This window comes from Glycine soja, chromosome 9 (genome assembly GCF_004193775.1).
Source record: "Glycine soja cultivar W05 chromosome 9, ASM419377v2, whole genome shotgun sequence".
NCBI classification, from domain to species: domain Eukaryota; kingdom Viridiplantae; phylum Streptophyta; class Magnoliopsida; order Fabales; family Fabaceae; genus Glycine; species Glycine soja.
This window is the reverse complement of record NC_041010.1, coordinates 18,486,693-18,541,545: the sequence shown is the minus strand read 5'-3', so window position 1 is coordinate 18,541,545 and position 54,853 is coordinate 18,486,693. Positions and strand designations below refer to the sequence as shown.

At 33.8% G+C, this 54,853-nt stretch overlaps 2 protein-coding genes and 1 pseudogene across 4 annotated transcripts; all 3 read left to right on the top strand.

Moving 5' to 3' along the window:
- Positions 1–26,627: 26,627 nt before the first annotated feature.
- LOC114368232 lies at positions 26,628–27,932 on the top strand (annotated as a pseudogene).
- A 441-nt stretch (positions 27,933–28,373) lies between these two features.
- Positions 28,374–35,125, top strand: LOC114367914 (BRISC and BRCA1-A complex member 2-like). The gene is made up of 13 exons (XM_028325171.1): positions 28,374–28,551; positions 28,640–28,730; positions 28,908–29,088; positions 29,170–29,260; positions 30,568–30,603; positions 30,727–30,825; positions 30,910–31,040; positions 31,152–31,200; positions 31,328–31,417; positions 31,504–31,557; positions 33,957–34,022; positions 34,519–34,616; positions 34,717–35,125. The coding sequence occupies exons 1-13, from the start codon at positions 28,465–28,467 to the stop codon at positions 34,778–34,780; spliced, it is 1,137 nt and encodes a 378-aa protein (XP_028180972.1). The 5' UTR covers positions 28,374–28,464; the 3' UTR covers positions 34,781–35,125.
- A 6,212-nt stretch (positions 35,126–41,337) lies between these two features.
- LOC114367887 (cellulose synthase A catalytic subunit 3 [UDP-forming]-like) lies at positions 41,338–49,625 on the top strand. Of its 3 annotated transcripts, none has more exons than XM_028325128.1 (15): positions 41,338–41,818; positions 42,108–42,344; positions 42,476–42,671; positions 43,302–43,519; positions 43,666–43,777; positions 43,893–44,070; positions 44,423–44,689; positions 44,811–45,156; positions 45,271–45,408; positions 45,782–45,907; positions 45,992–46,204; positions 46,370–46,634; positions 46,977–47,179; positions 47,869–48,219; positions 48,654–49,238. In XM_028325128.1, the coding sequence occupies exons 2-15, from the start codon at positions 42,318–42,320 to the stop codon at positions 49,236–49,238; spliced, it is 3,225 nt and encodes a 1,074-aa protein (XP_028180929.1). In that variant the 5' UTR covers positions 41,338–41,818; positions 42,108–42,317. The 3 variants fall into 3 exon arrangements, with proteins under 3 accessions (XP_028180929.1, XP_028180930.1, XP_028180931.1); XM_028325129.1 differs by having other exon boundaries at positions 42,081–42,344; XM_028325130.1 differs by lacking the exon at positions 41,338–41,818 and having other exon boundaries at positions 42,318–42,344; positions 48,654–49,625.
- Positions 49,626–54,853: the final 5,228 nt, after the last annotated feature.

Here is a 54,853-nt window from a genome sequence, read left to right as displayed (position 1 = left end):
GTAGACCCTTCCTCATCAACCGACCAAACGATCCTGAGTTTACAGTAAACTCAAGCTTACCTAACAAAGAACTCGGTCTCTTTAATGAGGACAAAGACAAATTCTTTACAATCAACCCTATGAGGAAGAAGCCGAGCCTATTTCACTAATCACAATTGTACCCCTATGCAACATACCGCCCATATGGAAAATTTTGAAGAATCCAATTTTCAAGATTTTGAATATGGGCATAGCTTGGATCGTGAAGAAGTCCAACATCTAGTAGGGACTTTCTTCGAAAGGATGTGTTTCCTGACAAAACAAGACATACAACATGTTTTGCAGTAGTATCATGTGAGCGAAAGAGCTAACTATAAGACACTGATATCGAACCCAATAAAGCTAATTCTGATTTGTGATGACGATAATTGTGCTTGGAGGTGTAGGGCATCATAAATCATTGCCTCTAAGCAGTGGGAAATAAGAAAGCTCCATGAACCCCATACATGTTCAAATCTTTCAATCTCACAAGATCATTCAAAGCTATTGTATTTTTTGATCAACAAAAGCATCCATAACTTGATTGAAAATAATCCATCAACTTTATTGCCAACCTTGATAGCACACATCAAAAGCACTGAAGGATACACCACTACATACTGCAAAGCATGGTTGGCAAAGGAAAAGCCTATTAAAAACATCTATGACAACTAAGAAAGATTGTTCCATGATCTACCGCGATTGTTACAAGCTATGCAACAATTTCTTCCTGTAATGGTGGTGGAGAAGGAAACACTACCAATGCCACCACAAGGAGGTCAACTAGTAGAGGGACTCATCATGTTCCATTGTCTTTTTTGGAGTTTTAGGCCGTGTATCGATGGGTTTCAATATTGCAAGCCCATAGTTCAGGTTGATGGAACATGGTGGTATGGTAAGTACAAGGGGACCTTCCTTGTGGCAGTTGCACAAGATGACAACAATAAAATCCTTTAGATAGCCTTTGCTGCTGTCGAGATTGAATAAGTGAGAGCATGTTTGTTGATGCAATCTTCCCTAGGAAGGGACCAGTCACTAGAACCATGAGCAAGAGGCTCCAAGAAGATTGGGCTAGAGCTGCTGAAGAAGGCCCTAGGGTTCTCATGAACCTCAGGGTAGATTTCTGAGCCCATGGGCCAAGGTTGGGTCCAATTATCTTTGTACATATTAGACTAGGATGTCATTATATTTGGTCCTTGTATTTAGGGTTCCATATTGTAGGTAGGGTACCCTAGAAATATAGGATTTTTTCAGCCCTTGTATTTTAGGGCACCTAGACTAGTTTTTGTATTAGGGGTAGTTTTGTAATTTCACATGAACTAAGTGGATATTTGATGTGTGTGGTTGGAAATAAATTTAATTGAATTGGTAGGATCCCAATCCAATTAAATTTTAGAGGGGGAGGTGAGCATTTGCTTACTACACCCCATTGCCACATCATATAATCACACTTTGTGCATGTCCTTCATGCTTTTCATGCCTCATGACACCTAAGCACACTTAGCAGAGAATCTTGGAATTGATCTTGGATTAGTGGGATGAACCATAACTAAAATTCACTAATCATAATTAGTGAAATTTTGGCTCCTAAGTTTGGCTCCACAAATTCAATTTCAAATTCAAGTGAAATTTGAATTTCCCTCCAATTTTGTGTGACACTTAGGCTATAAATAGAGGTCATGTGCATTTTTCAAAACTTTGATCATTTGAATATTAACTTCAGATTTCAGAGATCTTTTAGAGCACAAAATTTCGTGCTCTTCTCTCCCTCTCCCTTCTTTCATCTCCTTTTTCCTCCAAGCTCTTATCCATGTCCTCCTATGGTCGTGAGCTTCTTCTAGACTCATCTTCTCCTTGAAGTGGCGTCTCCTCTCTCTCTTCATTCTCCATTCCGCTGCCATTCATCTTCCAAGAAGCAAAGAAATCCATTGATGAAGAAGATCCTAGGCCTACAAGCTCCAATGGAGCTTACATCATGTGATATCAGAGCATTTTCATCTAGGTGATGTTCTTTTGCTTCCTCTATCTTTTTGTTCGGTGAATTCTCTTTAATTCCTTGTTCTTCATCTTATTCTCCATGTATATCCTCCATTTTCTTGTGGTTTGGTGCTATTTAGAGTAGATTAAAAAAAAATAAACCGATTAAATCTTAGATCTACACTTGTTCTTGCATTTCTATGGTTCAAATTTTGTAGATCTACTCTTGAATCTTGTTTTTGTGTTGATTTTACGTTCTATCGTTTTTCATTCACAATATTCTTGTGCTGAACCTTAGATCTAAATGTTCTTCCAAAATATTGATTAAAAAAAACACAAAAATCTAAGTGTAAATTACTTAATCCATGTTGTCTTAGAGTCATGTTTAGTCATAGTAATTGTCACCTTATGTTCTAAGTTTGTGTTGAATTTTATTATGTTGATTGAATTCTAGATACATTTGTTCATGTATTCTTGTCATTCTTAGCCTATCTTTTGAATTTTGAGTCTAATTCATGCATTTTATTTAGTTCATAACATGTTCTAAATCAATTCCAAGAAGTAGTCTTGTTCTTGAACTTTTTTTTGTTTTCTAAGTTTCCTACATGATGCCTATGATGAAGTTGAGTTGTGGTGCTGAGTTGTGGCTAGATTTGTGAATCAAAATAAGTCTTAAGCTCTCTTGAATTGTGTTATTCAAGATAATTGAGCATAAGCAAACACAAATTGTAACTATCCAAGCCTTAAGCAAGATAAACACTACTCTTGATTTCTAGGTTGAAATCGCTGGTGCTGGCAGCTTGAACATACGAACTTGTATAAATTACTGGGAATTGGTAACTAAGTTTTTTGAGCTGAAAGTTGTACTGAATTTTCTAGACATCTGGACCAAAATTATAAAAAAAGAACCAAGCGATTTGGATTAAAGGAAAAAATAAGAAAAATCGCACAAGTTGGCAGAAAAATCAGTGTCCAGGAAAAAAAAAGTGAAAGGAAAGTGTGCTTGTTGTTTTGGCTCAAAATTTGTTCTATAATTGGTACCTATTTTATACCAATCCTAGTTCTGAAATTTCAATTGAAAATTATTGTGAAAACAAGTGCCAAAACTAGAGGTTTCTTGAGTCTTTTTTTTTTTAGAGTTTTTCTACTCTACTCTAGAGCCATTCTAGGTTTCTCTTTGAGTCCTAGCTTGCTTTATTGTGCTTTTCATTGCTTTAATTGTTGAATAATCCTTGGAAATTTGTCTTGTTAAAACTCTATTGGTTTAGCTTTCATTTCATTTTTTTTTGTCTTTGGTTATTGCTTGTCTCTTTGTTTCCTTGCTTGTGAGTTGCCATATAGGGAATTGGAAAGGAGGATTAGTGCCATATCTTGAAGAATTTGAGTCAAGAATCAAGGGGCCAACCACCTTAAGAGCTATTGGACAAAGAAGCACTCCAAATTTGGTGAAATAATAAAGAGAGAATAGCCAACACAATTGAGAACTTTTTTTTTTTGTAATTTTGTAATTGGCAATTTGTTTTGCTTTCAAATTTTGTAACAAAAAGGTCTTTCATTGGAAGCAAGTTGGGAGCCTCCAATAGGTCACCCTACTTCCATTTGTGTGTAATAATTTTAGGCAATTTTCCCTTAGGACAATGAGTGTTTTGTTGGGAACCTTAAATGAGGTCATCCAAATACTCTTAGGATCCGGCTAGTTTGTATTTCTTGCACTTTAATTTCTTGCTTACTTTCATAGCTTATTTCCTTTACCCTCAATTGTCAAACCGCCTACATAGCTTACCTTTTACCAATTAGTTTTTACCTTATCTTTCACACCTCTTTTAGTGTTTATTTTGGCTAGTTTCAACCATAGTTTCTTTTACCTTTTTTTCAAACCCCCAACTAGAAAGAACCATAACTTAGGAACCAACATGAGTCTTCATTCTTCATCTAGTGTTAATGGTGAGGGTTCTACTCCTAAGGACCCCTTGTATAAGATATTAGATGAGTTGAGATCCCTTAAGTTGTGGAAAGAAAAACAAGAGAGAAAAGAAAAAGGTAAAAAAAGAGTGGAAGAAATAAGTCAAGATGAAAGAGAGAAAATAAGAGAGGAAGAAAGAAGAAAATAATGAAAGAAATGAAAAGAGAAAAATATGCCTCCTATAGTAGTCATGACTCTTGCAAGAGTTTAAGTGAAGAACTTAGCGACTATTATAGAGGGCGTCATAGTTCACATACTAAACATCACTCCCAAAGAAGAGAAAATGATAGAAGGCCTCAAGAGGTTAACATTAGCCTCCCATATTTCCATGGAAAAGATAATGTTGAGGCTTACTTAGATTGGGAAATGAAGGTTGAACAACTCTTTGCTTGCCATCATATTAACAAAGAGAGAAAAGTTCCATTGGCTACCCTTAGCTTTCAAGGGTATGCCCTCTATTGGTGGACTTCCCTTGTTAGGGAACAAAGGATTCATGGGGATCCTCTAGTAGAGTATTGGAATGATTTTAAGAGTGCCCTTAGGAAGAGGCACATTCCCTCCTACTATGAAAGGGAGCTTATGGACAAGCTCCAAAGGCTTAGACAAGGGAGTATGAGTGTTGAAGAATATAGACAACAAATGGAACTACTCCTTTTAAGAGCTGGACTTAGGGAAGAGGAAAGAACAAGCATAGCTAGGTTCCTTATTGGACTTAATATGGAAGTGAGGGACAAGGTTGAACTCCTTCCATATAGGGACCTAGATGAGCTAGTACAACTTTGTATAAGAGTGGAGCAACAACTTAAAAGAAAGCCTTCTTCAAAATCTTATGGCTCTCACTCTTATCCAAGGAAGGACCAAGCCCATGGAATTTTGGGGGCTGTACCTTCAAAACCTAAGGAAGATAAGGGTAAGACCATAGAGAAATACACCCCTAAGACTAGTTCCCAAGAAAGGACTAGCAATATTAAATGCTTCAAATGTCTTGGGAGAGGTCACATTGCCTCTCAATGCCCCACAAAGAAAACCATGATCATGAGGGATCAAGACATTTATAGTAGTCAAGAGGAGACTACTTCTTGCCCTTCCTCTAGTGGAAGTGAAGATGAAGTAAGGGGTGAAGAGTCTAGTGAGGAAGTCTACCCCCATGAAGCAGGTGACCTCTTAATGGTTAGAAGGCTTCTTGGAGGTCAATCTTGTGATCTATCTCAATCCCAAAGAGAGAACATCTTTCATACTAGATGCAAAATTTTAGATAAAACTTGTTCTCTCATTGTGGATAGTGGATCTTGTTGCAATTGTTGTAGCACAAGATTAGTTTCCAAGTTGAACCTCACTATCATTCCCCACCCAAAACCTTATAAACTTCAATGGCTCAATGAGCAAGGGGAAATGATAGTTAACCAACAAATGAAGGTACCTTTCTCCATTGGGACATATAAGGATGAAGTTAATTGTGATATAGTTTCCATAGAGGCAGGACATATTCTTTTAGGAAGGCCGTGGCAATTTGATAGGAAGATCATTTACAATGGCCTAACTAATGAGATTACCCTCACCCATCTTGGCACTAAATTTGTGTTGCATCCTCAAACACCTTTACAGGTGGCCAAAGATCAACTAACTATGAAAGATAAGAGGGATGAGGAAGAAAAACTAGAAAAATAAAAGAAAAAGAAGGATATTTAGGCCTTGTCTTCAAAGGCCAAGGGGAAGGAAAAAGAGGAAAAGGATTCCTCCAAGAAGATTGTTAAGAAGGAAAATCATTTTGCAACAAAAGGTGATATTAAAAGAGCACTCCTTCTTAAACAATCTTTCTACCTTCTCCTATCAAGGGAAACATCCCTTAGCATTGCCACAATTCCTACATTTGAGACCTTACCCCCAAAGGTCCAAGAACTCTTACATGAATTTGGTGATATATTTCCCAAAGAGATACCCCCTGGGTTACCTCCTTTAAGGGGAATAGAACACCAAATAGATTTAGTCCCAGGTGCAAGCCTTCCTAATAGGCCAGCCTATAGGACTAACCCTCAGGAGACTAAGGAGATAGAGTCTCAGGTTAAAGAATTGTTGGAGAAGGGCTGGGTCCAAGAGAGCCTAAGCCCATGTGCTGTGCCGGTGTTGTTGGTGCCCAAAAAGGATGGTACGTGGAGAATGTGTATAGATTGTAGGGCCATCAACAACATCACGATAAAGTATAGGCACCCCATTCCTAGACTTGATGATTTGCTTGATGAGTTGCATGGTGCCAATATCTTTTCAAAAATTGATCTTAAAAGTGGTTATCACCAAATCAGGATGAAAAAGGGTGATGAGTGGAAAACGGCTTTCAAGACCAAGTTTGGTTTGTATGAATGGTTAGTGATTCCTTTTGGGCTCACTAATGCACCAAGCACCTTTATGAGGCTTATGCATCATGTCTTAAGGGATTTCATAGGTAGATTTGTAGTTGTTTATTTTGATGATATTTTAGTGTACAGTAGGAGCCTAGATGATCACTTAGGACATCTCAGGCAAGTTCTTTCAATCCTTAGGAAAACACCCTCTATGCAAATATAGAGAAGTGTACCTTTTGTGTAGATAATATAGTTTTCTTAGGTTTTGTAGTTGGTAGAAATGGGGTCCAAGTGGACCCTGAGAAAATCAAGGCCATCCAAGAATGGCCCACCCCAAAAAAGTGTGGGAGATATGTAACATCCCATTTTTTTCGTATATAAAATTTTAGAGAATAATGATGTTTTATAATTAAATAAATAAAGAAAAATAGTTATAATAAAATAATTGTTTGAGGGAAAATAAGAAGGGTATTTTATTATTCATTTGATGGAGAATAAAATAGAGTTTCTTTTTTTATAAAATAACAAAAAATAAATAAATAAAGTAAATAATAGGTCATGAATACCCCTAGTTATAAATAGTGACAAGCTAGGTCAGTTTTCAGACTGACTTCTCAGCCTCCTCTGTCTACCAATTTCGTTTTTTCTCTCTTGCTCTCCCAAAACCCTCTCTTTTTCCTGAAGACCATCAAACCTGTCTTAGAAAAATGACGATCTCGGACTCATTCACTGTTGGATCGTCGTGAAATTTAAACAGCACGTTTGAAACCCATTTCCAAGCATTCTCACCGTTGGGAATTTTGATATCACATCTGAGATAAGTGAAATACCCCTCGCATTGTAGTATTTTTCTTTCCTGCAGAAACCCAAAGCTGTCTTGGTAAAACTAAGATCTCGGTTTCGTTAACCGTTGGGTTATCGTAAAATTTGGATATGTTGTTTGAAATTAAGTTTCGCAGGCTTTGACCGTTGGGATTGGGGAGATAATGTTCGTGGAGGGAGAAAAAGGAATCGCATGAAGATAGTTCAAATGGAGGCTTTAATCTTTTCTCCGTTATTCTGACGTTTGGGAACTCTATCGGAGTAGTCGAAGGAAAACTGGAGGAATCTTAGGGAACCATTAGAGATGACGCTATCGCTGTGGGAAGACACGTGAGTTCGCTTAGAGGTAAGGGATGAGTTATTCACAGTTGGGGATTAGTGAGAACATGTGTAGGGATCCTTGGAGGATTAAATTGAGGTTTTATTTTGGGATGTTTGTTAAATTGCAATTTTTCCTTTATGATTATAAATAAAATATTGATGTCCTAATGCAAATTGCTTGATAAATTGTGCTCTTGATATTTGTATATTTCGACCTATAATTTTGATATAATTGTGTAATATTATTTGAGGGGTTTTAGTCCTCATGTTGTGATAGTCTTTTATATAAATTGTTATATTGAGGATATGAAATGATAATTCAAATTGTGAGTATGTGATGAATTGTAGAATAACATGTTGCTTTGAGATTATAATATTGTTATTGAGATTGAGTATAAGTGTAAAGTTGAACATGTGTTAATTTGTGAGATACGTGTAAATATGTGATGGTGGATTGTGACACTATGAGATGTGAAATTGTAAATGAGTTCTAGTTGTGGATAAGTGTGTAGTTAACACTTGATGTGAAATTACTTATGTTGTAAGCTATGAATTGTACAATAACCCGACCAGCGTTATCTTGAGAAAAGCGTTGATGCACAGTGTTAAAGAGAAAATATAGGTTTCCTATTTAGGAACCAGTGTTAAATCATAGCGCAATTGTGTTGAACGTGTTTAAAACACGAGTGTAAGGTCTTGGGTATTGTATAATTCATGAGCAGTGTCTGCATGCAAAATTTATTTTAGGGGTTGGACCTGAATCAGGAGGGAGAGGTCGTGACGGACTCTTCGGAGTGTAGGCCTTGGGGGTCACCGGGTTTGAGTGCTCCTTTAAGCCTATGCTGATCCCATATGGTTGGAGTATTCTCGCAAAACATCGTGACCCTGACTGGTCTCCCTATGATCTTACTTAGTGAGAGTGACCTGACAAACTCATGGTGTGGTGTGTCTTGTTATGTACTCCTAAGCGCCCCAGGGTGGTTTTTCACTGACATGGTACCACATTGCATATAGGATTGAGTCTTAGCATAATTGTTGCATATGCTTGCTAATTGATGTGTTATTATATCTTGATCGAAGTGTGAGATTCTTGTGTAATGTGATTGATGATTGAAAAGTGAATTTTGAATAACAAAGTGGTGAAATTACGTGAGCTATGTTTAAGCAAGCGGTATCTCATTTATATAATATGTATATTTAATTGTCTTGTTTCTCTATTAACTAGGAATGTGATAACTCACTCCATGTGTGTTGTTGTGTTTGGATCCTGTGATGATCTTGAACTTGTGTTCGGGGGAGCAGATGAATAGGTGGATGACTATGAAGAACCTCATGCTAGAGGACACGGGAACATAACGCTCTGATAAGATGTGACATTAGGATATAGGTTCTATATTAATTGTATGAAGCTTAGACGACCTTGTTTGAGTCGAGAATACTTTATTATTTATTTGGACAAGTTTGAATATGATGTAGAAGAAAATGAATGTGAGCCTTTTTCCCCTTTGAAAGACTTAAAAAAAAAGTTTTAAAAATACTTTTAATTAAGATTTGAATTTTTTTTCCTTATTAGTATATATGTGAGGGGTAGAGAGTGTCACAAGATATTAGGAGCTTCCATGGGTTAGCAAGCTTCTATAGAAGGTTCGTTCCTAATTTCTCTACAATTGCATCACCTCTCAATGAGCTGGTGAAGAAGGATGTGGCATTTACCTGGGGTGAAAAACAAGAGCAAGCCTTTGCTTTGTTCAAAGAAAAGCTTACTAAGGCACCTGTTCTAGCTCTTCTTGACTTTTCTAAAACTTTTGAGCTAGAATGTGATGCCTTTGGAGTGGGAGTTGGAGCTGTATTGTTACAAGGTGGGCACCTTATTTCTTATTTTAGTGAAAGACTTCATAGTGCCACCCTCAACTACCCCACCTATGATAAAGAGCTATATGCCTTAATAAGAGCCCTCCAAACTTGGGAACATTACCTTGTTTCCAAGGAATTTGTCATTCATAGTGATCATCAATCACTTAAGTACATTAGAGGGCAAAGCAAGTTAAACAAGAGGCATGCAAAATAGGTAGAGTACCTAGAGCAATTTTCATATGTTATCAAATACAAAAAGGGAAAAACAAATGTGGTAGCTGATGCCCTCTCTAGGAGACATACATTGTTTTGCTCCCTAGGAGCTCAAATTTTAGGATTTGATAATTTTAGGGACTTGTATGCTTTAGATGAACATTTCTCTCCCATTTACGAGAGTTGTGGGAAAAAGGCCCAAGATGGATTCTATTTGGCTGAGGGGTATTTGTTCAAAGAGGGAAAGCTTTGCATACCCTAAGGATCCATTAGGAAATTACTTGTGAAAGAGAGCCATGAGGGTGGGCTCATGGGCCACTTTGGGATAGACAAGACCCTTGTCTTACTCAAAGAAAAGTTTTATTGGCCCCATATGAAGAAAGATGTCCATAAGCATTGCACTAGGTGTGTGGCTTGTTTACAAGCCAAGTCTAGGGTGATGCCTCATGGGCTATACACACCCTTACCCATCCCATCTGCACCTTGGGTAGACATTAGTATGGACTTTGTCCTTGGGCTTCCTAGAATCCAAAGAGGTGTAGACTCTATCTTTGTGGTGGTGGATGGGTTTAGCAAGATGGCACACTTTATACCATGCCACAAGGTGGATGATGCTTCCCACATCTCAAAACTCTTTTTCAAGTAAGTTGTGAGACTCCATGGTTTGCCTAGGACAATTGTGTCAGATAGAGATGCTAAGTTCCTTAGCCACTTCTGGAAAACCTTATGGGCTAAGTTAGGAACTAAACTTCTTTTCTCTACCACTTGTCATCCACAAACTGATGGGCAAACAGAGGTAGTGAATAGGTCTTTATCCACCCTTTTAAGGGCTCTTCTGAAAGGCAACCATAAGTCTTGGGATGAGTATCTTCCTCATGTAGAATTTGCCTACAAAAGGGAGGTTTATAGAACCACCAAGCAGTCCCCTTTTGAGGTTGTCTATGGGTTCAATCCCCTAACACCGTTAGACCTTGTTCCCCTCTCACTGGACACTTCTTTTATACATAAAGAAGGGGAATCTAGGTCAGAATTTGTAAAGAAGTTGCATGAGAGGGTTAAGAACCAAATAGAGAACCAAACAAAGGTGTATTCAACTAAAGGAAATAGAGGAAGAAAAGAGCTAGTTCTTAATGAGGGTGACTGGGTTTAGCTCCATCTTAGGAAGGATATATTCCCTAATAAAAGGAAATCCAAGCTTAGCCCTAGAGGGGATGGACCTTTTCAGGTTTTGGAGAGGATCAATAACAATGCCTATAGGTTGGACCTCCCAGAAAAGTATGGAGTCAGCACCACTTTTAACATTTCTGATTTAATTCCTTTTGCAGGTGGAACTGATATTAAGGAGGAGGAACTAACAGATTTGAGGTCAAATCCTCTTCAAGGGGAAGGGGATGATGCAATCCTCCCTAGGAAGGGACCAGTCACTAGAACCATGAGCAAGAGGCTCCAAGAAGATTGGGCTAGAGCTTCTGAAGAAGGCCCTAGGATTCTCATGAACCTCAGGGTAGATTTCTGAGCCCATGGGCCAAGGTTGGGTCCAATTATCTTTGTACATATTAGACTAGGATGTCATTATATTTGGTCCTTGTATTTAGGGCTCTATATTGTAGGTAGGGTACCCTAGAAATATAGGATTTTTTCAGCCCTTGTATTTTAGGGCATCTAGACTAGTTTTTGTATTAGGGGTAGTTTTGTAATTTCACATGCACTAAGTGGATTTGATGCGTGTGGTTGGAAATAAATTTAATTGAATTGGTAGGAGCCCAATCCAATTAAATTTTAGAGGGGGAGGTGAGCATTTGCTTACTACACCCCATTGTCACATCATATAGTCACACTTTGTGCATGCCCTTCATGCTTTTCATGCCTCATGACACCTAAGCACACTTAGCAGAGAATCTTGAAATTGATCTTGGATTAGTGGGCTGAACCATAACTAAAATTCACTAATAATAATTAGTGAAATTTTGGCTCCAAAGTTTGGCTCCACAAACTCTATTTCAAATTCAAGTGAAATTTGAATTTCCCTCCAATTTGAATTCTTTTAGAGCACAAAATTCCGTGCTCTTCTCTCCCCCTCCCTTCATTCATCTCCTTCTTCCTCTAAGCTCTTATCCATGGCCTCCTATGATGGTGAACTTCTTCTAGACTCATCTTCTCCTTGAAGTTGCGTCTCCTCTCTCTCTTCCTTCTCCATTCCGTTGCCATTCATCTTCCAAGAAGTAAAGGAATCCATTGATGAAGAAGATCCTAGGCCTACAAGCTCCAATGGAGCTTACATCATTTGTTCTTCCTCCGAAATCTAAAAAGGCATGTCTTCCTACAACATAGTTTGAGTTTGATTTCAAACATGCATGAGTCAATCAAAAGTGCCTACTCAAGAAGTGATAGTGGGTGGATGATACAAAATTTTGTGCATGTGTTTTGTATTCGACACATTGCACAAAATTACATGAGGAGGTACAAGAACAACCTTATCAAAATTCTTTCTCTTCATATTAAATATCACTTCATTTTGTATTATTCATAATATTGAAATTGTATGTTTATAACTACTCAACATATGCAAGGACAAAACCTACTTTCAATCATTACTACAACATGTTGAAGGAGGAAGCAAATGATGACCGAGCAATTAATTGGCTTAGTGAGATTTCACGAGAAAGATGGACTCTCGCATGAGATGGTGGCCGATGATGGAGGCACATGACCACCAATCTTGCTGAGTCGATTAATTCGGTACTCAAGAAATCTACCAATAGTTGCGCTAGTAAAATCCACATGTGTAAGGTGTAATGCATTGTTCAACAAAGAGGGAGAAAAGGCACAACAATGCTTGCATCTGGCCAAGTTTATACAAAAGTACTAAACAAGGCCATCGAAGACGCACTTAGAAAGGTAAACACTCACAATTTTCTTGATCCAAGAGACAATAAACCTTAGAGAGGTTCTTCCTGTTGGAGATTTCATGGTTAGACTAGAAGAAAGGTGGTTGATTGTAGCAAATTCCAGAAATTGCACTTGTCTTGTTCTTATGTTTTGGCTACTTGTAAGTATACTCATCATGAGTACAAAACTACATACATCACATGTATACGCTGGAAAGTTTCTCCAAAATAGACAAGGAATTGTTTGAAGAATTGCGCAACAAATCATATTGGCCACCATGTCACAAGCCAATGATCTTCCCTGACCTAGAAAAGAAAAGAAGTACTAAGGGTCGTCCTGTTTCTTCCTTATCCACATCGAAATAGATATTTGTGAACCGGGTCAACCGAAGCAAGGTTTTGTGTATCGCATCCCAGGTCATTCAAAGAAAAATCACCCTTACCATGTAGGCTTAAGCCAACAATGTTGAATGTATGTCATTTATGTCGTATTGTTTGTATTTTTAAAATTTTGTGGTATTAATTCAAATTAAAATATTTTATTTCAATTCAACTCGTTATTATATTTTTAATCTTCCTTTTTGTACATTCTCTTTTTCTTTTTATTATCATTTATATTTTTTCCAATTATTTTTAATAAGCTAAATATTTTTATTAAATTAAAATTTGAAAATGAAATAAAATTTATTTTATCATTAACTTAAATATTTTTCTAATTTAAAAAGTGACTTTTAAAATTTTATTCAATATTAGTAGTCTCTTCTCAGTAATTCAAAACATTTGATATGTCTAAATATGATTAGTGATATCATTTGATAGGAAAAAAAATATTTAATGGACATTCCCAATGTTATTATTAGACATCTAGGGACAAAGAAAAATAATAATTATAAAAAATATCACTTTTATATGAATTATGACATAATAACAAAAGAAACATGTAAAAAAATAAAATATATTAATAAGTAGGTAAAAAAATGTAATGATTAAATTTGGTCTATTATCAGTTATATATTTTATTTTTATCTTTAATTTAATCCATTTAAAAGTTTAACTTGATCTACTAATCAATTTAAAAATATATTGTATATTCAAGTTTTTACATAAGATAAATTATATTTTTTTATAAATTAATATATATAAATTAGTAAACTAAAAAAATTAAAACAAAAAATCACTAAATTTTCAAAAAAAAATATAAAAACAAAATCAAACAGTTAATTTTTTTAAAAAAAGTAGCAACATATTTGAAAACTATTTGAAAAAAATCAAAATAACAAAACTGAAATAAGAAAAAAAAACCTTTAAGACGTTGATTCTCCAAAAAAATGATGTTGTAAGGTAATTTAAAAAAAATAAAAAAATAAAATAAAACACGTTATATCAATTTCTCATAAACCAAATCCTTATCATGAATAATTATTTTTATATGTATACATAATTTTTACATTGTATTATTTAGATAATTATTTTTTTTTGAAAAATTCAATCAAAAACTGTCAGAACATACTTGATAGAAGAAGTGTTTAATTTTCTCCTCATTATCTTCCGCTTCAACTGACTCCCCGATTCGCAAACACTAAAAAAAAATCCCAGAATCCCAGCATCAACAAGGCAAATTACCCAAACTGGTGCTCTTTTAGAAACTTATTCCCCAAATGGGGTTGTTTCTAAACATATTACAGAGGGGTGTTGTTTTTTCACGTAAACCCCATGCATGGCGCCACCACCATTGGCGCTTTCGGCGAGGAGGTGACACGTGGCGCTGGTGTCGCCATTCCCACCAGCGCCTTGCCTTTGTGCCTACGTGGCATTGGAGTCGCAAGCAGCAAATGGCGACTTGGGCATGGCGCCAGTCAAACTGGCGCGTTGAAGGCCCTAGGGTGCAGCAGCGTAGCTCTGAGTGTAGTGCAGGCTGTAGCAGTGTAGCAAGGACGCGCCATTGGAGGTTGCGCGTTGCAAGGGGGAGGCGCCATCACGAGCTACGAGTTGCTTTAAAAAAAATTGCCTTTATATGCAGTTCTCCTCCATTGTATTGCTCCTCACTCTCCTCAGCCTTCTACTTTCATCTTGGTTATTCAGAAAGCTTGCTTCCTTGCTTCCTTTGCTTCTTTCGTTCATGTTGCTTGTAACTTCTTGGTAAGTTTTTTTTAACTGATAATAAATTTTAGGTGTGTTTAGGTTATAAATTTTAGGTGTTATATGTTACATATGTTTAGGTTAGGTTTGTTTTATATGTTATATGTTATGTATGTTTAGGTGGTAGTTATAAATTTTAAGTAGTAATTTGAAATATTAATATTATTTGTGTTATATGTATATATTATAATTTTAGTTAGTATGTTATTATTTGTATTATAGGATACATTAGATTTAGTTGATTTGTTAATATTATTAGTTTGAGTTCTTAATTTTATATAGTAGATTAGATTTAGTTTAAATTTTTTATATGGTAGATTAGGAATAGTTTAAATTTTTATATGGTAGATTAGGTTTAGTTAAAAAAATTTATACAGTAGATTAAGCATAGTTTGAGGTTTCGTAACTTATTAATTTTAGATTAGGTTTAGTTTAAATTTTTTATATGGCACATTACATTTAGTTTAAATATTTGATATGATAAATTAGAAATAGTTTAAATTTTTATACGGTAGATTAGGTTTAGTTAAAAAAAATTTATATAGTAGATTAAAAATAGTTTTAGGTTCCGTAACTTATTAATTTTAGATTAGGTTTAATTTAAATTTTGTATATGGTACATTACATTTAGTTTAAATATTTGATATAATAAATTAGGAATAGTTTAAATTTTTATATGGTAGATTAGGTTTAGTTAAAAAAATTATATAGTAGATTAAAAATAGTTTTAGGTTCCGTAACTTATTAATTTTAGATTAGGTTTAGTTTAAATTTTTTGTATGGTACATTACATTTAGTTTAAATATTTGATATGATAAATTAGGAATAGTTTTAGGTACAGTAAATTATAAATTTTAAATTACGTAACAATTAAATTTTTTATATTACGTTAGTTTTAGTTATTATTAGTTTCATATAGTATGTTTACATTAGAATAGTTTAGCGTATTTTAAATAATTAATTTTGTATGCTAAATTATTTTATTCGTAAGTATTTTAAATTATTAATTTTGTGTATATATATATATATATATATATATATATATATATATATATATATATATATATATATTGTTTTAATTTTTAGTCGCAAATATAAAAATTATGTTATATATTTAAATTTATATTTGTATATAATTTAATTTATTTGTAGAATATATATGAATTAGGTTATTTGTATAATATATTTTGTTATTAAAATTAAAAAAATAATTTGTTATTTATGTAAAGTTGTGTTTGGATGTGATTTAATTTATTTGTAGAATATATTTAAATTTCGTTGATTGTGTAATATATTTTTGTTATTGAAATATTTGAAATTTGAAAAATATAATTTGTTATTTATTTGAAATTTGGAGAGTATGTTTAAATTTTATTATTCATTTTATTGTATTATATTTTATTTTGCAGGATCAATGACATCTTCGTCGTCATGCTCATCAAATATACAAACTAGGTCTGGTCCAATTGATGATGACGTTTTGTGGATGCAACCTAAGCATGTTTCAGAACATGTTTGGAATGGGGAACCAGACAGAAAATTACACATCAGACGAGCAGTCCCCACGTATCAAGGTGAAGAACAAATATCAGAGGAAATTGTTCCTCTGCTTTGACAATCTGGGTTTTACTGGATAATGAAGATGAGATACCTAAAGATAAATGTGGCATTAATTAGTGTGTTGATTGAAAGATGGAGGCCCAAAACACACACGTTTCACTTGAGATGCGGAGAGGCTACCATTACTCTTCAAGATGTGTCAGTTTTATTAGGTCTTCGTACTGACAGGGCACCATTAATTGGTTCAACAAATCTTGATTGGGCCGATTTATGTGAAGAATTATTAGGAGTCAGACCACAGGAAGGCGAACTTGAAGGCAATGTGGTAAAATTAAGTTGGCTGGCTCACCATTTTTCTCATATAAATATTCATGACGGTAACGTAGAACAATTACAAAGGTTTACCCGTGCATGGATCCTTCGATTCATAGGAGGTTCCTCTTTGTTAACAAAAGCAGTAGTAGAGTTTCCTTAAGGTACCTACAATTTTTACGTGACTTTGAACAGTGCAACACGTATGCGTGGGGACCTGCCGTGCTTGCATATTTATATAGAGAGATGTGCAACGCCACCGATTACAAAGTTAAATCAATCGGAGGTATGTGCATCTTAATCCAAATGTGGGCATGGGAACGATGCACGACTTTGGCTCCAAAGAGGACGCCTCCTGTAATAGAAAATAAATCACTCGGACACAAGTTTGTCATTTAAAAAATTAGATTTCAATTGAAAATAATTAATAATGGAACGTGTTGACAATGATGATTTCATTTTTATTGTAGGTGGCTGCGACGTGGAAATCAGCATATTGGCAATGATGATCTTAGAGTTTTCTGTCGCAAATTGGATATCATGAAATGACATGAGGTAAGAAGATCGTAATGTATTGGTTAAATGAAATGTTAATATGTTATGTTTGACTGAAAATTGACAACTGTGTTGTTATATGCAGTTTGTCTGGGAGCCATACACAGCAACTGTGATGGCAGCGTTGCCTCCAATTTGTGTGGTTGGAAGTGTAGCCTGGTTCGCAGTGGTGCCACTGATTTGTTTCCATGTTGTTGAGTGGCACCAACCCGATAGAGTTTTACGACAATTTGGAATGCAACAGCCTATTCCCGGGTGTCCTTCGCAACCGCAGAATCTCCATGGCGTAACGCTCAAAGGCAAACAAGATGAAAATTGGTTCCAGCTGTTGGCCCCGATCATCAGTCAATGGAACAATCGAGCTGAGTTTAGGGTCGACGTTTATCCTAGACAGGAGGGCCTACTGAGTTTTAACTCGAACTACATGGTCTGGTATAGGCGTAAAACAAAGATGTTTGTCGACCCAAACAATGCAAACACAAAAACATTGGTATTTATCTGTTTTTCAATGTTTAACTTCAAATTATTTTGTTAAGCATGAGCATTAATTTCTTGACGCTAATAATTGCAAGGTGAAGTTGTGGAGACTTTACAGTATATGGTGTTACCACAAGGGAGGAACACATGGACAGTTGATGATCTCGTGCCTTACGTGGGAAAGTTAGCGATTATATCCGAAGAGCAAGAGAGAATCACTGAGCCAGTGTCACATGGTCCAGCATCAGAGCGTGAATTTTCAGCACAAGAGTTTCACATTCTTCAGTCAAGTGTTGAAACTCGAGGCATAGGCAGACGAAGGGAGTCTGTTGAAGCGGAAGAATATTCCCAACAAATGATGGAGCGTGGTCATGAAATGTATTACACGCCAGCAACATTTTCCCAATATCCTTCACAGATGTATCAGTATCCTTTTGAAGGTCATTACACTGATACTTCTGCGAGCGAACATTTGTTCTGTGGTGTTGTGAAAACACAGCCTCATTTTTTATGGCCCACTATGACTCCTTCACAGCAACACGATGTCCCAATGGAAACACCTAACGCCCCATTAGCTCCGCAATGGAATGTACCTGGAGCAATACCTGATATGGGTGACTTATTAGGTGTTGATTTACGGCAGGAGTTTTCTGCTGAGGCTGAGCAAGTAGAAGCGGGGAGATATCGCGGTAGAAGAAATCCTGATCGTCAAGCGCGAAGATGGGATCGACCATGTGGCACATCCTCACAACATCACGGACACCATAATGAATGATTTTGATGTCTCTGTGTAAATTTGTTGTTGTATGTATGACATTTGATTTTGACAGTTAATCTATCGCATCTCATTTATTCAGCCTTACTAATGTATACAGTTTATGTGGCGCATCAAACTATAAGAATAAAGAAAGTTTAAAAATAAAACTAAAGTAGACAAACCAAAAATAAGTAGTTTTAGTAACTAAAGCCGAACACCAATGCCATATGTTCAGATACTCCACATTGACTAAGACCATAGTTCATCATTGTAGATAGTTCTCCTTTAGTATCAATTTAAATACCCTTAGCTACAGCATTGGACTCCCCACTTTCACTTAACCTGGGTTTAGGGTTTAGGGTTTATGGTTTTGTGTTTTGGGTCTAGGGTTTGGGGTTTAGGGTTTGGGGTCTAGGGTTTAGGGTTTGTGGTTTATGGTTTGTGGTTTATGGTTTAGGGTTTAGGGTTCAGGGTTTAGTGTTTAGGGTTTGGGGTTTATGGTTTAGGGTTTAGGGTTCATGGTTTATGGTTCATGGTTTAGGGTTTAGGGTTTAGGTTTTGGGGTTTAGAGTTTTGGGTTTGGGGTTTAGGGTTTGGGGTTTGTGGGGTTTAGGGTTTATGGTTTATGGTTTAGGGTTTAAGGGTTAGGGTTCATGCTTTGGGTTTTAGGGTTTGGCGTTCAGGGTTCAGGGTTTAGTGTTTAGTGTTTATGGTTTTGGTTTTAGGTTTCAGGGTTTAGGATTCATGGTTTTTGGTTTAGGGTTTAGGGTTTGGGGTTTAGGGTTCATGGTTTTGTGTTTAGAGTTTTGGGTTTTGGGTTCAGGGTTCAGTTTTTAGTGTTAGGGTTATGGTTCAGGGTTTATGGTTTAGCGTTTGGGTTTAGGGTTTAGGGTTGGCGGTTAACAGGTCATCCAAATATGTTCGCAGCCATTAAGAGTGTGCTACATTCGAAAATAAGTAATGAAATAAAAAACTATAGTACGCAAACGAAAATAACTAATGTTACTAACCAACGGTTGCATTGAAGATAACAAAGTAATTACATTGAAGACAACTTAAACCAATACAAGACTTTGTTTTTCATACATAAATCAATTAAATGAACAACTCCCACGCTCAGATTGCATTGGACATCGTCGCCAGTTGTGCCCTTCTGCTTCACATCTACTACATTTTCACCGGTGCTCAGACGGTTCAAGCCAATCCATCTCATTCCTTATCCTTGTTGATTTTGGCTAACCTTTCGCATGATTTGTAGTTGGGTCAGGGATAAGTGTCCATGCGTCGTTAGAAGGAGGAATAGCCGCTTCATTCCCAAGAGGCCACCATTGTGCGGAGTAAGCTTTTAAGATGTGCTCATTTGTGTAAACAACATCTATATATTGGTAGTAGTTCATGCTCACGTAACCACAAACTGCAATAATGTGTGAACATAGATAGTGAAGCGCAGAATGCCTTCCGCATTGACAATGATGACCATTCAAGTTAACTGCCCACTTTTGTCCGCCACGTTGCGTTATATGGTTGAAGGTCTCCTCTACTTCAATCCGTGTGGAGTGGATATCATACACGCGAACGATGTGTGAACAAGCTTGTTCTTGATTTTTTCTAAGTTCTTTAACAAGCTTTGAACAATATACTTGTCATTCATTTAACTGTTTTTGGGCTTGGCAGCCACTCTCAACAAAGTACTTTCGACACCTACTGTACATTGATTTGACCAATGCTGTTATGGGAATGTTGTGACAATCCTTCAAAACCTTATTGATACATTCTGAGAGGTTGGTTGTCATGTGGCCATATCGACGTCCTTCTCTATCATAAGCCATCGTCCATTTTTTCTTTAAAATGCGATCAATCCATGTTGCTATGGCTGGACTCAGTTGACGAAATTTTTCTAAATTTTGATAAAAAAATGTGCTTGCAAGGAGTGTAGGCTGCATAAAATTAGTTATGAATAACAATTTTAACTATATATGAAAGTTAAATAAACATGACCATCAAATATGAAATCTTACCCAATTTCTTCAACATTTCTTTTTCTTTGGCATTATTGAATTTGCGATTGAAATTGCTTGCTATGTGTCGGACGCAGTAAACATGATAACCGTGGGGAGGTTGCCAACCAAGTGCTTCGTTAGCCACAACAGACTTTATACTCGCATGATGATCAGATATGAGACAAATACCATTTTTATCTGTGACGTATTCACGCAAGTGTGCCAAAAACCATGACCACGCTGTTAACGTCTCACCTTCGACCACGGCGAATGCTAAAGGAAGGACACCACCATTTCCATCTTGTGATGTGGCCATTAAGAGGGTCCCACGGTATTTGCCGTACAAATGTGTACCGTCAACTTGTATGATTGGCTTACAGTACTTGAAAGCCTCTTTACATTGACCAAAAGTCCAAAAAACTCTATGAAATTGACGGTGTTCGTGACTAACCATATTCTCAATGATAAAGTTGTCATGTAGTATTTGAAAATATGATCTAGGAGAATGATTTTGCATGTGTGTTAGCCACGACGAAAGTTTCGCATATGACTCATCCCAATCGCCATATTCAATTGCAATGGTTTTCTGTTTCGCCAACCAAGCTTTTTTGTACGACACCTTATACACAAATTCATTGTTAATCCTCTCTTGAATCAAAAAAACTTTTATTGATGGATCTTCTCTGATCATGTCTGTCAATAACATAACAAAATTTAAATGACAATTAACAAAAAATTAACATAATATGAACATAAAACACGTACCTACTACACAAGTGGCAATTAAATCTAAATCAAGTTTCTGGTGATCTTGTGTCATGGTCATATTCAGACATGTGTGTGGTCCACCCCATTGTGTGACTTTCCACGTATCTGTTTTTTTAGATAAAATTGCCCTCATATGGAAAGGGCAACGACACTCTACACTTTTATTCAAGCAACAAATCACATACTTGTTCGATTTGCTTTCAACAACTTTGAAACTTTGATGCACCTTCATAACATATTGTTTGACTGCATTTTTTATCGCATCATTACTATCAAATTCCATGCAAACATATAATTCTTCGCCAACATTAAAGGTCGACGGCATCTCCAAACCGCAAATGTCCTCCTCATCAGGATAACTCCAGTTGATATTGTTATAATGCAAAGCATCATTCCAAAATGGATTTTCAATTCCTTGTGCACTTAACAGTTCAAAATAAAAATTCAAATCATACTTATTTAGCATTAAATACAATTGTCATCAAATAATAAATGTATTGTCTAATTTTTTTATACAACAAACTATACCTTCTGTTGGGTGAACAATTCTTACTGGTTGAATCATGTCAATGACTTCATCGTCTGTATTAGATATACCGTCAACACTGTCATCTTCGTCTAAAGACTCTTCAACGTATGAGTTAGACACAAGATAATCATCATCATCATCATCATCTTCGTCAATATGTAAATTGCTCATATTTGTTGGCAGTTGTGTCTCATCATTAGATAAATAATTTCCACATGATATAAGCGAATTTGCAGAATGAAACATTGAATCACCAGCCACATCCTTTTCTATGTACAATTCCAGAACTGACATTTGTTCTTGTTGTTTAAAACTTTCCAGCATCGTTTCAACGTCTTCGTCATCACAAATTTGCAAGGCAATATATTTTCTTGACACTAAAAATCTACAACTGATAGCAAAAATAATTTCATTATTTTGTAACTTTACCTTATCTCTAATTTTTTTCTTCAAAACATTTAAACTAATTCTACGTTTAATCTGAATCGCTTTTTTACTGCCTTCAAATATTACACCATCATTATCTTCATATACCCTTCCATTGAAATACAACACTCTTATAACCAAATTCATCTTGTACCTACAAAAACAATATTTTAACACATCAAATAAATTATAAAATGGGTATCACAAAAAGTCATTGCTGGAACTTCAAAACAAAACTTTATTTTAATAAAAAATTAACTTCAAATCAATTTCACATTAAGACACTTTAAAAACATTAACGATTTCAATATCGTAATTTTAAACTAATCAAGATGTAATCAAAATTATTAATTTTAAATAAATTTCACATCAACACACTTAAATAACACGAACGATTTTATAAAAATTTAAATTCAAACTAATAAAATATAATCACAAAAGGTCCCTTAATTGGAACTTCACATTCAAATTTTCTTTTAAAAAAAATTAATTAACTTCAAATTAATTTCATGGGAGACACTTAAAAAAAATGAACAATTTCAACATAGTAATTTTAAAGACAAAATAATTCATGAACGAAGTTAGTAGTATAAATAATTAATCTTAACAATAATAACTTTAAAATGGAAAAAGGTAATTACAAAATTACTACAAATATAGTAAAATAAATATGATACGAGAAAAAACAAAGCATCAAATAACACTTTCAAGTTGAACACTTATAAATTTTTAACACACCAACAAACCAACCTAATCTAATTAAAATAATACTACAACTTCATATTAAAAAAGATCGTACTCAAAATACTTACTTCAAATAAATTGATCTACAATTTTTTTTTTATTCAAAGTTCAAACGTTCATTAATTTTTAACACACTAATAAATCATCAACACCAACCTAATCTAATTAAAAATAATAATACAAATTTTATATTCAAAATATTTTATTTTGACTGAAAATATTTTCTTCAAATAAACATTGTTACACAATTTTTGTTTTATTTTTTACATTTAAACACACACTAACAAGCCTATCAAATATAAAATCTAATTTAATTTTATTTTTAAAAATACTTCAAATTGAATCTTTATTCCAACATAACAAAATAACTTACAAAAAATATTTGATACCACAGAAATTTCCAAAGCCACGAAAACGAAAGCAAAACCAAGTTGAAAGGGAAAACAACTGAAAAAAATGATGAAGCAGATGGTGTATTTAAACACCCTAAAACGCCAAAGCTGTTGGCGTTTTCTATATTCTCGCCAACGGTAATTGCGCTTCTCCCTGCTACTGCTCTCCCTGTCACAGCTGAAAAGCTGCTGCTCTCCCTGCCATAGTTGAAAAGCTGCACCTACACGTAAGTCGCCAGTTTGACTGGCGCCATGCTCAAGTCGCCATTGATGCTGGCGTCTCCAACGCCACGTAGCCAAAAGGGAAGGTGCTGGTGGGAATGGCGACACCAGCGCCACGTGCCAAGCCACGTCCTCGCCGAAAGCGCCAATGGTGGTGGCGCCATGCATGGGTCTACGTGAAAATAGAGCACCCCTCAGGAATATGTTTAGAAACAACCCCATTTGGGGAATAAGTTTCTAAAAGAGCACCAGTTTGGGTAATTTGCCGCATCAACAACATTGCAAACCAACAATACAATAGTTTTAATGAAACAAAATTAGGATCAAGAAGCCCAATTGTTTCAAACCGTACAAGCCTAATCGATCTATTCGATTTTAAATCCCAACATCACAAACGATATACATAGTTCAAATTAACGAAAGCAAGATAAGAAGAGTGTCCTAGACCATATCAATGTATTAAGTATAAAATAAATAAATACATTATTTCTGATTAGATAAAAAAAATGTCACACATTAATTAATCAAATAATTAATAAGATGAAAAAGTAATTAAATAGAAATTTTTTTATAAGTTTCAATAATTTTAAAGATAATTTTAATAAAATAATATAAATTATTAATAAATTTAATATTACTATCGAATTTTTTAAAATTGACATAGTATTTTTTTATCAATAAAATAAAAAAACAGTAGCAAAAAGTTTTTAAAACACTTAATTGAGCCAAAGTTTACTAAGAGCATCTCCAATTCAAGTTTCTTCCCAGGTGCTTAACGGGAAGAAACCGTTTCTTAATTTTTTTTGCATTGGAACAAGTTGACGTGGCAGAGTGCATTTCTTCATGGCTGAGAATCGTTTCTTATATAAGAAACCATACTTAACAATTAAAAAAATAATTTTCTCAGACATAACAAATATGTAAACAATAAAAAATTGATTTTCTTAGCTTCAACAAGAGGGAAAATAAAATTGTCAAGGGAAGAACATGGAACATATATACTCGTTGAACAACCGCAATAAATCCCAACAATCATAAAATTAGAAAAAAAAAGTTATTTAAATTCATATTCAAGCAAAACAGTAAAGGAAAAAAAATGGAGAAACCAAACGCAATCAAGGTGAAGGCAAACGCACCAAGACGGAGACGAGACCATGGCCGGAGACACGACATGCAACCGTAATGGAGACGAGAGATGCGACCATGGCCGGAGACACAACCATGGCCGGAGACGAGACCATTTTTGGAGACCCGACCATGTGCTTCATTGTTGATGCCAGCAAAGGTGACGCGAGACGCTACCATGGCCAGAGGTGGTGACGCAAAGTGAAGGTGAGACCACGGGAAGGTGTTGCGGTGGTGGCCGGAGGTGTTGACGAATGTGGCCATGGAGGAGAGGAAGAAGATAGAGAGGAGGAGAGGGGGAAGCTTCTGGAGGTGTTGTTGGAGAGATAAAAAAAGTTTACCGTGAAAAGAAGAAAAGACGTGCTGGAGAGAGAAAAACAATTATCGAGAAAAGAAGTAGGTAGCTTTTTAATGAGGTGAGACGATCTGGACCGTCCATGTTATTAATGAGGATGAATCTGAACCGTTGAACAATTGAGATAATTAATTAAGAAAGATTTTGACTATTGATGGAAATGTTACCATTGCTATTGACCGTTGATTTGAAAATAATACCGTTGAAGTGCAGAGCTATGGAAATGTTTTCACTTTGCTTATTCACTATAAATTTATGCACGGAACAACATATTTTCACCGTTCTTGTACTACTAATTTTTTTGTTGCTATCAAGTGTCAATTTTTCTCTCTCTCTAAAATGGATCCTAATCAGTATAATTATCAATGTTACTATAATTATTTGCAAAACCAATCACTCCCTACCAATGAAAATTCTCAAAATCCATCGCAATATATTATGTATCGACCACCTAAAAGCAGTAAAAAATTTCAAAATCCACCGCAATATGTTATGTGTCCACCACCACCTCCTACCAGTGAAAATTCTCAAAATCCACTACAGTATATTATGTATCCACCACCCCCACACATTTGGTATATGCATCCTTCACTCAATGTAGAGCCACCTACTAGTGGTAGTTCTCAAAATCCACAAATTTATAGTCAACCATCAACTCCCACCAACTCAAACACATGTTATAGGCCTTCTTTATCCAATATTGTGTTCCCTAGCAATGAAATTGAATCATCCGTCGGTGTAGACGATATTCAACTAGATGAAGGAGATGAAAATTCAAGTGGAAAAAAAAGTCCTACCGCATTCTCGGTCACGGAAGATGTGATTCTCGTCTGATCATGGTTGAATGTATCAAAGGATTCAATTATAGGAGTCGACCAAACATCAAAGAATATTGGGCAAGGATAAAAAATGCGTACAATAATGACGATGTGCATCAAAGTGGACAATTTTGTGAAAGAAGCTGGACTCAATTAAAATCTCGGTGGAACAGGATCCATCCTCCCGTTCAAAAGTTTAATGGGTGCTACAAACAAGCAGATAAACATAGGAGAAGTGAAAGTTCAGAGAAGGATATTTTGGCTGATGCTCATATGATTTACTCACAAGATACAGGTAAAAAATTTGAGATTGAGCATGCTTGGTTGTTGTTGAAAGATCAACCAAAATTTGATGCAGAATTTATGTCAAAGTGTTCAAAAAGAACAAAGGTTTCTACTTCTGGAAATTACTTGTTGTCTTCTAACCTAGAGACACCCATTGAAGTCGAAGAATATGATACGCCATCACCAATGTCTCGCCCAATTGGACAAAAAGCAACAAAAAGGAAAAGCAAAGGGAAAGAATGTCCTAACACTCTCGATTTATCTGGCATAGAAAGTGTAATGAAGGACAAAAATATGAACACATCAAAACTTATTCAATTAAAGGAGGCACAGGAAAAGCGTCTGCAAGAACATGAACGACGTATGGAGTATGAAATCCTCATGAAGGATACTTCCAACATGTCTGAACAACAACGCAAAGACCACGAAAAGTATTGTGACCATATTAGGAAAAAACTAGGATATTAAATTTTTAGTTCTTACGCTAATGTTGTGTTTGATATTTAATTTTAGCAATATAGGTATTTGTTGTGTCTTAAATTCAGAATTTTATGTTGTAAAACTAGTGTTATGAAAATAGTTGTTATAAAATTGGTCATTACAAACTAGCTGTTGAAAAACTAGCCGTTGAAAACTAGTCGTTGAAAAACTAGCCGTTGATAAACTAGCTGTTACTAATGAAGCTATATAAATGTTCAATGTTTCATTATTTTGACATACTCTCATACAATATTTCTCTCTTATTTCAAACACTTTGGTTACCATATAATGGATCCAACCATCGATTTAGATGAAGTTTTAGATCAAATGATAGATGAGGAATTAGAAGATAATAGCGATGAAGAAATCATTAGGTTGATACTTGAGAGCCAACAACAACTACATGGCAACACCACTAGCCGTAGCCAAAGAAGAAGAGTGGTACATCGTAATCGTGAAGAAGGTCATCATCGATTGTTCAATGACTATTTTTCAGAAAATCCTGTGTACACAGAGATTCAATTTCGGAGAAGGTTTTGTATGCGAAGGCATGTGTTTCTCTGAATTGTAAATGCACTCAGCAACCATGATGAATACTTTCAAATGAGGGTCGATGCACTACGTCGAAAAGGCTTATCTCCATTGCAGAAGTGCACAACTACTATTCATATATTGGCTTATGGATCACCTGCTGACAGTGTCGATGAATACGTTCGAATTGGTGAAACCACTGCAGTGGAATGCTTGGAGCGATTTGTATTAGGCATCTGCACCATATTTGGGAATGAATACTTGAGGAGACCAAATAATGAAGACATCAAACGCCTACTACAAATGGGAGCAGCACATGGATTTCCAGGTATGTTAGGTTCCATTGGTTGTATGCACTGGGAATGGAAAAATTGTCCAGTTGCTTGGAAAGGTCAATTTTGTCGAGATGATCATCGCAACCCAACAATCATTCTTGAAGCCGTGGCATCACAAGATTTATGGATTTGGCATGCATTTTTTGGAACCGCCGGTTCAAATAATGACATTACTGTGTTAAATGGATCTAATGTGTTTGATGAAGTTTTGTGAGGACGTGTGCCCACAGTGCAATTCATGGTGAATAAAACCTAATATAATATGTGATACTATTTAGCAGATGACATTTATCCAGACTTTGTCACGTTTATGAAGACCATCTCAATGTCACAAGGAGAAAAACGAAAATTATTTGCACAACGACAAGAATCGGCAAGAAAGGATGTAGAATGAGCGTTTGGAGTGCTCCAGTCTCGATTTGCAATTATACGTGGTCCGTCACGTTTTTTGGATGTTGGTAAAATGAAGAATATCATCTATGCATGCATCATATTGCATAACATGATTATTGAGGACGAACGTGACACATATCAAAATAATATTGATTACGATAGTGTAGGTAATAACACTTCAACATTCAAAGTATCTTTAGGTGCTCACCCTAGTATCAGATCAACATACTTTCAGAGGAGAGCACAATTTCTTGACAAACAAAAACACTGCCAACTTCAAGCAGATTTAGTTGAACATATTTAGGAATGTTTCAGAAATAAAAATAAGAATTAATTTAATGTAATATTTTTTGTTTTTCATAATTATGTTTTTTATTTCAATGTCATTGTATTTAAATATCTATTATTATGTAAAAATGTATTTTTTATTGTTACACATTTCCTTTAAATGTTATGTAATTTTTTATTTTTAATTTATATTTAATATTTTTTTATTTATTCATATTTATTATTTGTATACATAAAAATTGAAAAAATGAATTAATTATTTTATTGGAATAATAATTAAATTATAATAAAATAATTTAAATGTTTAAATTTTTTACTGTTTCTTATTATTTCTTGCATTGAAATAAAATTTTATATGGATTTCTTATAAATAACATGATACAGCAGAACCATACAAAATAATGCGAAAACCACAAAAAAATAATTAAGAAACCATATATAAATTTCTTGAATTGAAAATGCTATAAGAATTCTATATTTTGGCTCAATAAGTGTGGAATGGAATTACTCTGAATACAATTTTGACTAGAATAAGTGCAGCACAGAGAGAAGTGCGAATCAGAGAGAGAAAGAGAGGCATGGCTGCTGCAGGTCCAGAAAACGTCCCTCCTTTCATCGCCGCTCAGCTTAGCCACCTCCTCTCCCACTTCGGTCTTACAGTCAAGGCAATAATCAATCAAATCAATTCTCTCTCTTTCCATTTCCACCCCCATTCCTATTCCCCAAACACTAACACTTTCTTTTCTTTCTCAGGTTGAACAAATGTGGTCGAGTGACAAATACAACTCCACCCCCCTCGATCGCTTCACCCTCCTCATCCCCTACTGCTTAGACTTCATCAAATGTATGCATTCTTCTATCAATCTTTCTTATCTGCAAATGTTTGTTTTCTCAGCAGAGAGAATCAAACCTACAATCTTTTCCCTCTTCCATTCTCGCTCGACCATCTAACCCACCTTATATCTTTTTTCTTTCAATTGGGAACCAAACCTTGACGACGACAAGGGTTTCTTTGTTTCAGGGGATGTTATATACGACGCGGAATCTCCGAACACCGCCCCCGACGTTATCTTTAGCCCCGAAGACGACGATTTCCACCCCTTTCACATGTTTCCTTCCTCCTCGGAACCCGCTAATAACTGTTTGTCTGATTGGAACTACAAAGACCCCACGCGTCTCTTAACCCTAATTCAGTACTTGAGGTCTTTTTTTTTTTTTTTCTTTTACAGTTCTTGGTTGTGGTGGTTTTGTTTTGACATTCATTTTTCTTGCTGCCTTTACAGGGATCAATATGTGCTTTATCAGAGGAAGCGCGTCGGAGAAGTTGACGACGACCGGTTGACATTCGAAATCAGTACTATCTTGTCCAGGGAGGTAATTTGATTTCAATTTTCTTCATTTGAGGATATTCTGAAATTTTGAGTTTCTGTGGTAACTTTAAGCATTGCAGTATTAGAGTATGTTGTGTTTTGGCTTGCTGATTCCGTAATCTCTGTAGATTTTTATGTTGCACATATGTGGTAATTAACTTCAGCATGTATTTGCAGTTAGTTAGTTTAGTGTTGAAGGTTGTTGAACATTTGGTTACGACAGATTTAGATAACTGTAACTGATTCTTTTAGGACCACTGTGTGGATAAGAGTTTCCATTGTATTCAAGGCAGGTTAATCAATTTTGAGTTTAGTTCTCCTTCTTAGAATGCTGGTTTTATTTCAACATCTTCAATTTTCTCCTGATGCAAACCTCTTTTCATACAAACTGTATTTAGCTGACATCATTCTGAACATGTGTCTCTTTCCAAGTCTCAACCATGCTTTAGGAGTTTATTTTTTAACAAACGAGAAAGTAAGAGAAAATTAAATCATGATTGAGAGTTGGAGAGAGCCACGTGTTTGGAATGATGTTTAGCTAAATACAGTTTGTGTGAAAGAGGTTTGCATCAGGAAATTTTTTATATTCTATAATGCTTCTTATGTCATGCCAATAAATGTTTTTTTTTTTTCATTTACATTTGTTCCTGAGCATGGTTGGGATTGACTGTGTGGTGGCACTGGCGGTTAGACGGTAGCGTACTTGACAGTGGTGAAGTAAAAATTGCAGACTAAACAAGAAACCAGGGTCCTGTATTAATTTTATCAAGAGATTGTGGTAAATGACTGTCAGATATTATATATGGATGAAAACATTTATGATATGCCACCAGATTAATTATATCCCTTCGAATTTAGGTTAAATCTAGCTCAACCCCGAAAGCTAGGACTAGGTGTGTGTTTGTTTTTCCATTCAACACCCCCCTAATGGACGTTCAAGGAGAAGTAACAATTTGTTGCTTCTCTCAAAACGGTGCTTTGGAACGTGTGCCCATGGAATGAAACAGTAAAACAAACATAGCAGATATCTATGAATGGTCCAGTAACAGATGTAGGCTAGAATCTGATACCACCCTTCCATCAAATCTTGATGTTTGATAGATATTACCTAGCTGAACCTTCCTAATGAGGTGTCCTTGTTCTTTTATGTGTCTTTGATTTGACTCTGTAAACAGTTATTGGTGTTATTAGCGTGTGCAGTCTGTGGATTGAAAAACACATCTGAATTTTGGATTATACTTTGTTTAATGGGTAAAATTGACCTTTTACATAAATTGAAAACATTACCTGATTGAAATTGTTCTTCTGCAGGGAATAGAAATGCATATGAGTTCTGGTGCTGAGAAGGTATTTCTTCAGAAAAAAATGTCCTAATATTTCTATGATCTACTCATGGATGGATGACCAAATTAATGTAGCCTTTGGCCTATATTCTTGACTTGACTTCTGTGACTTTACATTTTAGTATAGTCAGAGGAGGTTAAATTTGCTGTGCCCCTACTGGACATGAATATAAACAAGATGGTGGCTTGCTGTCCCTGGAGATATTCCCAGAGGATATACTTACAGGTTTCTTTTGTTTATTTCTTTAAATATTCTTTTGAATTTTTTCACTCGCTTTCATACAAACAACTTATGATATGTTGAACCTAGGTTGTATATCCTGTTGGAAGAAAATATATGTCAGTGCCTTCAGCTCCTCGCCTGAAGTTAGTATCTTCTCCTGAGCTGAAAGCTGTATTTTCCATTGATGATGTCAAGCTACCTCCTTGGTTGGACGGGATGTAAGCTTTCCAATTTTTTTATTATTGTGTTTGTCCCACACCGATGCATATACAAGATTGAGATAGTTTTTGATAATATTTTTGCTTTTATGATTGATCTGTTTTGCAAAGGTGCTTGGCAGAATATCTTCCAAATCTAGAAGAATATCTTGGGAAACAGGTTAGCTGACATTATCGTTACTGTGTCTGTGTATTTTTTTATTAGTTTAATATGCACTTTCTAGCTTAATGAACATCCTCGTTTATGTTAAAACTAATACAAATGATTAAATATGCTTTGAACTTAGGTCTTAGAGGCTGTTTCATTAATTGAAGTTAGAAGGCACTTCATTGAAGCATTATCCAGTCCGTTAGGAAGGCCAGTTGAAGCTGATGCTGTATCTTCCCGTGACACTTATTCTCAAATTGCTAGGGTTGCTTTGTTTTTGTATTAATTGCTAACTTCTAATTTTTCTGTTTCTAGGTCTTTTGCAGGAAGGCAACTTTTCTTGCTGCATCTGGTGTTTTCTCATTCCTGGTAATATATGACACTCATTACTTGATGTCTGTGTATTTGTTGTGATAGAAGCTTGCTTTTGAAAAATTAAAATGTTTCCCCATGAAATTTATCACATAATTTAATGTGATATCTTCTGTCAGTTAATGACATTGGTAACAGTAACATGTGACCAGGGTAGGGCAGAAATCTATTGTTGGTATCTTTCTTTTGATTTGACGGGAGTCTCATGTCTGGCCAAAAGAGAAAATTGAGTAAATTGCACTCACATTTCTTGAGGTATAGAGTAAGACAGTATGTGTGGTGTTCATTTTAGAATTACCCACTTGCCCCTAGTTTTTTCACTGACATGAAAAAATTCTCTTACTGTCTGTTAGCCTCGAAACTGGAAAAATTCTACCAGTTGTAGGTATATCATCATCAAATAACAAGATAATATTACCTCTTATTTTCATAACCCATTTCTTGAAAAACCGGTCCAAGTAATTTCCTATCACTTTGTTGTAGATTAGTGCAGAGCATGGCTCTATGTGTGAATGATGTGGCCATTTAGAGATTGTGGATGTTATGTAATATGTATGCTGCTATTGAGCAAGTTGCTAGGTTGAAGATCAGTGCCTAAGGATCATTACTATTAGCAACAATATTGTCTCTTTCATGTGCTGAAATTCATCAATGTACTAAATAATGAAGACTCACAGACTTTCTTTTCCTTGTTGGATGAGATTCTTCTAATGAATGGGGCTCATTTGCAGAAGCAGAAGAAATACCATGTAACTTAAATGTTGGGATCCAATTGCAAGATATGTAATATGTATGCTGCTGTTGAGCAAGTTGCAAGGTTGAAAATCAGTGCCTAAGGATCATTACTATTAGCAACAACATTGTCTCTGCAGAAATTCATCAATGTACTAAATGATGGAGACTCAGAGACTTTCTTTTCCTTGTTGGATGAGATTCTTTTAATGAATGGGGCTCATTTGCAGAAGCAGAAGAAATACTGTGTAACATAAATGTTGGGATCCAATTGCAAGATATGGGACTTGAGTCCCACATTGGAAGTAATGAGATTCTAGTGTGGGTTTCATAAGACCTTGGGCTCTCTGACTACAATGATTAACTTTTGTGGTATGATTCGCTCAAAGTTCTTATCAATTGGTATTAGAGCTTTCCAATTATGTCTCTCACAAAAGAGTGCCGAGGGTGGTTACATCGACATTGCACTGTTCAGTCAGGACTAGTCAAAAGGGTTGTGCATAGCCAGCCTACAAGGGCACTAGGGCTGCAGAGTATGGTGGGATGTTAGGATCCATTTGCAATGTATGGGACTTGAGTCCCACTTTAGAAGTATGAGATTCTTGTGTGGTGTTTATAAAGACTTGAGCTCTCCACCTACAATGGTTAGCTTTTGTGGTGTGGTTCTCCTATGGTACTTATCAATGGTCACTTCTGTTCCAAATTGAATACAACAAAAGCCTCTTCTTTTTTAACATGGTGAGGGTTGGCATCAAGGATCAAATGAGGCTGTACTCTGTCAAAAACTATTTTCAGAAAGGCCATTTAGATCATGGACCAAACTAATCATCCTATTCAGATAACCCATAAAACCACTATAATATCTGCAAAAAAGTCTAATTGCTACTTGTTGTAAAATTTCCTCCTTATTATCTAACTTCTTTTCTCTGAGTTTCATGTCATGCATATTGAAAAGATGCTGCCTGGTTTATTTGACACAGCCATGTATTTTTTCACAAAAAGATGGCTTGCATATCATAGTATGATAGAACAAGAGGAAATCTGACAATTTTCAAGTTTGACAATGATTCCTAAAAGTATTTGACCTGAATGCTATTAGTTATTTGGGTACTGTCTGGAGGAAATACCATTGTATGACAGAACAAGAGGAACAATAGAGGAAATATTCAGTGTTGGTTAGATATAACTGGTCTACATGCAAGCTTGGCAGTGCCAAAGGCCCAAAAAACATTCATTCATTCTGTGCCCAGAATAGTTGCTAACAAAATATATAGTGAAAATGCACAAGAGAGAGAAGGATAGAGGCGCAGCTGTGTGTGTGTGTTAGAAGTTTTGCAATTTCCCTTAACTCTGTTTTTCAATACAAACTACTAGGAAGGGTATTGCTATTTACAGACAAGAGGGGTACCAAATGTACTCTTAACCTCATGAGAGTATTATACATGCTAAATCGTATTTAACTAATATCAGTGTTTCTGGGCTGGTCATCCATACATGTGGTACTGCCTGTAATTATGAAGTTGAATACTTGAATTCAGTCTTCTGATAGTTTTATGTTCCAAGGCTCATGCTGATATCTTGTATGAATTTTTTCTTCATTTCATAAGTTATCGTAGTTATTGATTTTTCACTTGACCAAAATTCCGATGGTTTTGTTTATTTAGGTACACCTCCTAATTCCAACTCAATTTCCAAAGCAACAGCCGGCTATTATGCTTCAAAGTTCACAGGTTACATTTGTTTCCACTTTCCTACATGTTTTTGTTTGAAAAGTTAAGATTGAGCATTATCTTTCGTATAGGGATGAAGGTGACAGATAAATAAGCTGTTTATACTCAAGTTGCTGCAAAATGTCAAATGTCTAACACTGAATTCTTCCGGTTACGTAGTTAATGTACATAAGTCTGGTGACCTCATTGTATGTTTACCAGGGTATAGTTTTTATATACCCACTCGTATATATTTTGTTGGAGATAGTAAGGAAATGTCTATACTCTATTTTGAAAATATTGATAATATATAGATCTAGAAACTATTGTGCTCTTTTTCTTTAAAGAATTATTGCATTGTACTTTAAATGGTTAATTGGTAAGGTAAGTGATTATTCGTCTCTCCTCACAAATTATTTTGTTAGGATGACTTAGCTGGATAGTAGGAAAAAATGTATGTTTCTGACGTAATCTTGATGTACAATACAAGTGATTTCCTTGTTACCTTTTTATGTAGCATTTTAATTCGCAAATGGCACCTATGAAGTCACGTGTTATGTCTGATTATCCATGGAGTCCGAGATGGGAACCATCAATGATGGCTGAGCGTATTTGGTGAGTGTTTTTGTTATTATTTGCTTGATTTTTGCCATTATGCTAACACTTCTTTTCTTGTTCCTGCATTGTTGAGCTAAAATATGAATCGTTTCTACAGTGATTTTCTGGCAGATGAGGCCTTGAACTTCAAGAGACAATGCAGTGAGGGCCAAGTTCAGTAGTAACAAGGCCATGGCATGTTCAGCTCAATCCCAATGTCGTGGCAATCTCTAGACCTGTTCATTGGAAATGTCTTTTTGCTCCTCTTTGTCAACGCAATTTATTTTGGATCCAGTTTAAATGAATTGCCATGGGAATTTTTCTTGTATTTTCACCATCGTCAAATTTTTGTATCTCGTAGTGTATGTTCTTTTGACAAAAAAATTTACTAGGATGAATGGCCTTGGTATACTTATCGAAAGGCTTAAATATGTTTTTGGTTCCTGATAAATATCTATTTTTTGCGTTTGGTCCCTAATAAATTCTTCTTTTGGATCAGGTCCCTAATATTTGAAAAATTGTCTTAAGTTCCTATTGTTAGTCTGAAATCGTTATCTGTTTTCGCTCTTCATATCTTATCTCCTTCCTTCATGGGTGCTTCTACCATCACAATCTTGTTTGTTTTCTGTTTCTTCATATATGACGCCTCTCTCTTCATATCTCATCTCCTTCCTTTATGGGTGCTTCTCTTCTTCAGATTTGATGCTTCTTTCTTTCGATCTCATCGCCTTTGCTCCATAGCTGCAAAACCAACATCCATCTCCATCACCATCGTTGATTCATGAGGTTAGGGATGATGAAGGGAGTGAGGTGTAGTGGAGAAGGATGGAGGCAACAAAAGAGAAGATGTGTGTTGTGGAAGCTGCGAAGAAGCGTGGTGCATTGCTGATGGGAACGAGGTCATGCGGTTTTATTGCTTGGGTTTTGCCAACAATGGGCCCTACGAAGATGGTGGCTATGCATGGTCATTTTCGGAGGAGGGGCGATGATTTGCACTTTTTCCAGTGAAATCCACCAAACAAAATCGATTTTGTTTTTCTTGCTTTCATATTCAGATTTGTTGTTACTATTGATATGGTTTGATGTTTTTTGTGGGGATTTTGATTTTTTTTTGTGTGGAGATATGTTCAAGTCGGTGTTTTTGTTTTCTCGATTTTGTGGTTTGATGTTCAAATTGGGATTCTATTTTCTTGGTGGCACAATGGTGGGATATGTGAAAGATGAAGGGTGATGGAGACAAATAAAAGAATGAAGAAAGGGACAAAACATGAAAAGGACAAAAGTAAAAAAAAAAAAAAATCTTGACTGTCATTTTAAAAGATAAAAAATATAACATGGAGAAACACAAAAATAAAACGTCATTTTTTACTTAAAAAAAAACTTTTTTACTTGTAATCCTACTCAAATAAAGATTACATGTGACATGTCTATGTGCCTGTTAAAGTAAAAAATGCAATTGTTTATTAGAGATTAAACGTGGCGGATAACATATTCCCATTAATGGTAGGAATCTTGAACAATTTTTTTAAAATATTTGAGACTCATCCCGAAACAAAAATTTATTAGGAATCAAACACAAAAAATGAATATTTATTAATAACCAAAAACATACTTAAGTCTCATAAAAAAGACATATCAACATAAGAAAGGATATATAGGTAATTTTTCTTCTTTTAATATTTCATCGATATGATTTTATTAATGATTATAAATGTCTTAGCTTTATTATTTTTGTTAGGATTCTAGAAAAAAATGAGATTATTTTATTGTTATTTTCCATAAAAAAAATTGTGAAATAGAAACCAAAATGAAACAAAATGTGTTTATCATTATAAATGAAGATAAATGGACTAAGTCAGGAATAACAAATAACTATTCATTAACGTACTCGTAATTTTTTAAAAAAAAAAAAAATATGCAAGCCACATTTGATTAATCGCAGTTCATAGAAGTTTTTTTTTTTTACAAAACTTATTAATTTTTAAGTAACATTTGATTGTCTATTCAAACATTATCTTATTTTACTCCAAGCCTCTAACGATGATTTGTTTAACATATTTTAAACAAGTTTACTCCTATTTGTTTCCTTTCTCTTGAATGAGAGTTAATTTTAACATTTACTTCATTTTTTCTTTTCATTGAGCAACTTATTAATAACTATTAAGCCAGGCACATTGCTATTTGTTGGAAAACATCGTGGTGGTTTGTGGATTTGGCTCTGTTAAAAGAAGTTAATTGTTTATTAGAAAATTAACAGGAGATAATTGTGATGAAATTATATACAATGGTTTTTAAACTTAATCTTTGAGACAAATTGTCCTAATGAGACTCCTTTTAGAAAGTATTTCTCACAATGGGTCTGTTTCAAAACAATTTACAACATGAGTATGCTATTTTACGTAAAATACATGTAAACCACTAGTGTTACTGGCGAGAAGCCCCTCCGTGCAACACGTGGCGAAAACGCCACTGCCACTGACGGAATAGCCAGTGGTCTCGTTGCTTGTGCTGGCGATATAGCCGTGCACTGGATGTAACCAGTTTGACTGGCGATTTGCAGTAGACACAGTGTATTTCACCATTACGAATGGCGAAATACTTTCGTACGGAAAATTTTTTGAACTTGAAAACGGTTGTAACTTTTGTTAAGAATGTTCGTTTGAGACCCATAATATGTCAAAATGCTCGAAATAAATTGAGGAATCCCAATTTTCTACAAAAGTATTTCGCCATTCGTAATGGCGAAATACACTGTGCCTGCTGCAAATCGCCAGTCAAACAGACTACATCCAGTGCATGGCTATATCGCCAGCACAAGCAGCAAGACCACTTGGCTATTCCGCCAGTGACAATAGCATTTTTGCCACGTGTTGCACGCAGGGGCTTCTTGCCAGTAACACTGGCGGTTTGCATGTATTTTACGTAAAATAACAAATTCATGTTGTAAATTATTTTGAAACAGACTCATCGTGGGAAATACTTTCTAAAAGGAGTCCATTAGGGCAATTTACCTACTCTCCTATTTTTATATAGTTTTAATCATTGGAATAATTGATGTGGCATTTCTTGTTTAAGAATAAGTAGTATAATAGTTTTTCATATGATAATTGTAGAACTTATTTTAGGCCAAAGGTAATTTTTTTTTAAAAAAATTATCATTTGAGAGTAGATTTTAAATTAATATTTATTTGAGGTAAGTCATAACACTTTTTTTTAATTTTTTTTAATATTCAAGTCATAAAAAATTTTATGATTTTTTTTAAAATACAACTTTAAAATTATAAGTTTTTGTTTTTGTTTTTACAACTTTAAAGTCATAAAGAAATTTTTTTTTGTTTTTTTATATTGAAGTGGTAAATTAGTTTACGTTTTCAATTTTGTTTTTTAAAATTGTAAATAATTTATTTATTTTAATAATTTAAACAATTAATGTATGTTTTTATTTTACTTTATTTAATATTTTCTATATTTTTTATATGATTTTATTTAATATTTTTTTAATATTATTTTATTTAATATTTTTATATGGTTGTATTTAATATTTTTGTTTAATATAGTTTCTATATTTGATATTTTTTTATTATTGTTAAGGATTATTATTTATCTTTGTAAATTATAAAAATAACACAAAAGACTTAAATTTAAATAAAAATATTAAAATATACTACATATTCATTTAATAAAAATATTAATATTAAATGATTCATTTTTTATGCTTATCTAACGGAACTTGTTATGGGACATTGTCCCATTATTAATATTTTTGTTAAATTAATATATAGTATATTTTAATATTTTACTTAAATTTAAGTCTTTTTCATTATTTTTTTAATTTACAAAACAAATAATAATCCTTAACAATAGTAAAAAATAAATATAGAAAATAATAAATAAAAAAATATTAAATAAAATAACATAAACATATTAAATAAAATAATGTACAAAAATATAAAAAATATTAAATAAAATCATATAAAAAATGTATAAAATATTAAATAAAATAAAAAAATTAAATATACATTAATTTTTTAAGTAATTAAAATAAATAAATTATTTGTGATAAAAAACAAAATTGAAGTCGTGACCTAATTTACAACTTCAATATAAAAAAAAAAAAGAAAAAAACTTTACAACTGGAAAGTCGTAAAATAAAACAAAAATTTATGACTTTAAAGTTCTATCTAAAAAAATTGAATTCGTAAAAATTTTTATGATTTTAATGTGTAAAAAAAAAAAATAGGAAAGATTACCACTTTCAATTCAGAAGTCTAATCTCTGTTTCAAATCATCTAATCATGAGTGTTTTTTTTTTTTTAAATTACACCCAATCGATACTTTGGCCCTTATTTTAAGTTCTCAAGGATTACATCTTTGAAACGAAGATTTGTTGAAGTTCATAAATCTCATGCAATATTGAAAGATCTACCAAAAGTTAGTTAAGCAATTCTATTGTAACATGGGAGATGTTTTAACAAACTCTAAAATTAATTTTAATTTCAATCATTGATCATTGTTTTTTTTTTTTATCAGTACTTGTTATTTTCCCGTTATCCAAAAAAAAAAAAAACAGTAATTGTGAGTGTATTTTATCTTTTAAGGTGCTCTATCCAAAGCAATTTACTTTTAAGAATATAAAATAAGTAATCTCAATCGTTAAAATAATAATAATAATAATAATAATCAATATTATGTGAAGTTAGTTTTTTTTAATAAGTTTAGAATTATTTACTTCTATTCACTTTAGATGAGTAAAATACTGAATGAATAGGCAGATAAAAATTAGCCATGTAGTTTTTTAATCAATCTGTGTAGTTGTCTTTCACAATATTTAACATTTCGTTAAGTATTTTAAACTTTCATACTAAATAATATAAAATTAATATTAATTTGTCCTTTAATGTACTATTCAATCTAATTAGTTTCTTATTTTATTTTATTTTTTAATCATTATTTAAAGTTGTTTTATTAATATTAAATTTATTAATAATCACAATATTAATTTACTAATTTTTTTATTTTCTTACAATCTTAATTATTTTTTTAGTCATCATGACATTGATGTAAAATATTCATCAGTTTTATTGATGATTAATTTTTGTTGAAGAATCTCACTAACCATTTTTAGTAAGGGTCTTTCGTTCCAATTATATTTTTTTTTATTTAGAAAATTTAAATTAGAGACTTTGCTTAAGCAGATTAATATGTATCACTTAAATAACTTATTGGTTTCTAATATTTTATTTTACTCTTTCATTTTGATTTTCCTTCATCCTCACATTAATTGATATAAAATAGTAAAAAACATTAAGTGACATTTAGTATTTTTATTTATAAATAATCCGTGCTAAACATATATATATTGTCTAGCTAGTGTATTATACACCTAATGAGTATTTTATTAGCAATTGTATTTTCCATCTTACCCTAGTTATTGATTGAGTTGCCGTGTTTCAATCTCCAGCTGTTGTCTACTCGGCAGTCCACCCTTCTAGTCTATTAAGTCTAAAAACAACTCCCTTGCTCTCTAAATAAAATATATATTTATGATGTTCGAATAGTTCTAAATCCTCATGTTTCATCCTCCAACCAATTTTTTTATAGTAAACATGGATGAAAAGTAAATATGTAATGTATTGAAAATACAAATATTTACCATAAGATAATAGAAAAAATTGTACAAAGGTGGAGCTAAAAGATTTAGTGAGAAGGAGCAATCTTATACTACTTTCTTATAAATTTTAATATTTTATAAAAAAAAATATTAAATAAGTAATGTCTTGGAAATAATAAAAAAATCAATAATTATCATACAATAGAAGAATTAATAGGAAGATGAAGTAGGAGACTAACGAATTTTCTAACAAACTCTGTTATTTATTAAAGAAAAATTGTTAACATCACAATTTTTTAAATACACTTTTTTTATTATTGACTAAAACCTATTAGAACTATAAAATTTAATGAGTTATTAAAGAGGTTTACTTTAATTAGTTTGATATAGTGCCCGAGTTATTATAAACTCTTGACATTGTCTATGATTCTCATGAATAATTTTTTTCATGAGTTATAAATTTTATTTAATGAATCTTTTATAATTCTATAATTTTCAATAAGTTTTAGCATTTTAAATTTTTTATTAAAAGTTATAAAATCACAACTAGTGTTCATTAAATAAGAAGTAGGACTTATATTTTTTAAATAAATTTTAGTCATTAATAAAAAAAATGTTTAAAAAAATATGATAGAGATTATATTATCATGTGTCTCTATAATATTCACTTCATTTTTATATATGAGATTCAATTACCAATTCATTAAGATTAACAAAAGTGATTAGTTTAGTTAATAACAATACATTTATTTGTCTTAGATTTATAACTTTTTTTTAAATTATTCTTATTATTAATATTTTTTTATTTTAATAGTTTGTCAATAAATTCTTTCTTCTCTTAGTGAGAGATATTTTTAGTTTAAAAATAATTAATGAAAAAATAATATAGATTGAATATTATAAGAAAAACAAATATCATTTAAATTTTAAACTTTTAAGTATTGTAAATAGATACGGAGAGAAGATATACATAATAATTGCTATCTTATTTGGATTATTGTATAATTGCTTTTGTCATCTTATATCATATTCCTTATTAATAATGTTGAGAGTTTTAGAGAAGAAAATATTGGGTTGTTGAAATAAATGATTGGGTGTATAATGCAGATCCGTTAGGTTTCAAGCTTCAACTCACACACTTTCCCTCTCTCTCTATGTTTTATGAAGGTGTCGGTGTCGGCATATTAGTTAAGTTCGTAGTTACATTGTCCCTTTCGTCATGCCTAAGCCATTTGAGTGTATATGTAGTTTACAGCTATGCACATGCATTGCAAGTAGAAAAAAGAAAGCTTAAACTTTGAATTAATAAAAAAAGAAGCTTAAACTTTGAGAGTAAACACTAGACAGAGTTACACACTCTCTCTCTCTCTGTCGGTCAATTTTTCGATCCGGGTCTATTTTATTAAGTTCTGAACCTTGTGGAGCGTTGTCACATTCCTTGATGGGAATTGCTGAATTGGGGTGCTCCTGATTCTGTCTCTTCCTCTCTCTCACTCAACTTTCTTGGTTTTGTGATCCAGTTATTGGCTTCATTGGCCAGGAATTTCATCTGGGGTTGTCACAATCTGAGTGATCCATCTACTTTGGTGGCAAAGATTGCTCTTTTAAGGTGAGTCTTTGATGCAATGTTCAAAATGTTGGTTTATGTTTTGTTTCTTTCAAGTGGATTTGGCATCATAGGGAAAGAAAGAAAGAACATTATTGCCTTTGGTGAGTTAAATTGCTTGCATTGTTGCCTCAGTCAATTAATAAGTTTGACCCTCATTTGATTTCATCTTTCTTTTCTCAGCTACTTATTGGGGTCTTAGAGATCTAATTATTTTTTTTTTTTTGTATGTTGCAAACTGTTGACAATGATTGATGGAACCTAGTGATCTGATTCGCGGTCTTGTCCACAGGTCTTATTCAGATCCGAGCTTCAATTTCTATACCAAGAGAAGGAGCTGATTCTGAAGTTTGACTTGGAGTGGATTAGAAGAGAGAAATCTTCCAAACTGATCTGAGCAATTGGAAAGTGCACAAGGCTTTTAAGTAACGTGTGTATCTTGTTGAGCTTAAAGTATCTTTTGATCCGTTATTGGCATCTGAATAGAGCTTAGTTAGAGTCTATGATGGAGTCAGAAGGAGAAGCTGGGGTGAGTTATAATTTCATTATATGAAATTTCTGTTTGATTTTCCCTCATTTAGTAAGAGAAGCTATTATTGGGGTGCCATTATTATTCTTTGATGATTAATGACACATTTTGGTGTCACTTCAAATGTGCAGGCAAAGCCAATGAAAACATTGGGTGGCAAAATCTGCCAGATCTGTGGTGATAATATTGGGAACAATGCGAATGGCGATCCTTTCATTGCCTGCGATGTTTGCGCTTTCCCTGTCTGCAGGGCGTGCTATGAATATGAAAGGAAGGATGGAAATCAGTCTTGCCCTCAGTGCAAGACCCGGTACAAGAGGCACAAAGGTAATCGGGGATAAAGTCTGTTGTATAATACAATGTAATTTTCAATATTCTTTAAGCATATAATTCAAGATTCGTAAAGCAAAAGCAAGGGAAGATTTTGATATGCTTGAGAATATGAAGTTTGCTTGGTAGTGAATTGACCTCTTTCATATGGACTGAGTGAGAAAGATGTTAAGACTATATTCTTATTTTGGAGAAAATATATCCTTTTGCTGGAAGAGTATTTTCTCAATGGGCTATAGTACTCTGACTTCTATAGTCATGATAAGCTTTAGATTAAAATCACTAAACAAAGCCTGTAAACCGAAGCAATTACTTCACTCTTACCTTTTTTTCATCCCAAATCTACAGACTGTAATTTTTTAACTACATAGTGCAAACTGCAATACAAAATCATAGAATAATTAGATTTATGCTTGAGAATTTTGTTTTCCACACTGGTTCCCCCTAACATCCTTTTGATTCCACCTCTCGGATTGTTTACCTGCAAGATAAATTTATTCTTGCACACAACGGATATGTCATTATGTAAAGTTTGTAGTTTTGATCTGCTATACCCAATCCATATATGAAGAGCCTCTACCTTTTCAATCTAATTAGTAATTACCCTGCTTATTTTAATGATTCTAGGAAGTCCTGCAATTCTTGGAGACCGAGAAGAGGATGGGGGTGCTGATGATGGTGCCAGTGACTTCAATTACAATTCAGAGAATCAGAATGAAAAGCAGAAGATTGAGCATATGTTGGGCTGGCAAATGGCATATGGGCGTGCAGAGGAGGCCATTGCTCCGAATTATGATAAGGAAGTTTCTCACAATCACATTCCTCTGCTCTCCGGTGGACAAGAGGTAGTTCAACTAGGTTTCTCTGATGTTTTTCTCCACTCCCACACTCAACCCTTTAAAATGTCAACTTTCTCCATCATCCCCCTTTTAGCAAGTATCTTTGAATGGAGTTTGAAATTCGTTTTTCTTTGGTATATCTTCAATTTCAGGTTTCTGGAGAATTATCTGCTGCCTCACCTGAGAGGCTGTCAATGGCATCCCCAGGTGGCCGAGGGAAGCGTGCCCATAATCTTCAATATTCGTCTGACCTTAATCATTCACGTATTTGCTCCCCCTCTTGAGCTATGCACATTTTCATGTAGTGTCATTATTATATTTCTTCTTTATTTAGTTGTCTGGTAGTGATTTTGGGTGTTTGGTTATTATATTTGTGCAGCAAATATCAGGGTTGGGGATCCTGGATTGGGCAATGTGGCATGGAAAGAAAGAGTTGATGGCTGGAAAATGAAGCAAGATAAGAATGTTGCTCCAATGAGCACGGGCCAAGCTACTTCTGAAAGAGGAGCTGGAGATATTGATGCTAGTACTGATGTGCTTGTGGACGATTCCTTGTTGTGAGTACTTCTTTATTTAATTATAAGAATATATGCTGCTTAATTTCTGTTATGAGTCTCTCTACTTCTAGCTCTGTCTGTTGGTATCAAAAAGCTATTTTGAATGTCATGTATGATCTAATGATTTATACCATAATCACTGTTATTCTGCTTTTTTGGCAGTTACGATATCATCTCATTGAGTAATATATAATGGCTGATAATTGGAGAGTTTGTAATTCCTGTATTAATTTTTCGAATATTTGTGTTAAATAAGCAAAGTCATCCAAAAGTCTTGTTATGAGCCCAATGCGTGTCCATTGTCTTCAGATTTCTGTGAGACAGGATTATATAATTTGTTTTTATTATGCAGGAATGATGAGGCTCGGCAACCCCTCTCTAGGAAGGTTTCTATTCCATCATCTAGGATCAATCCATACCGTATGGTCATTGCTCTGCGGTTGGTTATCCTATGCATTTTTCTGCATTATCGAATAACAAATCCTGTGCCCAATGCATATGCATTGTGGTTGATATCAGTTATATGTGAGATTTGGTTTGCCATATCTTGGATATTGGATCAATTCCCCAAGTGGCTCCCTGTGAACCGTGAAACATATCTTGACAGACTTGCACTAAGGTAGGGCCTTTCTAGATGATCACAATTTTCTCTTTCTGTACAAACTTTCATTTGACATGTTTCATTTTTTTTTCCTATTCATTATGATACTTTTTTAATACAAGCACCATGTGAGTTGCAGATATGATCGGGAAGGGGAACCATCACAGCTAGCAGCTGTTGACATTTTTGTCAGTACTGTTGATCCATTAAAAGAACCCCCGCTTGTGACTGCTAACACTGTCCTATCTATTCTTTCTGTTGACTACCCAGTGGATAAGGTCTCCTGTTATGTCTCTGATGATGGTGCTGCTATGTTGACATTTGAAGCTCTGGCTGAGACATCAGAATTTGCTAGGAAATGGGTTCCTTTCAGCAAGAAATATAATATCGAACCTCGGGCACCTGAGTGGTATTTTGCACAGAAGATTGACTACTTGAAAGATAAGGTTCAACCATCATTTGTCAAAGATCGTAGAGCAATGAAGGTGAGAGATTGACTTCCAAATGGATCATTCTGTGGTCCTGTTATGCATGTGCCCTACACTACTCATGTTTCTTAAAGACACTTTTTAAGGCCAATTCCTTTTTCTGCTTCACAGAGAGAATATGAAGAATTTAAAATTCGCATCAATGGACTTGTTGCAAAGGCACAAAAGATTCCTGAAGAAGGATGGGTGATGCAAGATGGTACGCCATGGCCTGGAAACAACACTAGAGACCATCCAGGAATGATTCAGGTATTTGCTTATTTGATTATTTAATTTTTTGGGTAGTTTGAATTCTCGTGATGATGAATTCTTACAACAACCTTTTGTGCTTCTTTCATTATTTTTGGAATTATCTCTCAAAAGTTTCGTTTTATCTGCCTAGATGGAGTAAATGTCAGAGGGATGAAATTAATATCATCTATTGTTTCTAATTTTACTTGTGAATTTCTGTTTAAAAATTGTTTACTCTGGTAAATGATATTTATGTATATTTGATAGTTCTTACTTTCTGTAGTTAATTACATTTGACACACCTTATCCCATGCCTTTGTTAGATTCTGATTAGGAAGTTCAGGGGAGTTATAAGCAGGGCTTTTTCTAAGTTCACATACTCTATCTGCAGGTTTTCTTGGGCCAAAGTGGAGGACTTGACACTGAGGGTAATGAACTTCCACGTTTAGTCTATGTTTCTCGTGAAAAGCGTCCAGGGTTCCAACATCACAAGAAGGCTGGTGCCATGAATGCACTTGTGAGTAACTATAGAAAATGTGGAAATTACTTATCTGCACCCATGTATTTGTCTCACCACAGGTGATTCATGTAACTGTTTCAGGTTCGAGTGTCAGCAGTCCTTACTAATGGACCTTTCTTATTGAATCTTGATTGTGATCACTACATAAACAACAGTAAAGCCTTGAGGGAAGCTATGTGCTTTATGATGGATCCCAACCTTGGGAAAAATGTTTGCTATGTCCAGTTTCCACAGAGGTTTGATGGTATTGATAGGAATGATCGATATGCCAATCGCAATACTGTTTTCTTTGATGTAAGTATCTTGCACCATATTCATATGTTTTCTCTTGGGTTTTAGGTCAAAGATTATGTTAATGATATTCAACTTCTTGTTGCAAGGATGATCCCTTTACCTCACATATATTGGCTTTAACTTTTTTGTGTTACTTATTTCCCCAACTTGTGTCTTTCTGAACAGATAAACTTGAGAGGTTTGGATGGCATTCAAGGTCCTGTTTATGTGGGTACTGGATGTGTCTTTAATAGAACAGCTTTGTATGGCTACGAACCTCCTATTAAACCCAAGCATAAAAAGCCTGGGTTTCTTTCTTCACTCTGTGGTGGTAACCGAAAGAAGAGATCAAAATCTAGCAAGAAAGGCTCAGACAAGAAAAAATCTAGCAAGAATGTTGACCCAACTGTGCCCATCTTTAGTCTTGAGGATATAGAAGAGGGGGTGGAAGGTATGCCTGTCAATTGTTTTTTACCTTCTGTGTGCATTTCATTGGTAGGTCTGCTGTGTAAACTGTTTTTTTTCCACATTTTGTTACATGAAGATTCTTATAAATTCCATTTCTAAAAAGAAGAGCATGGTAGCTTGATTTTGGGGTTCTTTGAGAGCTTCAACTTAACTTCCCATAACATCTTAAACTGACAGGCCCATCTGTAAAATTGCATATACCTTATTAACCTTGTACATTGTTCCTAGTTATTTTAAAATTTCCTTGGTGTATTCTTTGCATGGCAATTTATTTTCAGTTGTTTTTAATTGCTAAACCATTTTCTTATACAACCTTTTTATTTAGGTGCTGGATTTGATGATGAGAAATCACTACTTATGTCACAAATGAGCCTCGAGAAAAGGTTTGGTCAGTCTGCTGTCTTTGTTGCCTCTACACTCATGGAGAATGGTGGCGTTCCTCAGTCTGCAACTCCAGAAACTCTTCTTAAGGAAGCTATTCATGTTATCAGTTGTGGTTACGAGGATAAATCAGAATGGGGAAGTGAGGTATGAGTTACCTTATGTTTAATGGTCTTTTATGTTTCTTATTCCCAGTCGCATCCTGTTATCAGATTAATGTTAGCAGATTAGTGTGCATTCAGGGACCAAAGATCCAATGAATTAAACTTAAATATGATAAAGTATGAACAGTATAGTACTGTCTTTTTTGAGCCTAATATATTACCCTCTTTGTACAGAGTTAAAAGGGGAGCTTTAAAATCTTTCCTTTTCTAAGTAATGTGTGAGATTTCACTAGAAGCATAATTTTTCCAACCTTTTCTCTTAATGACTTATTTAATGAAAGAGAGCAGGAGATGAGGGTTATAGGCTTAGCAACCCACCCATTATAAACACCTAAGCTCGAGTACTATGAACATCTCATCCACAATCTATCTCCATCCATAGCTATGGGGAGCTTTGCCTGCATTACCAATTTATTTTTTTAAACTCTTTTCATGGCCACTGGGCATGAAAGTGATCTTGTCATTGTGGTTTCTTCACTCCAGATAAAAGTTAGAAAAATGATTTAACATTCAAACAGCAGATTTGTTTTTCTGTCTAAACCATTATTTAGTTATTAGTATTTCTGCAGTAAATGTGGATGCCTGTAATATAATGTGTGTTATTAGAAGAAACAAGATGCATTAATGTAATTATCTTCAAAGATAATCATTATCATGTCTTCTGTTCCACAGATAGGATGGATCTATGGTTCTGTCACAGAAGATATTCTTACTGGATTCAAGATGCATGCCCGAGGTTGGAGGTCTATTTACTGCATGCCCAAGCTCCCAGCGTTTAAAGGTTCTGCTCCTATCAATCTTTCAGATCGTCTGAACCAAGTGCTTCGATGGGCTTTAGGTTCGGTGGAAATTCTTTTTAGTCGACATTGTCCCATCTGGTATGGTTATAGTGGAAGGCTAAAGTGGCTCGAGAGGTTCGCATATGTGAACACCACAATCTATCCAGTCACTTCCATTCCCCTTCTCATGTATTGTACCTTACCTGCTGTCTGTCTCCTGACTAACAAGTTCATTATTCCACAGGTTTGTGATTTCTTTATTAATATAATTCAGTATATAGCATGTAGTCTTAATTTGGATACTGTTCTAAATGACCAAATTCCCACATTACCTTATCGTGGTTATGATTTATGGGTGTGATATATACTAAAAGCAAAATAAACAATAATACCAGAGCTATCAATGTTGTCTTGGTTCTGATTAGTCAAAATGTTGATTGTTGACTGTTGAGGACTGATAACATGTTTATCAAAATGTTGAAAAATTGCGTATTTCTTTAATGGGAGAAATACAATATAGGATATAGTAAGCTTATCCTCAATTTAGGATGGTTAAACAAACGAGTTACGAACAATGTTCAAGATGATTCATAAGCACTTATCTCTTATGCAAACATATAACTTCTCAAAAATGCAATCGTGTGTAACACAATATTGTACCTTTTATCTTGTTTGCAGATTAGTAACATTGCAAGTATATGGTTTATCTCTCTCTTTCTTTCCATCTTTGCCACGGGTATCCTTGAGATGAGGTGGAGTGGTGTTGGAATTGATGAGTGGTGGAGAAATGAACAATTTTGGGTTATCGGTGGTGTCTCGGCCCATCTTTTTGCCGTGTTCCAAGGTTTACTCAAAGTGCTTGCTGGAATTGACACTAACTTCACTGTTACCTCAAAAGCATCAGATGAGGATGGAGACTTTGCAGAACTCTACATGTTCAAATGGACAACCCTTCTCATCCCACCCACGACGCTTCTCATCATAAACCTGGTGGGGGTTGTTGCAGGCATCTCCTATGCCATCAACAGTGGCTACCAATCATGGGGTCCCCTCTTTGGTAAGCTTTTCTTTGCATTTTGGGTGATCATCCATCTCTACCCTTTCCTCAAAGGTCTCATGGGTCGCCAGAACAGAACACCAACCATTGTGGTGGTCTGGTCCATTCTTCTTGCATCTATCTTCTCTCTGTTGTGGGTCCGAATTGACCCGTTTACGACAAGAGTCACTGGTCCTGATGTTGAGCAGTGTGGAATCAACTGCTAGAGAAATAAAAGCTGGCAGATAGAACAACAACTTGCCACTCACCTGTTTCAACCAACAACATAAGCCTCCTGGGAATGTTGTGATTGTCTTCCAATTCTTTTGTTTACAGATTTTGATATTTATTCTTGCTGATTTAAGTTATGTGCAGTTTATGGTCCATACAGAAGAAGAAATCATGTTTAAGTTATGTGCAGTTAATGGTCCATACAGAAGAAATCAAATTAGAATCAAATTATTTAAGGTTGTTTATTTTTTTTGTAATACTATGAACATACCTTCCATTCTTTTGAAGAAGCTGTTTGTCTTATTTAAACTATTCATCAGAAGACCACATCCTTGTATACGTCTTTGTTATATTAACGAGTTTTTCTTCTGTTTTCTTTGCAATGCAAAATATAAGTAGCTTCTACATCTGTAGACACTATATATACGTTTATTTGACCATTATATTATTGAACTTGCATTGAAAAAATAACAGAAAGTATACCTTCATTTAATTATATGAAATTCTCTCGTCTCATCAACTTTTGTAAGGTTTTGGAGTAAAAAAAAAAAAAACTTTTGTAAGATTTTCCAAATCAATGGTTGTTTGTTTTGCCTTTACAAATTTGATCGTTAGTATAGTTTGGTAAGCATTTACTCAAACAAAAACAAACAATCATTAATTTCAAATGAGAACAATCAATTTAAGCCCAATCATAATTAAAAAAAGCATTAATGAATGAAATTAAGGCTTCTGCAAACTAGCTTCTAGTTTTTTTTCCTAGTTGAAAAATTTATTTGACTGTTTGATAAATAAGTCTTTTTTAATAATTTTTAGTGTTTTTTGAAACACTATTTGAAATAGTATTTTTTAAAATATTAGCTTTTAACTTCTAATTTTTTATATTTTTTTTTATTTTTCTTGTTACCTTTTTTAAATAAATTGTAATTTTATTATTTTTTGTCATTTTACACTTTATGTAACAGCCGTCCCTTAGTTTTCTTATGAATAAATTAATGAATAAATAAATAAATAATAAAAAATAAAATTAGGTCATTAGAACTCTCACTATATAAAGGAACTTTAACCCCAAGCAGCTTTGTAAAAAATATTTTTGTTTCTTTTTCTGTGACTCTCAAAAACCCTAGAGGAGGAGTTTTAGAGAGCACCAGAAACGCCTCCATTGCTAATAGAGAACGCTTAGGCTACTATATTAAGGTAAGAGATAAGTTACTCACACTTGGAAATTAGGATGAACATGTGTAGGAATCCCTAGAGGATCCATTTTTGGGTTGTTTTATGAAATTCAATTTTGTTCTTGTGTTTTTATTCGTGAATCGACTGTGTTTGACGAACCTATTGATGCCTTGATGCAAAATTATTGTGAATTGATAGAGTTTCTCTTGAACAATTGGCTGGTTCACCAAGCATGATTTAGAAGAATCATATAATAATGGTAAAAGTGATACATATTTTCCTTGTAGTAGACTATTTCTTGTTCTTGTGATATAAAACATCTATCATTTTATTTTGTACTTGTTAATGTTGAAGAACTCTTCCCTTTCTAGATTTAAAGAAAATTATTGAGCCTGCTCGAAATGAAGAGGTTTTTATATCTTTATATTCTTTGCAATTATATTTATATATATTTTCTCTGCACGAAAAATATTTATAATTTTAATTCAAAATATTAAACATTCTAGCATGTTTTTATATAATATGTTTCTTACTTTTTTTTTTTTATATATATATATATATAGTATTAAGTTTATGTTAACATTTTAATATATTTATGTTAATGTTTTTAGTATGTTAATTACTTATATATATATATATATATATATATATATATATATATATATATATATATATAATATTTATCTAATGATACATTTATTATTATTGTTATTATATATATATATATATATATATATATATAGTATTATATGTAATTGTATAGTGATGTATTATATATATTTGATACATGTTAATATATTTATAAGTCTTGAAGTTTGATATATTTTGTTATTGTTATTATACATGCTTATCTATTTGTTAAGTATATTTTGTAGTTAGTTAAATTGTGAGATGTTAAATTGTAGACATGAGATATGATTGTGAATTAAGTGTGTGATTAATATTTGATGTGATATTACTTGTGTTGTGAGTTGCGAATTATACAATAACTCGAGTGATGTTTATCTTGAAAAAATTGTTTATACACAAAGTGTTAAAAGAAAAATGTAGGGTTCCAAGTTAGGAACCTGAAGTGTTAAATTGTAGCACAATGTGTTAAACATGTTTGAAATATAAGTGTGAGATCGTGGATATTGTATAATTCATGAACAATGTTTGCGTGCAAAAATATTGTTTAACACTCGGTTTGAGTGTTCATTTAAGCTTATGTTGATCTCATATGATTGGAGCATTATCGCAAAACAGAGTGACCCTGACTGGTCACCTTATGATTTTACTTAGTGAGAGTGACCTAACATACCCGTTATGTGGTGTGTCTTATTATGTACTCATAAGCGGTCAAGTGTGATTTTTCAGTGACATGGTACCACATTGCATGTAGGTTTGAGTCTTAGTATAATTGTTACATAACGCATGCGAATTGTTTATTATGAAATTTGTGAGTTGTTATGTCTTGACTCGAGTGTGTGATTCATGTGTAATGTGATTGGTGATTGAAATATATATTTTAAATGATATAGCGGTGAAGTAACATGAATTAAATTACGTTGAGTTATGTTATAAATAATTGTATAATGTATTTTTCTTATGTTTTTGTTTATCCGTATTTTATTTATAAATGTGATAACTCACTTTCAATGTGTGTTGATGAGATTCATGTTGGAGATGGAGAGATTTAGCCTGTGACAGGTAAATGTTTTGATAAATGTGACATCGGGGCATGATATTTTATTTCATATGTTATAGTTCCATGAATAATATAGTTGTTTTATGTTTTCTGCTTTAGTGTGACTTCTTTTCATTCAGAATGGGCGGCCTTGTTTTTAGCTGAGATAATTTTATCATTTATTCAAACAAGTTCTATTATGATTTCACTAACTGGATGTGAACCTTTTACCCTTTTGAATTATTTTTCCTTTTATTATTAGTATATATTTGTGTGGGATAGAGAGTGTCACACTTTACAGTTAATTCAATAGTTAGTTTTTACTGAACATTTATAATCTAATAAGTCAGCTTTTCAGCTGCTTCCAGATCAGCTAGTTTTTCAATTTCCAACTTACTTTTTAACTTTTAATCTAGTTTTGCCCAACATAATCTAATATCCATTTTAAAAAAGTAAGTTGCTTCCACCCATTTGGTTTCTTTCCCAACTTGTATGAAGTCTTTTTTCAGATATTGCTATTCACCTTCGTCTTTTGTTCATTTTAGTTTTTACAATTGACCCTATTCATTCCTGACATGCAATTGACATGAGTACTCAAAAGTTTAGGAAAGTCTGTTCCACGAACATGAAATTGACCCTATTTGTCTTCACATCTTAAAAAGTTTAGAAATATTTGTTCCACCAACATGACTTTATGATTTTTTAAAGATAAGTATTCATTTTAGTCCTTAAAAATAGTATGAGATAATAATAAATTAACTCTTAAAAGATAAAATTTTAAATTTAGTCATCAAATACATAAAAAGTGTGATTTGGTTGTCATTCCTACATCTAACAATAAGTTTGTGGCACCTCAACGTCATCTTGCACATCCTCACCATGATGTGCCTCCTCCTACTATTGTTGTGACGCGCACATCATTGAGCCTCAGCATCACAACAGGCAAATTGACCAAATAGGGTCACTTTAACAAACATTTTACTAAATTGGGTTTGTTTTAAAACTATTGACGGGGGGGGGGGGGGGGGTTGTTTTTTAATGGATGGTGCCAGTGAAGCTGGCGATACAGCTGAGTAGCTGTTGGCATTGGCGATTTGGACGTGTTTCGCCATTGGCATTGGTTAAACACGTGACGTGGAGTCGTGGAGGTTGGTGTAGCCAGCAGCACTGGCGAATTAGGTGAGTCTAGGGAAGGTTGCAGAATAGGGGCGCAGTGGTACAGGGTGGTGTCGCTAACATGGCTGGCGATTTTCTTTTGAATGTATGTTGCCATTGCTAGCGAGAAAGGTGCCTACGTGGCACACATGCATGCAGTAGACTGAACGTAGCAAGCATGCTTTGTAGAAACTTTTCAGAAAGGGCTTGCAAGTGGGAGTGGTGGAATAACCTTCTCCCCTATAAAACACCCTTATACGAATGAATGGAAACAAGCTGCGGACCCTGGTGAATTTTGCTTGCTGCTTGCTACGCTTTGGCTTGGTGGTTGTTACCTTATGCTGGTGGCCAAAAGCTTGAAGTGGGTTCTCCTCTTGCTTTCTCAAATTTTGTAAGTAGTTAATATTTGTTGTGTTAATTTATTTTCTGTTGCTTCATAATTAAATTATTTATTTTAGTTTTAGGTATTTTGTAAGTAGTTAATATTTGTTGTGTTAATTTATTTTCTGTTACTTCATAATTAAATTATTTATTTTAATTTTAGGTATTTTGTAAGTAGTTAATATTTGTTGTGTTAATTATTTTTTTTGTTGCTTGATAATTAAATTATTTATTTTAGTTTTAGGTATTATAAAGTTTGTATGCTATATTTGTTTTAGATATTTTATGTTATTATTTATTTTACATATAAATATATATATGGCACGTTAGTTAGTTTTTTTGTCTTGGTTTCTCAAACTTGGTGAGTAGTTAATATTTGTTGTGTTAATTTTTTTTTGTGTTACTTGATAATTAAATTATTTGTTTTAGTTTTAGGTATTATAAAGTTTGTATGCTATATTTTTTTTAGGTATTAATATTATGTGTTTTAGATATTTGATGTTATTATTTGCGTGTTATATATATATATATATATATATATATATATATATATATATATATATATATATATATATATATATATATATATATATATATATATATATATATATATATATATATATATATATATATATATATATATATATATATATATATATATATATATGGTACGTTACTTACTTAGTTTGTAGGTTAATATTTTTTTAGGTATTCTAAGATATTATTAAAATATATGGTACATAGTTAAAATTTGTTACATAGTTAAATTTTTTGTGTTCTATTTTTTCTGTAGGTCATAATTAATTTTTTTTTTTTTTAGTTTTAGGTATTATAAAGTTTGAATGTTATATTTATTGTAGATATTTTAAGTTATTATTCAAATATATGTTACTTAGTTTGTATGAATTTGGTATATATATTGTTTACATGTTTATGCTATTATTAAAATATATATTGTGTTATTTATTTAAATGTATATTTGGTGTTGTTACGTTATGGTTTGGTGGTCGCAAAAAGCTTGTGAGTTGCGTGTTATCTCGCCCACATTGTTTTTGTCAAACTCGATATGTAGTTAATATTTTTTGTGTTCTCTTATTTATTTTAGGCATTTTAAGTTATTATTCAAATATATATGGTACATTAGTTTTTAATAATTTGATATATATATATATATATATATATATATATATATATATATATATATATTGTTAAAAAATTTGTTTGCATATTAAT

Coding starts and splice junctions, on each gene's coding strand:
- LOC114367914 (XM_028325171.1), top strand. CDS start 28,465: ATGGCTGCTGCAGGTCCAGAAAACGTCCCTCCTTTCATCGCCGCTCAG. Junction 31,201..31,327: donor AAGAATATCTTGGGAAACAG/GTTAGCTGACAT, acceptor CTTTGAACTTAG/GTCTTAGAGGCTGTTTCATT. Junction 34,023..34,518: donor TTATGCTTCAAAGTTCACAG/GTTACATTTGTT, acceptor CTTTTTATGTAG/CATTTTAATTCGCAAATGGC.
- LOC114367887 (XM_028325130.1), top strand. CDS start 42,318: ATGATGGAGTCAGAAGGAGAAGCTGGG. Junction 46,635..46,976: donor TATAGAAGAGGGGGTGGAAG/GTATGCCTGTCA, acceptor CTTTTTATTTAG/GTGCTGGATTTGATGATGAG. Junction 47,180..47,868: donor AATCAGAATGGGGAAGTGAG/GTATGAGTTACC, acceptor TCTGTTCCACAG/ATAGGATGGATCTATGGTTC.